Here is a 71865-nt window from a genome sequence, read left to right on the forward strand (position 1 = left end):
CAGGGAAATTCATGGCAAGTGCATGCCACTCTGTAATTATGTGATTCATTTTTAGTTGCTATCATCATCATCATCGTCATTGTTGTTGTTGTTGTTTTGACATTTCTTTATAGCCCTTATTGTTCTCTGATGTTATATATGTTATTTATGGGTTGTCTGTTTATGATCTGTCCCTCCACTAGAAGACAGGACTTCTATCATTCAATGCATTGTTTTCAGTCATTAATCAGTCCTGAAACACAGCAGACATTCCGTAAATATCCATAGAAGGGATGCATCCTGTTATGTTTAATTCCTTTTGAAGAAGGGTGTGTGAGTGAATGCAGTCTTACTCAACGGCTCCAGTGTAAGCTTCCTGAGGTTGGGGTATGTGTCTTATATCTCTCGTTATTGTCCTTGTTGCCTTTTGAAGGTGACCATTCCTTTGGAAGGTGTTCAGGGCTGTTAGCGTCCCACTCACCCCTCCCCAGCTTCGTCTGCTCCCATGCTTTGTGGAGCATGCACTCCCTCCAGTCTCTGTACCCCAAACAGGCCCGGGATGCCCTTCCCGGACTTCCAGGCCGAGCTAATTCCTCCTCGGCCAGCCTCAGCTCCTCCTGGTTCCGTGCACTCTGCCTGGTTCCACACACCCCCTTGGCTTCCCCCCTTAAGTCACCTACATTACTCTTCATTGTAATTGTCTTTATGACCCCAAGATTCCAACTTAGACTGTCTTTTATGTCTGTATTCCTTTACCGCTGGACAGTCTGGAATAATTCATCTTCCTAGAACCACAGAATTGTAAAAACAGCATTATAGAAGGTATTGTTTAAGTGGCTAAGTCATTTTAAGTGGTGTGTGTTGGACAGTACAGCAATAATAACACATGTTTACTTGATAACTTACCCCAACAAGTTCAAAGCACTTTGCATGGACAGTATTGCTCTCTCCTCCACACTTGATGCCATGGGTGCGTCGAGTTGCTTCTTGGTGGGGTACTTTGGGCCTCCCCCCTCACCAGCCTCTGCGTGAATCCCGGGTAGAACCATTTATCATGTGTTGAACAAATGGATGAACAAGTGGTTATGGGCTAACTGGGAAGCCCTACAGTCTGCTCTGCTCTTTTATTTTGCTACTGAAAACAGTGCAGTTGGACATGAACCAGAAGAGACATGAGGACATCAGTCCAGACTGTACAGAATTTTCTTCCAATTAAAATTCACAAACCCTAAAATAATTGACTAAAAATAAATTTTAAAAGATTCCAGCCTGTGGTGACCTCTCCTGCTTTAAAATTCCTTTAGCAGTGATTAGAATTCTTAGCTATTTAATTCACACAGCCTTGGACATCTTTTCTTTTGTTTGACTTGCTCCTTAAAATTGTTCATTGTTATTTAATATTGTCTATTTTTTATAGACTGTTTCCCCATTACGCTGTGTTCTGCTTCACAATGGAAGCCTGTTTATCCCTAGCTGCAGTTCATAAAAAGCCTAGGCTTTCCTTGGGGCATCTACAGGTGCCTCTGTGAAGGCTGAGGAGTGGAGGGAGGGAACAAAGGAAGGAATGGCTGTGACCTTGACCCCCTGACTCCTGACTGCATCCTGGGATCCTATACACATTCTCAGAGCCTCCCCAGAAGAGCAGCACAGTTTTTATTACCTAGTGAGTCTTCATTGTTCAGTTACTCAGTCATATCTGACCCTTTGCGACCCCAGACTTTAGCACGCCAGGCTTCCCTGTCCTTCACTATCTCGCAGAGTTTGTTCAAATTCATGTCCACTGATTTGATGATGCCATCCAGCCATCTCATCCTCCATTGCCTGCTTCTCCAGCATCAGGGTCTTTTCTAATAAGTCACCTCTTCACATCAAGTGGTTGAAGTATTGGAGTTTCAGTTTCAGCATCAGTCCTTCCAATGAATATTCAGGGTCGATTTCCTTTAGAATTGACTGGTTTGATCTCCCTGCAGTTCAAAAGACTCTCAAGATTCTTCTCCAACATTACAATTCGAAAGCATCCGTTCTTCAGTGCTCAGCCTTCTGTATGGTCCAACTTTTACATCCTTATATGACTACTGGAAAAAACATAGCTTTGACTATTTGGACATTTGTCAGCAAAGTGATGTCTCTGAGTTTTAATATATTGTCTAGGTTTGTCATAGCTTTTCTTCCTAGGAGAGCAAGTGTCTGTGTGGATATGTCGACTTTAGAAAAAATGCATAACATGAGAGTTGTGAGTTAAGGTTTATTTGGGGACAAAATGAGGACTGTAGCCCAGGAGATAGCACCTCAGAGAGCTCTGAGAAACTGCTCCAGAGAGGCAGAAGGGAAATGTCAGTATATATATGATTTTGGTGAGGCAGGTATTTTTGCAGAAGGTTACTGCTGGTTACGAGGAGCGGGCACCACCATGAAGGATTTTACTGCTGCTTTAGACATGAGGAGATACAAGAGTTGGACTCATAAAATCTGCTCCTGCAAATGTCTATCTGAAGACCTGTCCTGCCAGTTTCCAGCCCTACCCCTCTCCCCCGCCTGAGTACAGAGTGCCTCACTTCTGCTGTCCACCCTGAACTCCTTTCAGAGGGTGTGGAAGGTCAGCAGCTACAGCAGAACATGATTTAATCCCTGTAGAGGTTGATGGCAAGTGCCCATAGCAAGTACCGATTTGTAGTTGACAGTAACTAAAGATTGGGGCCACAAGCAGAAGGGGTAAAGATTCCTTTGGGGCCAGAATGAAATATGCTATCAACAATGTCAGTTCCCAGCTGTCTGACCCTGAGTGATGCAGAAATGAAGTCACTTCCCCTCTGGTAGACACCTCTTCTGCTAACTCCCTCTGCCAAGCATGTGATGGAGGTCTATCCTGGAGAGTGACATTAGTTATTCGAAGGACACCACCAGAGGTGGGAACACCCTCCATAATGGGGACTTCCCTCTGGGCACAAGGTGACTCTGGGTTAGACAACCCCCTGCGGGTCACTGGATCCTCCAGCCTCATTTTCCTGCATTTCCAAGGCATCCACCTGATGCATGTGATCCTTTGTGGCACAAAGGGATGTTTTGGTCCTGGGAATTTAAAATAAAAGTAGAAAGGAAATGAGGAAGCCCAGCGGAACTCTTTTTCAGAGCTGGTTCCAGGAGCATAGGAGTAGATCAGGCTGTTTAAGAATACCCCATTATGTTTTAGGAGAGGGGTTTGACCTATTATATACCCACGTTTATGTGATACTTTCTATTATAAGTGCATCACACTCTGTTCGTAAAATGACAAGAGTCTCCCAGGAAGAGAGTGAAGCAGCTGGTATCCCGCACTGCCCATGACGTGTTCATTCAGTCCGGGTTGGGGCGTGATTATTATACCCTAATTGGAAAAAAATAAAATAAATTGACATTTTAGACTGGAAATCACATCATTCCTAGGTGGTGTGCACGCTGGCTGTGTGCAGATATTATACGTCCCTGCAGTCATGAAGCAATTTCTGTGCTGGTGTGGGTGTCCCATAGAGCAGCCTGATTGGATGTGAAGGCAGCCCACTGGCCTCCCTGCAACAGGCCCATAGCCTCAGTTATGAGGAAACACAGACGCCCTTCCGCCCCATGGGCCAGGGCTGCCACACCCTGAGAAGCCCTGGGCGCTGGCGCCCTGCTCTCTGAACTCCATCCCCTCACCCCCACTCTGCCCAGAACCCCTCCGAGGGGCGGTCACTGTGAGCAGTCCCGGAAGAGGCAGTGGAGCATCACCCACGTGGAGGGACTGCCTGGCGGGATGATGAGATGCCTGGTGGCTCATGATTGGCTATCAACCCACTGAAGCCTGGCCTCGGGACGATAGCCCCGGCTCACTGCACGCTGGTCCTCAGCCTCCTGAGTCAGATGGTCATGATCAGACTTCTGAGATGCCTTCTCCTGTCGCTGACCTTGCCAAGGACTGTGAGCAAACGCTGAGTTACTTGGACCTTATTCCCCCAAAAGCAGGTCAGGGCCTGGAAGAAGCTGGGTCTGTTAATAAAAACACAGGTGGCAAGTGACTCTGTAGTTACATGGAGTGTAAAACCAGAGACCACACAAATAAGCCCGGGGGGACACAGGGGATGGAGGAAGAGTCAAGCTGACAGGCCCACTGAGTGGTCTCCTGGCCAGCCCAGTGTCTTAGCGTCCCCCCTAAAATGCTGAAAACTACACTTCCATCATGAGCTGTAAACACAGGGAGCGTCTTTTCTTGCTAATGATGTGACCTTGAGAAGTTTGATGAGAAAGCGAAACATGAAAATAGCTGTGGCTCCTGACTTAAGTGAGTAAATTTAAGTGATTTAAGTGAATGATTTAAGTGAGGGGATTTCTCCCCTGGAGCCAGAACTAACTCACCAAGAGACAAACCAGTAATTTTCCTCAGAGAAACTGCGATAAAATAGCTTAAACTTTCCTGGATCCTCCAGTCTCCCCACCCACCATGCTGTTCCAGGTCTGCCTGTTGAAGCGGGGTCATCTGGAGGTCAGCATCCATCACAGCCTGGCCACACCCCAAGGGCATCTCCTGGCCAAACCCCAGGGGCATCTCCTTGCACCACTGCCCCCAGCTAAATTGCATGCAGCCTTTCCATTCCAGCAGATGAGCAGTTTAGATGGCATGCCTGTATCTCTTGAAGGGTTTGTGTTTAGGTGTGAATAAATCAGTGAATAACCAGTCTTATCCCCAGAACTGGAAAGTGAGATGAAAAAGTAGGACTGGGTCTCACTGGTGAATTCCCTTCTTTTACTCGCATGCTTTCCCAGCAGCTCTCTGTGAGCCCACACCACCCGCCAGGACTTGCAGTGGGCAGGGGGATTGCTGTTGGGGACACTGTGGACGGTCTTGGCATTCACTGAGCTTCCTCTGAGTGGACATGCTGGTGACAGAACAGGCGTTTACTTTCTGATGCAGGGTTTTCACATGGACACCTTGACATCCCGGGACACATTTCTTTGTTGTCAGAGACACGTTGTGGGGCCTTTAGACACATCCCTGTACTTTGGTTTCTAGGCGTCAGTAGCACCCCCTTCCTAAGCCCCACTTTTGACAAACAGAAAGTCCTCAGATGTTGCTAAGTGAGCCCTTTGGGGTGAAAATCACCAGTTTGCACTTAAGTGATAAATACAATGATGAAAACAGGTCCTACTGGATCCTAGAGCTGGGGCATCTCAGACTTCAGGATGAAGTAGTCAGGGTCTCGCAGGAAACAGATGGCACCATTGATCTTGAACAATTGTAGGCAGGTTAATAGGGCTTCCCAGGTAGTGTTAGTGATAAAGAACTCCCCTGCCAATGCAGGAGACGTATGAGACCCAGGTTCAATCCATAGGTCGGGAAGATCCCCTGGAGGAGGGCATGGCAACTCACTCTAGTATTCTTGCCTGGAGAATCCCCACGGACAGAGGAGCCTGGTGGGCTACAGACCATAGCATTACAAAGAGTCAGACACAACTGAAGTGACTTATCACACACACATGCACAGGCAGGTTAATAAGAGGATTATTTATGAGGTGTGGAGAGGGTGTGGTGAGCCACACTAGTAGTGATGAACCCAAGGCTGAAACAGCAAGGCTGTTCCCCTGACCCCTTCCATCTCCTAACCCCCAGTCAGCAGGTGAGAAGGGATCTACCTGCTCAGGAGAGATTTATGGGTGAGAACCAGCTTGAGACGAGCTTGTTCTTTACCCAAGTGACCAGCTGGGAGGTGACCTTTTGGGAACACACGTCTGAACTCCTTCGCTTCCCTCTGGCCACCCCAAACAGAGGGCTTCTGTAGCCCATGTGTGCCAGATAGCCCAGGAGAAAGCAGGACAAAGAGGAGGTGCTGTGTCTGGAAGGTTAGGCTTCTCTGAAGTGGAAAAGTTAAACCGAGCCCCAAAGGATACACCAGTTACTTGGGGGAAGGTGGAATAGAGTGTGCAGATAAGCCATGTGATTTCCATTTCACGAAACTCAGTTAGAAGAATCGTTATTGCATTTATAGTTCATCTGTGGAGCCCCTACCAGCCTGGCTAATGAGAAAGTCAATCTGAGTCGTGTTTGGGGAGCTGGTTTTTCTCTCTCGAGGATCCTGAAGCCTTAGAACACGGTCTCTGGGTCTCAGTCCTCAGGGGTGGGAGCAAGGCACCCCTCTGGATGAAGGAGCAAGAGGACCAGTGCATCTCTGCTTCTGGACCCAGCTTCCGTGCCACCTGTCTGCGGCTCTGTCATTTACAGGATCCAGCATGGAAAACACACAGGTGCCCCCACTGGTGGGAGAGGCCTCCATCCACCCCACCCCCAGGTTGGCCTACTTCCCCCTCCGGGAGCTGGGCAGTTTGTTTTCCTGTTTCTTTAAAACAAAAGCCTACACGGTAATCATCTTCTGGGTGCCTAGCAACCAACACCTTTAAACTCCAGGACACAAAAGTCATTAACAGTCCTGAGGTGAGAAGCTCAGACCATGGGACTCGCAGAGCCTGGCTTCCAGGATGGGGGAGAGAAGACCGCCACCCCCACCCCCACCTTGGTCCTTCCAGCTCTCTGCAGTTTCCAGAACAAAGCTTGCCCTGGTTTCTTAGCAGACCTGCCTGTCATGTTACAAAGCAGGGACTGGACCCATGGGGTCCAGTGGGGGGTGGGGGGTGGAGGGGTGGGCGGTGCAGTTGAAGTTTGTTGGGTCTGGCAGAGAAATCCCGTGGGGCTGGAGCTTTAACAAGGAGGTGAGAGAGAAAGATGGAACAGAGCAGAGAAAACCTGCTCAGGTATCAAGCCTGCAGAAGTCTCTACTGAGATCCATGTGGTCACCCCAGCACATCGAAAGAACTAAGAGAGCAGTCCATGCCTTCTCACCGTGCACATGTCCACAAGCAGTTCTGATGAGACAGTCAGCCCTTCTCGCCAAGACTGAAGCCCCCATTCTTACAGGGATGAGGGGAGGGGGGCGCCCAAACAAAGCCAAACGACCGAGGCGCTCCCCAAACACCGGGCACCCTCATCGCTAGCAGACATCAGAGTCCTCCTGCAGCCAGCAAAGGATGCAGTGTTGACTTAGTGTTAGTGTTCACCTGCTGACTCCCTGGAATGAAAACCCCAGAGCCGAGTGCTTTCTTCAGCACGGAAGCAGGGGCAGGAGCTGAACGCAGACTCCTCCTGTCTCAGGAATTAACCTGGCTGCCATCTGCGGGCTCCTGCAGAAGCAGGGGGGCGTCCTGCTTCCCTCCATCTCATCAGTGTCCTTGCCAACGCAACAAAGTTATTACCCGATTAATAGCTCCTCTGATGGAAGAGCTCTGGGATAAGCTGGAGCCCCCAGTTATAATCTGCAGGTGATGGGAAAATTATGTTCAGTTCAGGAATAATTGATGGAAACGGTCTCTCCTCTTCTGCAGCTGATTGGCTTTGTAATTGTGATTTAATAATGTAAATATCACTTGTTTTCTTCTGAAGATGAATTGGCTTCTGATTTGCTAAATTCAAGGCTCTTTGGGCTTGTTTATATCTTTGAGATTTCTCATGAGACTGAAGGTGAGATGTATTTCTTATTTTGTTATATTTTTCTTTGTACATATGCACACACACACACACATGGTTTGAATCCATGGTTGAAAGAAACATTTTTTTCAACCAACTCAGCTACTGATGATAAAATATTAGAGCTAATGCTTTTCAGAAATTATCTAATCTAATCCCTAATTTTCACTGGTGATAAAGCAGGAAGCCCAAGGATGTTTTAAGTCAGTAACTCACTCAGATGTACATGGAGAGTTAGAGATCGCTTGTGGACATGGTGTAATGCTATTTCCTAAGTAATGAGGAAAGTTTGCAAAGAATGGCTGTGACATTATGATTTATGATAAGAAATATCTATTTGGCTTTTGTCCAGTTCCTAGCACAGAGCTCCTCCAGCCCTTGGAATTTCCTGAGAGGACAGGAAAGGTGTCTTTTGCTATGCTGATGAGGTGATTGTTGGATGGCACCTAAGGATGCAGGCTGGTTGCCAGGGAAGCTGGGTCCTGTGATTAGGTGGTTGGAACTTTCAGTTTCTTTCAACCATCATCTCCTGGGAGGGGCGGGGACTGGAGTTTGAGTTCAGTCATCAGTGGCCAAGATTTCAACCATGCGGATGCCATGAAGCCTCCATAAACCCCCTCAAAAAGAGGTTCAGGAGTTTCCAGGTTGTTGAACAAGTGGCAATGATTCAGGGAGGGTGGAAACTCAGAGGACACTAGGCTCTGGCCACTTCCTCTGCACCTTGCTCTCTGTGGGTCCCACCTGGCTGCTTCTGAATTATATCCTTTCATAGTAAACTCCTGATCTAGTGAGTAAAATGCTTCCTTGAGTTCTGTGAGTTGCTCTGCAAATTACTCAAACCCAAGATAGTAAAAGAATCTGGTTGCAATGCAGGAGACCTGGGTCCATTCCCTGGGTCGGGAAGATCCCCTGGAGAAAGCAATGGCAACCCACTCCAGTATTCCTGCCTGGAGAATCCCATGGACAGAGGAGCCTGGTGGGCTACAGTCCATGGGGTCGCAAAGAGTTGGACACAACTGAACGACTGACACACACGTGAGGAGAGGGACGTGGGATGCTCTGATCTGGAGCCAGTGGGTCAGGAGCACAGGTGACAACCTGGACCTGTATTTGGCATCTGAAGCTGGGAAGGGGGAGAAAGGCCTGCAGGAGCTCCAGGTAGAGGGCATCAGAATAAGACTGAACTGTAGGACCTGAGCTGGTATTGCATTGCTCGGTGAAGCAGAAAACCCACACGTGGGAATGGGGGTCAGAATTGTAACAGCACCGAATTTCATTTTCCCTACTGAATGTTTCTCTGCTATTATGGACACACAGCATACATGAATGTGTGTGTTCATGTGTGTATAATACACAGAATCAGGTACATGCCATGCCCTTATTCTTGTGCATGCTCAGTCGTGTCTGACTCTTTAAAATGCTGTGGACTGTACCTCACCAGAATCTTTTGCCCATGGCATTTCCCAGCCAAGAATGCTGGAGTGGGTGGTCATTTCCTCCTCCAGGGGATCTTCCCAACCCAGGGATCGAACACACATCTCCTGTGTCCCCTGCATTGCAGGCAGATTCTTTATCTGCTGAGACATCGGGGAAGCCCATCGCACTCTGTTACTTACTTCACTTCCAGGACTTACCTCGGGGCACAAAATTTGGTAACTGAAAGAGCCTCTAATGCTGCATGTGAGTAAGTCAGGGCCGCACTACGGGGTAACTGACACTGCATCCTGACCGGTTCTTGGAATCGCCCTCTCTGGGTGGTCTTGGAGGGTCCTGGGAAACCACAGGCAGCAACGTAGAGCTACCTGTTCCCCCGAGGCTCCAGGCCCTGTCCCTCAGGGAGGGGCACATGAGGTGCCCTCCCAACCTCTGTCTCTATCCAGCATCCTTTGGTCCAGGCCTGCCCATGGAACCCAGTCACCCTTGTCATCTTCCCTGCCTTTATCTCCCACGTGGCCCTCACAGGTCCTGGCTGTGCAGGCACGGGGCAGGGGTGGGCTGTGGTCCCGAAGAGTATGGGGCCTTCTTGCTGCTGGCCCCTTGTCTGTCATCCGGCATCTGCTGTCTGGTTGGGAAGGATTAGGAGGTGAGCCACGTAGCGAAGGAGGGGTGTTTGCCAGGAAGGTGGGGGGACAGAAAGCAGAGAGCGCTGTGGTCCTGCATTTGAAGTGAACCTCAGAGCCGGGAAAATGGGCCCCGAGTCATCTCAGTGGATGATACCTGTAAGACATTATTCCAATCTGCCCATCGAGGGGAGGGAGAAAAGAACAGCTACTTGTCAAAATCGGCCTGCATGGGAGACTGGGAAGGGAAAAGAAACAATTAATTTCCTCCATTAATACAAGACATTACCCCCGGACACACACAGTCCTTCATAACTGTCAGCTCCTCTCTCCCCCATCGCAGAGCAGCCGCTGCACGGTGACAGATGAGGCCACCTTGAAGTCACAGGGTGTCTCTGTTCTGAGGTCTGCGCCTTCGAGACCTCAGGCCCAGTACTGGCAGCTGGGCCAGTTCCCTAGAGCACAGGCCAGGGTGCAGGGACGTTTCAATGTTTCTCTAGAGGCCGATGGCCCTGTGCTCCTGGGTGGGAGCTCTGCCCACCGACACGTGGTCATCAGTTTCCAGAACTCAAAGAATTATTGAGGGTTTGACTGTATTGCTAAGTTATGAAACTTACAAATGACCTTAGACGTCCTTTGGTGCAATTTTTATTTGATAGGAAAAAAAAAAAAAATCTTAAGACTTGGAATGGTAAAAACACTTAGCCCAAATCATAGCACATTATTGGCGAACCTGATGGTAGACCCAGGCCTTTTGAAGTCCAATTCAGTGGTCTTATATGCTGATTCCTATGATTGGCCCAGAGTCATAGAAGGCCCCGTGGAATGTGCCTTCTACAGTGATGAGGCCAAAAAGGGGGACCAGGGAGACAGAAGCCTTTGATAAGAGATCAGCTTGATCAGCGTCCAGCCTGGATGGCAGGCAGGAGACCCTCTTACCTAGAAATAGCTCCTGGAGTGTGGATACGGAGAGTCCTTGACAAAAAGTTTCCAAGGGCCCCCACCCTGCAGGAAGCGCCCCTGTGCCCTGAGCAGAGGCCTCACCCGCTGAGCACTGGCTCCGCGCCCTCCCCTCTCAGCCCGGTCACAGCTGAGCACCTGAGCCGCACTATCTCCCTGCGATGCTTCAGAGCCGGGTCCGAGCTCCACGAAGCGGCCACCAGCTCCGGCGTGACCTGCCTGCCGAGTGCTGCTCGGCTTCGTGGCTGTTTTGCCTGGGAGCGAATCGAAGTATTTCAGAAATATTAATGAAGGTGATAATTAGCACCACTACCATGCAGCCATGCCCTTGGGAACTACCATGGGAAGAGAGAATAAAGGCGAGAAGGAAAGAGAAGAGAAGAAAGGGAGGACGCGGGAGGAGTCAGGCTGCATCAGAGCTTCATCTGCAGAAACCAGGCTGCGCTCTTCCTCCAGGGAGCTGGGAAAGGGCGGCCACAGCAGTTCCACACCGGAAGGCCCAGGTCTGGCTTCTGACCCTCCAGGACTGCGGGCCCTGAGCCCCAGCTGGGTGTCTCCCTGGAGCAGGCAGGGCTGACCCTCACTCGGCCCCTCACCCTGTTCTCCAGGAGGAGACGGAGCTGGTGTCCCAGGAGCTGCAGGATTGCAGAGTCCGGGGGACTACTCTGCATCCTGGCCCTGCATCTGCACCCCTGCAGGGTCCGACAGCCCAGTCACCACCTCTCGCTGGCTGTGAAGGTGTGTGTGTTAGTGCAGCCCAGAGTCGGGCACGGGCAGCGGCCCTGGTACTGGAACCAGACGCAGGCTGTTCTGTGGGCCAGAAGGCAGGGGCCACAAGGATTATCATCCAGACCAGCGTGGCGTTGAGAGCCGAAACGAGCAGTCAGTAATTACAGTGGATAACAGTGTCAACTGTCCAGGCAAACCTAAGAGTACCTATAAAAATAGGCATATACCCACCTATAAAAATAACAAAGGCCTTGATGGCATTACTATAGATACACATCAGTCCCAGGGAAATGAGCATGGCAGGTGGGGTGGAAGGAAAGTTTTAAGTCCCGCCACAAAGCAAGTGAGAAGTAAAGCATTTGCTATGATGTTGCTCTATTCTCAGAAACAATTTCTGGCTTCCTTGGTGGTCCAGTGGTTAAGAATCCACCTTGCAATGCAGGGGATACCGGTTCGATCCCTGGTCTGGGAAGATCACACATGCCGGGGGGCAGCTAAGAGACTGCGGACCAGCACTGCTGAGCCCATGCACCCTGGAGCCCATGCACCACCACAAGAGAAGCCCCTGTAATGAGAAGCCAGGCATTGCAACGAGAGAGGAGCCCCCACTCACGGCAGCTAGAGAAAGCCCGCGCACAGCAACCAGCACACAGTGCAGCCAAAAAATTTTAAAATAAATTAAAAATTAAAAAAAGAAAGAATTTTCAAGGGGTGGAGAGTAGGGGAGGGACAGAGAGGGAGTTTAGGATCAGCAGATGCAAGCTATTGTATACAGGATGGATAAACAAGGTCTTACAGCACCGGGAGCTACATTCAATATCCTGTCATAAACTGTGATGGAAAAGAAAAAAAGAAATCATTTGAAGATGTTGGATGCTACCTGTCCCCCACAGATTCCTACCCTGGAGCTTTGCTCTGAGCTCAAAACATCAGTTTGTCAAAGTGCCCTCAGGAAACTCACTGGTTGTATTGGCCCAGGGCCTTTCCATTCCTGCAAAATATGGTATTCTTTGAGAAACAGGGTCTGGGTTACCGGAGGTGCCTGCTTAGGTTAATGCAGGCAAGGTCAGGTTCAGCTTTCTGAAAACATATATAAATGAAAGAAGCAATAGGTCATTCAGTGCCTTCATCAGATTTTTTTTTAAGCAGTAGTTTATTTAGATTAAAGCACAGAATTCATTTCACTTGGTAGTTGTTAACACTGAGATAACCCTGTTGGTTCAGAGTGCAAATAATAGTAATACAAGAGGAAAACATGGAATAAATAAAAACTTTCCAAGTGTCCTTAATATTTTATCAGTAATGTAGCTGTTTAAGCTCTGCTTTTGAAAGTGTGATGATTTTTTTTCTTCAACCTCTATGTTTCGGTCTGAACTATTTATGTGTATTTATATTTAGACACTTTTTAGAATATAAATGTTAGCTATGTTTTGAATCCATATCAGGCAACCTGTTCTGGAAACGGATTCAAGCTTCCGTCCTCAGCCATTTGTCTGCCTGTGTGTGAAGTCCCAGCTTCCCGCCTTCTGCATCCCCCTTCTCTGGGTCTCTGTCTGTTTGTCTGTCTGTCTTCTCTCCCTGGCCCACAATCCAAACTCTCCTTTAAGGGGACTGGGTCACATCCTCACAGGTAGCCTGGCTGTTTATGCATCACTCTTTGTGGCCCCTTCCCTCTGGGTCAACAGTGTCATCTAGTTTCCAAAACTCTCTGATGATCCCTGATTCTTCCTACAGCTAGTGAACGCATCTCAGCAAGAGAGCGTCCGTAAAACCAAGCCAAGCACACATCTTGGGCTGTGAGTTCGTCACACTTTTGTTTAAGTCCAGTGTGGGGAAGGGATGAAGCTGACAGTTGGGAGTCAAGGCTGGCTGGGCCCTCCATCCATCCACACTTCCTGGTTGGAAGACAGAGGGGAGCTGGGTGCCTGCAGGGTCGTAGGGAGAGATCGGGGGTGGGGAAGGCTGGAAGTGTGCAGAGGAGATGAGCAGAGAGAGCAGATCTAGTGAAGACAGAGTCAGTGGGGGGCAAATTCAGGGGTTCAAACCCCCAGCCATCATGTGCAGAGTGATCAGAATTCAGCCTGACCAGTCTCACAAGGAGGTCACACAAGTCAGGGTGTTGTTCCCTCTCTGTGTGTCTGCAACTGAGAGCGGATGAGGTGGGGAGTGAGTGCTGAGGTTCTCAACTGCTGACCTTACCCTGGTTCCCAACTCAAGCACGTTCTAAGGTTTCTATCCTTCAAAAGAAGGAGGCTGTTGTGTCAGGAGGTGTGTGATGGAGAAGGACGCCAGGAGATCCCTAGGAAGGAGGAAGAGACCCTCTTCCCAATCTGTGGATTTCTAGAAGGCGGCTCCTCCGTCCCCTCTCCCACGGAATCACTCTTACTCCCCCCATGGAAGATGGGGGACTGGGGCAACTGTGAGGTTATTTGCTCCAACAGCTAGACAGGGACAAGACCGTCACCTCCCAGTGAGGGCTGATTTCCATCACCTGATCTACTCTGCTTGGGTCTAAGGAGTCCTCCTAACCCAGACTCTTTATTTCAAGGCAGCCCTTCTCTCAGGTCCAGTCTGGGGCCTGCAGTCAGCCCTTACTCAACTTGAGTTCTTGCATTGTACAAGTCCAGTTGTCTTGAGTTCGCAGGGAGAAAGGCAAGACCCATGTCAGCCTTGCATGCCGAGCCCAGACTATAGACCAGCTTGACAGCCACCAAGTTGGTGTTTTCACCTGCTCAGGGCTCATCTTCTGTGATTCTGTTCTTTGGACCAGAATCCTGGAGAGAGAAGGCCGAGTGACATGATTTGGGCACACATCCCCTCGTGCACCCCTGACAGTGTCTGCCTTGTCCGGAGCACTCCCAGGGACTGAAGCAGCGGCAGGGGCTTCAGACACAGCGCCCCCTCTGCCCCTCCCGCTGAGGTGACCTGGTTCCAGACCCCGAGGGCAGGGTTTCCAGCAAACACACAACCTGCCCGTCAACCCACACTTTTTCCTAAGCGTGCAGCACTCCTCACAGGAGTAGGATCAGCTCTTTGATCACTTGCATGGCTACCCAGCCTTGGTGAGTGGGCAAGGGACTGTTCATTCTCCGGGGTCAATCAGAAAGCCTGGTGGGAGCCTAGCTGATCAGCAGCAGGCATGGGGTCATCGGGGCATTTGACTCCACGTTTCCAAGGTCGGTGACCTTAGGAATCGTCCATAATAGCCCCTCTTGCTGGGGAGCCAGGAGACTAACTACTGGCTTCTCCGGAAGCCCTGCCACATGAGTCCAGTGCCCTCAGGGTGACCCCCTCCCACCATCTTTCCTCCGGGCATGGCTCCCCGCCCCTCGCTTTCTTGCCCATCTGCATTCTCCTTTCTTGGCGGTTCTTTCCCCAAGCCCACGCCTCCCTGGGCCAGTGCCTCCTAACCTCCATCATCACCCCTCCTGCTCTCTTCCTCCAGGGCATCCTCCCCCCCACCACCCCCGCGGCGTGTACCACACGAGTCACCTCCTGACAGGTCTCCTGGCCAGAGCTGTGACAGGTGCTGGCGTTTGCTTCACAAAACATCTTCCCCAGATAGAACAGCAGCTTCCTGTGGCCGAGGAGGGGGCAAGGAGGGGCTGGGGGCCCCTTGAGGGTGGCTTTTCATCATTTCAAAGGGAGAAGCCAGGCAGCATTTTGCCTCCCAATGAGGACAATTTCTTGAATGATGTGAATAGTCTGGCAAAGGAATAGGCCGCCCCCTGGAATCATCCTTGGGGACATTCGCGTGGAGGGAAAGATATTCTGTCAGGGACCATCATCAAAAAAAGTGGAAGGCTGAAATCTCTGACCCCTGCTGGTACTTCCAACTCTATAATTCTAAGGACTTGGCTGTGGAAGAAGAAGGGGAAATTGGGCCAAGAGTGACGGCTGCAAACCAGCAGGCTTGGAAGGACGGGATGTGGAGGGAGAAAGAAAGAGGAGTGGGTCAGGAAGCTCCTAGATTTTACCCTGAATTTTCTCTTTGAGCCTTTCATTCCTGAACACCCAGGTTTCTTCTTCCATCTCTAATAAGTCTTCCTGACCCACCATCCCTGACTTGAGAGTCCAAAACAATTAAGAATGGAAAAATTGAAACTGAAAAGAAAACGTTTAAAGTATTCCAGTTCTCGGCTCATCAGCGGTGGACTCCCCAAGGTCAAGGACCTTGCCTTCAATATCCTCTCCACCTCTTGGCTTCTTATCCATCACCTCGCTCATCATAAGGATGAGTAAAATAGCTGCAGGTGACATTAGGGACAGAAGGCCGGACCAGGGACCTTTCTTCCTGGGGTGTGTCTGCTCCGCCTCCCTCTGTTTCTGAGATGGTGCCGGCCCTGCTGCTGGGGGTTACACGTTCCTTGTTCTCTGTGCCTGTTATGTCAGAATGTATATTCCTGCACAAGAGGCTGCCTTGTGCCCATGGAACCGTGGGGCCAACTCAGCCCCTCCCCAGGCACGTAACTTGCGTCTGCAGGGTCCGGGTCCAGGGACCCCCTCCATCCCCTGATAAATGGTCCCATTTGTATCCCTGCAGATCTTAATCTTCCTAATACAGTGAGCTGGACTTTTCTGCTTCGAAGTGTTCCTCTGTGGAAAGAAATAACCCGCATTTTTAATATATTTCTGCCAGTGATGCGAAGCCCACTTCCTTTGACTTCCAATCATGTTATATTTGGCTGTCCCAATGCATAGGGCAGGATGAGATGCCTCTGGGTTACTGGCTCATTTCAGGACCTCTTATCAGAAAGCAAAACGGTGGGGCTGATGTGAAACTCCTATTTTCATATCGTCAGAAAAAAATGCTGTAGTCTTGTAGCCTATCTATTCATTTAAATCTCTCTGACTGTGTCTTTACACCCTTTCCCATGGTACCCAGAGCATCCTGCCTGCAGCCTGGGCATCTCGCCTGCACCCCATCTACCTTTATTCCCTTCCTTACATCGGTGACTCCTTCCTCTTCCTCCTCTCTCTTTTCCTGTCCCCACTCATGTATTTCTCCCTCCCTGTCTCCCTCCCTCTGTCCCCCAGTCAGCAATCTGCCTTACTGGCAGCTAGCAAAGGGAATTCAAGCATTTGTAGCCTCCTGCCCTTTTCTCTGCAGTGTGGAATCAGGATTTTATGTCACAACCAGAATTGCAGAGGGCAGGGAAAGCATTCCACACCGCAGTTTGCCAGGTCTCCAGGCATTTAGCAACCTAGATTTGTTCTGCTTTGCAAATCTCACCCAGTATCCAAAGCAGTTAAGGAAACAGCATCTCCACCCCCTTCTTTGGGCTTGAGGTGGGGACGAATGTCAACATTTTCTTCCTTTTCTTAGCAAAAGTGGTGTTCAAGGTTGCAGGTATTTTGCAGTAAGATCACAAGGACCCAGGGGGAAAGAGAGTTTCAAGGGTCCAGATCCTTAGTGATGACCTGCCAGCAAAGCTCGCAGCTCCAGAGAAAGGGTGCCTTTTGAGATGCAAGCTCCACAAGGATCTCAACTCAAGGGGCAGGCAGTAAATGTCACTGACCAGCCAACCCCTTCACAGACCTAGGTGCACGAGAGAGTCAGAATGGGCTGAGAACAGCACATGGAGGAGAGTGTGGACAAGGGCCAATAGCACGGAAATCCTGAGACACTTAGAAACGGGGGCAGATGGGGTGCAGGCAGAATGCTTTGGGTACCATGGGAGAAATTCTGAACACACATTCAAAAGGGACTTTAAAGAGAAGATAGGCTACAAGACTAGACTGTGTTTTCTGGGAAAACATATGAAAAAGAGAGTTTCACATCTCCCCCACAGGTTTGCTTGAAGACAGAAATGCAGAATCCAAGCCCCACCCTGCACCTACTACATAAGAACCTATATGTAATACATAAAATCTCGGAGGAATTTATGTACCAATTAAAACCCAAGAACCACTTACTTTACAGAACAAACTTGACGAAATTCATTTTCTCACTTAATGAGGCAGTATTATCGTAACGACCCTCATTTTGTGCAAAACACTCTTACTTCCTCCCTTATTTGCTGTCACAGAACAGTCCATGAAAACAGAATAGAGAGTGGAGATAAATTCCCGCGTTCCAGAGGGTGGCCTTGTTGTCCAGCAGCTTCCCCCGTGGAGGACCCGGGTCTCTCCCCTCACTCTGGTAGAAGACACTCACTCGGGGTCCTGTGCAAAGACCCCTATTATCCCCGAAGGTCTCCCTCCCCTCTGTGCTGAATAGCATCACAGATTTTCCTCATCAGGGGCTTTAAGCCATCTGTCTGGTATAAACTGGGCAGCCTGCTGTGGGTCTAACTCATTCTCTCCAAGAAAGGTGGGTCAGTGACCCTGCCAGAGGTTCCTGCCAGGCCCACTGCAGGTAGCTCATCTCCTTGGTTAAGTACAGAGGGGTTAATTACTCTTGGCAAATACACTGCAGTACAATTTGAAAGAATGATGGAGTCTTTATAGGAGAAAGCCATCCTCTCCATCCTGCTATATTTATTCACTGCAAAAATGGCACAGTGAATCTGGAAAGTCATTATGTCTGTATGATTTCACTGTGTGTTTTTTTTTTTTTTTTCCTTAAAGACACTTAGGTTGGTCAATCAGCATCATTTTAATGAATGAGGCAATTTTTATCTTTGTTGTTGTTTAGTCACGACCAGCTCTTTGAGACCCCATGGACTGTAGCCTGTCAGGCTCCTCTGTCCATGGGATTTCCAGGCAAGAGTACTGGAGTGGGTTGCCATTTCCTTCTCCAGGGGATCTTCTCGACCCCAGGGATGGCAAACACGGGTCTCCTGCGTGGGCAGGTGGGTTCTTCACCACTGCACCACCTGGGAAGTATCTTTATTACACATCCTGAAATAAGTGGTTTCAGAGTCCCCTTTGACACTGAGACACTGTTAAGTCTAAGAGAAACAAGGAGACGAGGGTGAGAGAATGTTGACATCCCTCTAATGACCCTGAGGAGTTAGATAGGAGCCAGCCTGGATGATTAAATGTCTGTGGGGTAGAGGGCAGTGACCAGCACCGCCACCCTGGGGTCCCAGCAAACAAGACCCCACCCCGGGACCCAGGAGGCAACTGCCCTGGAGCATCTCCCTCACAATTTTCAAAGTTCTTGTCCAGTGCCTGCGACCAGACTTGCCCGGTAATACCATTCAGAACTGACACCCAGGTCTCAGGCTGGGAAGTGTGGGCTTGCCCCGAACCCCACTTTCCCCTTCACCTCTGTGTCCAGCCACTCCTCATGTGGGTTTGACCAGATTCCCCAAGATCCTGAAACTCTCCCTGTGGGCTTGTCCTGGGGTCGTGTCCACAGGCCCAAGTCCCAGGAGGCTGCCCCGTCCAGTAATTGCTCCTGCTGGCCAGTGATGCAGGATTTCCTTCACAAAATGGCATGAGACTTGGGCTCCCAGGGCGGTGCTCACTTGGAGAGACTCAGTTTGTTTACATGTTGGCCTGAAGCCCCTCACTTTCTGCTGTTGGTCTTGGCAACCATTATCCAGATACTAAAGGCAGAGCCTGGATGGGCGTGCTGAAGTAAGGAGGGTATGGTGGCAAGAAAAGCCAGAAGAGCTGAAAAAAATCAGTGTCCTGGGAAAGGGGTAGGTGGTGGGAATGTCCCAAGACTTCTATGTCAGCAGAATCAGGATGCCAAAGCACCTGCCTGGTGTCTGCCCATCAACTCCCTCAGCCCCGACATCCTCTTCCTGCCCCAAACCCATTGTGGACCCAGACTTGGCTGATTGAGCGACCATTGGATTAGACATGCTTCTATGGGTTTAGAGAAAATTTACAACACATTTTTATCGTCCTGAAAACTAATTCTGCTCTCCTGCCCGGAGCACAAGAAGGAATCAAGTATCAGGCTTATAGGAAATGCAAATGGATGTACTTTCTCCTTGGCCCTTGGGTGGGCTGGGTTTTTAAAGGAGCCTGATGCTTTGGTAGATGCAGGACAACAGAGGGTCTGTCCTCTTTGCACTGAGCCACGAGAAGTGGAATGAGGAATGAGGCAGAGGCAGATCGTTGCAAGAGTGTGTCATGGTGGCTGCAAGCAATGTCAGTTTCTCAGCCCCAGAATATTTGGGGTCATGAATTGCAAGTTTCACAAATGCCTGGAAATAAGAGGTGCAGGTTCATTCCCTGGGTTAGGAAGAACCTCTGGAGGAGGGCATGGCAACCCACTCCAGTATTCTTGCCTGAAGAACCCCATGGACAGAGGAGCCCGGTGGGCTACAGTCCATGGGGTTGCACAGCGCTGGACACGACTGAAGCCACTTAGCACGCACACAAGCAAAGCCTCCAGAATGCCCCACAAAGCTGGGTATTAAAATTATTAAGTACCCTCACCCTAGGTTCGAGTAACCAGAGCTCTATCCTTTGGGGCTTTCAGAGTTATTTTATGTTGGCAAATGTTTATTGAGCACCTACTACGTAGCAGTCAAGAAGCGTTTCCTCATTCGTTCATTCTCCGTTTTGTCTTCCCCAGGACGTTTGAAACCAACCAACTCTTTTGTGTCTGTTTCTACCAAAATGTTAATCATTCTACAAGTCTTGGTAGTTTGTATTCTGTGTATAAAGGCATGTAGTACACGGTGAAAATGTAGTGAAAACTGAAGATGTCCATATTCACATACCCTAAACTTATTCCCACATTTAAAAATTATGTTGCTGACCATGACAATTCTCTTTCAAAATAGCAAAGCTTATTAAAGTGCTACAGCATTTCACATGTACTCTCTTAGTTAATCCTCATAATAATCATATTTAAAAAATGAATGATATGCCCTTCTTTAACAAATGATCTGAAAAGTTAAAGTGACTTGGACCCGAATGTATTGACCCAAGATTTAATCAGAGAATTTCTTCAAATACTTTGGGGCCAACAGATGTCTAGAATCCTTGAGTTGAGGTTCAAACCCTATTTTCTGGATTTTCGCATTCCTTCTCCTCTAAATTCTAGATGGAAATACAGTTATGTTGCCAGTCTCACAGTTTCTTGATTGTCTGTGTCTGTTTCTTGCCTCCCAGAAGGCCAGGGCTTTGTGAGTGAGGATGAATACCTGGAAATCTCTGACATCAAATGTGACCAGTCTGGGGAGTATGAGTGCAGTGCCTTGGATGACGTCGCTGCCCCTGACGTGCGGAAAGTAAAGATCACTGTCAACTGTGAGTGGACCCACTATCGGGGAGTCCCAGGGAGCAGAAGGGCATGGGGACGGGCAAGTAATGGCAAGGCCATTTTCTTAGTAGATTCAAGCTGTTTCCAGCAGGAAAACACTGTATCAGATCACTGTGCTCATCACCAGCTCCAGGGCCATGCGGCCTTCCTGTGACTGTCAAAGCTTTTAGCTAATGGGGAGAATTGTTAACTCTGGGTTCATTTGAAGGCTTGAAGACGATGCAGGGGTAAATGCAGTATCTTCAAGCAAGAAGCCCTTTTCCTAAGATAGATGGTTGTTTAGCTGGAGGAGGGGGTGTATACAGCAGGTGACTGTCAACTGTCCTGCCTCTCATCTGTCTTATGGCCTTGCTCCGCATCCCCCCACAGACCCCCCCTATATCTCCAAAGCCAAGAACACAGGGGTCTCCGTTGGCCAGAAGGGCATCTTGAGCTGTGAAGCCTCGGCAGTGCCCATGGCTGAGTTCCAGTGGTTCAAGGAAGATACTAGGTACCTTGAAAGCAGAAATGGGGCGTGTCTGAAGCAGAGCTGATGGGTGATGCCCCATGCAGAAGGAGGGTGATGGAGTCCAGGGGGGAGATATGGCAAAACCAAACTGATGACAGCCTCCGTTATAACAGAGCCTCCTTTTAGAACCAACAACAAACAGCAGAGGAAGTTGGGAAGTGGGAAATGTGGATCGACTTTGTTCCAGAATCTGAGATTGGCTGTAGACGGGGTCATCTTGAAGGACTAGGAGCCCGGGAATGCAGCCTGGGAGTGTGGGCACCTTCCCTTCCCACACCTGATGGAGACTATGATGCTTACGGCTGGAGGGAGAGGGACTGGGTTAGTTGGAGGGAAGGGCTTCATGTGGAGGAGAGTTGTGTGTGAATCCCCAGCCCCATCTTGCCTGCCCCTTCACTCCATGAGTGGAACCAGACCCCCAGTACCTCCTCTTCTTTTGCAGGCTGGCCACCGGCCTGGATGGCATGAGGATCGAGAACAAAGGCCACATATCCACGCTGACTTTCTTCAACGTCTCAGAGAAGGATTATGGGAACTATACTCCTGTGGCCACGAACAAGCTTGGGATAACCAACGCCAGCATCACACTGTATGGTGAGTGCAGGAGGCCTGGACACGGGGCTTGGATGGGCGGGGGAGGAAGGCGAGATCTGCTGGCCTGTGTCCACCCATACTGCTCCCCACGCCACCTTAGATGCGAACACAACCCCACCACCCAACCTGGTCATTCTCAACCTGTGATACTGTGGCGTTTACAAGGCAACCGATAGCACCTGGTCTATCATGAGGCGAGCTTTGCGCCTTACAAAAGGAGTGAACCGAATTCTGAACCAAGTTGGACAGTGGTTGCCTTAATCAAGATGGAACCATGGAAGAGTTCAATTTGTAGTACTGTCTATTGGTCTGAGGAGTTAATCAGATTTAATGCTAAGATGCCTTACAGGAAGAGTGTATGATTCTAAAGGTTCTAGTCGCACTTGTAAACCAGGTCAACTCTGCCATCCTGACCCTCATGTTGACTGCATGTCATGTTCTCATTCATCGGAATGAACGGAGAAAGAGGCTGGTCCTCATCGGGACGTCAGCTGGGACATCCATCCCTTCTCTGAGGGTCGCCCCCTCCCATATGGGGTGAGGGGGCCCCAGAGCCCCGACTGGCCCGCTGGGAGCCCTCATCCCGCCTTCCCTCCATTCTCACACTGCTGTGTCCATCTCCTCGTGTGACATTTCACCCCACCGGCCAGGCCCAGCTTGTTGTGATGGTCCGTGTGTTTATGTGCGTGTGTATTTGCTGAGATTTGGCGAGAGGGAGCTATCTGGTAAATAGGAAGGAAAGGTGTTCCTTGTTCATATGGACCTCAGCCCCCGAACAGCTTTCAGCATTGACGTGAAGGGAACTTTGTCCACCAACCATCTGAAATGTGTGATCTGTGTCTCTTGTTTTCTCTCTGCATTGTGTGTACATTGTGCTGTGTGTGTCTTAGAAATAAGCCCCTCATCAGCAGTGGCAGGTGGGTACCGCATGTTCCTTCACTCCTCTGCCTGCCTGAATGCCTATGCTTTTGACCTTAAGCCTCCTTCCAAGATAGGCTTGCCTGCTCCTTCCCCTGACTTGTTCTCCTTACTGGATAGACTTCGGGGGGCTGGTCTGCACACTTTAGGTAACAAACATGTGGAATATGATGGCTTTTGTTGTTGTGGTTGAGTCACTAAGTTGTGTCCGACTCTTTGTGACCCCATGGACTGTAGCCCCCCAGGTTCCTCTGTTCATGGGATTTTCCAGGCAAGAGTACTGGAGTGAGTTGCCATTTCCTTCTCCAGGGCATCTTCCCAACCCAGGGATTGGATCTGCATCTCCTGGGTTGCGGGTGGATTCTTTACCAGGGAAGCCCATGATGGCTTTTACACACATACATGTGAAACATCGTTATCCGTTTCTGGAGAAGGACTCTCCAAAATGATAAACTTCCACTTGGTGGCTTTTAACAGGGATGTGTATTCTATTTGTATGTGGCACTAGCAGAACCCAGCCCAGACACGAAATGGCTTATTAGATGATTGTCTTCCTAGGGAAGTCACCCTACTGTTGCTTAGTCACTAAGTCGTGTCTGACTCCCTGTGACCCCATGGGCTAAAGCAGGCCAGGCCTCCTTGTCCCTCGTGATAATTTCTTCAGCCCAAAGCAAAAAGGGCTAATGACTTAATTCTGAAAACTTCATTTTAAGATATGAGTTCTTGGGTCATGTTCATAATGATCATCATAATATCTACCATTTACCAAATATTAACTGGTTTCCATGCATCATGCTAGTTTTGTGCAAGACAGGTTATTAGTCCATTTTAAAGACAGGTAAGAGGAGGACCCCAGAGGCTAAGTGACACTGAAGTATATGTAGCTAGTGAAGGGGTGTTGATGAGACCCAGACCAGACCCCTCCTCAGTGCTGGAAGGTTTACCAGAGGACATGACACAAGGGCACATAGACACAGACACACACACACACACTCTCACACTCCCAGGCTGAGCAGAAGCCCCCACACAGCCCTCCGTATTGAGGACCAGTCTCAGCCACTGAGGACATGGTGACTTGAATTGTCCAGACAGGAATCAGCCCTGACCTGCTCCTCTCCCAGCTCTGTGTCTGCCGCTTTCACAGCCCATGGCTCTGCCCACACCGTGGTGTCTGCGAATGTCCATGCCTTGGTGTTGATAAAACTGAGGGCAAAGAGCGAGGTTGGGGTGCTGCCCTGCACTGACTCTGCCATGTCCCTGTGAGCTGGTGGGGCTGCCCGTGGGGGTGTGGCCGGCAGGAGGACCCCAGGACTGACCACTAGAGGTCTGGGTGCTTGTACCCCTGTGCTGTGAACTCGGGAGAGAGGTATGTCTCAGCCGAGGACAGCAGCTCGTGGAGATGAAGGATATATTCACCTGCCAGTGCTGCTATAATGAAAGAGTGTAGGCTGGGACAGCAGAAATGGATTTTCTCACAGTTCTGGAGGCCAGAAGGCCAAGGTCAGCCAGGAAGAGCTGTTGGCTATACTGGATGGGGGTGCTCTTCCTGGCTTGTAGATGCCAGCTTTGTTCTCATATGTCTTTTCCTCTGAGAATGCTGGGGACGGGGGCATGGAGATGGCCAGAGATGGGGAGGGAGGGCTCCCTGGGGTGTCTTCTTATCATTCAAACACTAATCCTATCGATTGGGGCCCTACCATTATAACCTCATGCTAAGTCACTTCAGCCCTGTCTGACTCTTCGTGACCCTGTGAACTGCAGCCTGCCAGACTCCTCTGTCTTTGGGATTTTCCGAGAACTGGGTTGCCATGCCCTCCTCCAGGGGATCTTCCCAACCCAGGGATCGAACTCACATTTCTTACATATCCTCCATTGGCAGACAGATTCCTTACCACTAGCACCCCCTGGGAAGCCCATTATAACCTCACTTGACCTTAAACACTTCCTTAAAGGTTCTGTCTCCAAATATACATCAGGAATTAGGGCTCCAACATGTGAGCTTGGGGACACAGTTCAGCTCATGGGAAAGACATAGCTTCATACCCCAGGGCATCCAGCCACATGAAGCCCAGGTCAGCAGTTAGCCTGTTTGAACATTTTCCATTTCCATCTCCCATCTTCTATGTAATCTGAACACATTCTTTTAGAGGACCATTTGAGCATTTACACACCATCTGCTCACACACCCCCAAACCAACACACAGACATGCCACATCCCCAGGCGTGCATTGGTGTCTGCCCTCAAGGACTGTGAGCTGGGTTTGTGGGGACTCTGGGCCCTGAAGTGATGTGTGAATCCATCACAACACACACTCATAACAGACCTCTCACACAAACATCTTTCATATAGTTTCTGCCTACACCTACAGAATACAGGAAAGTGAGATGAAAGCAATCTCAAACGAAGGCAGAAGACACAGGCTATGGAGGCAGTGGGCTGAGACAGGAAGTGCTTAGAAAAAAGGAGAGACAACCCAGGTCGGCGGGTGATGCTCAGAGGTGAATCAGTGGCCGGTGTTGATGTGGGGTGTTTCCCTCAGTCATCACCAGTTGCTGCTCCTCCAGAGGCCACACAGACGGGACAGGTGACCAGCAGCATGCCAGCTCAAAGCAGCATTTCAGATTGTCCACTTTGCTCAGCCCCAGGGCCACTGTCAGGACTAGAGGGACAGCAGAAGGTAAAGAACAGATCAACACGGAGATGGAAGGGGAAACTGGGTACCAGGTCTGACTCTGGCACACACCATGATGCCCTCTGCTCCATGGTTGCCTGTAAAATGTAAGAACAGGAAAACACACACACACACACACACACACACACACACACACACACACACACACACACACCAGGCTTCCTTCTTGCTTTCTAAGTCCCTATTCTGAAAAAAAAAATCAAAAGGAAACTAGGGTCAGAAGCAGATCTCCAAAGCCTGACGTCCATAACCTTGGGGATGGTAGCAGCTGTTCTGATTATTGAAAGCAACTTGCTGGAAGTATCTGTAAGCTTCTTGGAGTAGATGAGGCCTGCAAAGGCCACTCGGCCCTGACATCCTAGAGCCTTGCCAGGACCGCATGCAGCCGGGGTGGCTGAGCTTGGTGTGCTGGGCACACCTCTGCCCCTCGAGGAAGTCACTCACTTTCTCTGCACTTGCCAGCCCATTCTTCCTCTGCTGGGTCTTGGGCAAGAACCACCCCCCTCCCTGTCCTTAGGGTGCAAGGAGGGAAGATCTGAACTTGATTACATCCGGCACTGCAGAGACTGTGAGGCATGCAATGAGCCGTGTGAATGTCTGGATTGGAACTGGCGGGGGAGAGGGACAGGGAAGCAAACAAAGCCGGGAAGGAGGGGACGGTGCAGAGAGGAGAGCAGATTCATCTGTGAAATTGCAGCAACACCAACGAGGGGCTCTGAGTTAAGTACCAGGACTAGGGACCACTCCTCAGAATCTTGTCCTTGCATAGGAGAATGGCAAAGTATTCCAGTGAAGGCAGCATCTGGGCTCAGGAGTTTTTTCCCTCAGGCAAAGTCTCAGTCCCTCGGAGCAGCCTGGAAGACAGTCTACCTCCCCTGCCCCCGGAAGCCATGAGGACAGAATCTCTGTTTTCTTTTGCTAATGGCATTCCTCCAGAATAAACATACATGTCAGGCTGGCTCTTCAGACTGGATTTTCTTCAACTAGAGGCAGCCAGACAGCTCTTCTGTGCTCTGGCCGGCCTCACCTAGGGCAGCCTCCGGAAAGCTGGCCACAGCCTGCCCCCCACCCCCTCCTCCATAAAGGCCCCCAACATCCTCACCTTCCCCAGGTGGCTCCAGGTGCAACCTGAGGGCTGGGCAGAGGGGTCGAGGATCCGGCATCTCCTCTCCCTTCGCCTCCAGTCCGGACAGTCAGCCCTCAGCCTCACAGCCCGTTCCCCCCAAACACCCAGACTCCCCTTGGCCCCAGACGTCCTGGCCCCAGCCCCCCGCTTCCATCTTCTATGATGCACGCACGTGGCTCTCTTCCTCCCTCTCCATCTCAGCCTGCATCTAGCCCCTCCACCGTCTGCCCAGGGGTGTCATCACAGCAAGAGGGGTAGGGTATTCTGTGTCCTCGGGCGTCTTTGAAGGGAACCCTATCTTAGCCCTCAGACCTCGCTTCGGGTGCTTCAGAAATGCTGTTCCGTGGGCCTGGTCCCAGAGTCATTGAATGAAAGTCTCCAAGGAGCCCTGAGGATGTGCTCCGTGGGCAGGTCTACCTGGGAGCCCAGGGCCCCCGGGAGCCGGCTGGTCTCTGGGCAGCTGTCTGGGAGCTTCCCGTCTGTGTCCCTAACTCTCTCCTCAGTTCTGAGTCAGAGGCCGCTCTGCCGCCTGAAAGTTCCATCAGGGCAAGCTCCATCTTTCTCTCTCTGGCACCTCCTCCTCTGCCCTGCAAATGTACACCTTATCTTCACACCCAGCCCTCACTCCAATCTCTGAGGTCATCCTGACTTTTCCCTCCCACCACCGCTCACGCCTGTCAGCTCACAGGTCTGAGAAAGCAGGCCCCAGCCACACCCCTCCCACTGCCTCTGCCCGCCCCCTTCACTCACCCCAGAGCAGGTGCCATGTCTAGTCGTGAGCTTCTCTTACGGTGTGTGGGTCCCTTTGTCCTTGGTAATCTCTGCAATCTGCCACTTCGGGACCCCAGTGACCCTTCCCAAACTCAGAGTCAACCTGCTCACCCCCTGCTGAAACCTGCCTCCCAGAAAAGCCTGAGATCAACCTCCATCGTGTCCCCACGTTCCCCGTGGCCTTCTCTGCACCCACCACGCTAGACAACCCCCTCCGTTGCCTGGGACCCTGGATCCCACTGCACATTCCAGCTTCTGTCCATCAGCAAATGCTTGCTTAGAGCCTAGTATGCGCCAGGAATTAGATTCAGATTGAGGCATGGAGGGGAACACACTTCTCAACCTTGTACAAGCAAGTAACCAGGCGTTTACAATAGAATATAGAACACAAGTGCTACCTCAGCAGAATAAAGAAGCTACTGGCTAGTAGGTGTTGGCCAGACGTGGCTTTAGACAGCTCAGAACCCTCTGAGGAAGCTATGTCTGGAGCTCAGAGGATCTGAGCCATGTGACTGAATTCCTTCCTGCCTCAGATAGAAAGTGGAAGGATGCCCTAACATTAGGTTCTGTACCCAAGTGTGTCTGGCCTTAATCCTGTGCTTGTTTCTAACCCATAGTACCCAGTCTCTTCCAGTGTGTTGTAGGGTCACAGAAGGAAGCATTTGACTCTTCTATGCCTAAGTTACACTTACCTTTGAAGTGTCTCCTTAATGGTACCCCATCTACCAAGCATTTCTGAGTCCCACTTAAGAATCATTCACCCATCGTTTAGATTTTCCTGATAGTTTACCTTTAGGCTTGTATTTGTTGCTACACTGAAGGATATAGCCCTGAACCTTGTAATAGTTATTGTCCAGTAATTTATTAATCCTGAGTGGATTAATAAATATATCTTCCAGTCAACAGTGAGTCCATAACAGCCTCCATAAAGGGTGAAAATCTTCACTATCCAAAGGGAGGACAAATACTTTAATGGTCTTGTAGTTTCCCCCCACCACCCACCAAAGAAGCCAAATCGACATATTGTTCTCACACTACCCCTTGCATTCCAGCCCCCCCCCCCAATATGTCCCAGTTCTAATTTGAAAATAAGGGTCCCCTCCAACCGGGTCTTCCTTGTAAGGGAGACAATGTAAGGGAATGTAAGGCAATGTAAGGAAGACATCCTGACCAACTGTTGAAGAAGGTGCTCATCAAGTGGTTTCTTCTTGCAGAGACATCCGAAGCTGCACATGCTTGCCCATTTCCTGCTGATAACATGTATGATTTTTATTTTCCAAATCCACTATTTAAATCCAGGTGGGAGGGAATGGGTCAGAGAGAAATGTTAATGCTTCTGGCTGGTGGCAGCAGCAGCAGCATTTGTATTTTCCCCAACCTGCAAAATGTCAACATATTAGGGGAAAAATATGCAGACATTTCACATTTCATTCCTGATGAGGCTCCTTGTCACTCCCTCTCACCCTGCTCCCCTCTGAATCACTGACATCTGGCCGTTAGCCCGAGCATTTAGGCTTTAACACAGAGTGCCTGGCTATGCTGATGTCAGCATACGCTGGAGCTTCTGGTTCGGCATAGACCAGAGCCTCGCCTCTTTCAGGGCTGTGATGAGCTGATGGGTCTGAATTAACTTCTGCTATGAACTTCCTAGGCCGTGGGCTTTGTGGGAGCGGCTGCTGTCTTGGCCTCTTTATCCCCATGCCTTCCCAGAGCCGTGAAGCCTGGTTCATCTTCCCTGCAGAACAACACCAGGCCCTGTTTCTGCTGTAATTACAGACAATGGAGGAACAGCATCCTTTGATAGCAAGTTATGCGCCTTCATCAGCCAGCCCTTCTGAAAAGAGGTTTACGTTTCCCCAACAAGAGTAACACACTCATTGTCTAATTAGATTTCCTTGCTCCTCTTTTAATCACCAAGAACATCATTATCTTTTTGGTTCCTCATTAGGAAGGTCACATAGTTCACACTCATAAAACTCATCTAAATTTCAGAACAAAAGTGTATCTTCTTAGATTTCAGATGCTTCCTTGATCTCACTGTGCTATTACCAAGTTTAACTTGCCCGTGTTTTTTTTTTTTTTTTCTTCTTTTTTTCCCCTTAATGTGATGACCATACTACCACCTGCTATTTTAACAGTATTACAGCTGCAGCTTGCTATCGAATTTCCTGCTGAAGAACTTCTCCCGGTTTCCATTGCAATCACAGGAAGAAAAAGGGGGTCGTTTCAATACCTTTCTCGCTTGTAATGGACCCTCCAGTTTTTCTTTTTATTTTTAAATTATGAAAGTGTGATAACACATTTACAGGAGACCTGGAGAATACAGAACAAAGTATACATAGTTCCACTATATACTACAGTTTTAAGTAAATAAGGTTTTTAGTTGGAGTTTCAATATCAAACTCTTGAGAATTCATTAATGAATACACAGGGAATTAGAAGGATATAGTAGACCTGAAAAGCACTGTGAAACACTTCAACATAATTAAGATTTATATAATTTTCACATAACAGTAGGATATAAATTCTATTCAAGTTCCCATAGACTATAAACTAGGAGACACTGGAACATATCCAGGGACATAAAACAAGGGGCAAAAATTTCATGGTCTAAAGGTATTGAAATCATACAGAGTCTGTTCTCTTATCGCTGTGCAATTATGCTAGAAATCAATATCAAAAGACATTTTAAAATAACCCACGTATTTTCAAGAGAAATGTGGCGTTTACCAAGAGAGATCTTTGACTTAGCCATTGAAAGCCTCAATAAAGTTAGAAGGCTGAAAAAACAAAGAGGATGATTGCAGAGAAGAAAGCATCTAAATGAAAAATTAATATCAAAATGAGAAATTAATGTCAAAGATACTTAAAAAAAAACATGTATCTGGACCCTTCCATTTTTAAGCTTCAAAATCTTTTGCAGGGCAGGATCTCATCCATAAGCTTATGTAGTTTGCTGGGAGCTTTGTGCTGAGTTTGGGTGCTTTGATTTCTAACCCCTGTTTCTCCAGAGTGTGATCAGCCTGCCCTTGAAGTCAGCCACTCTTGTTTTCCAGCAAACTGGGTTTGCAGGTTAATTCTATGCTAAGTCCTCGACCAAATTTGCTTTTTAAAAATCTATACGGTATAGTATATTTAATTCAACAAAGTAGGTAGCCTCTCCAAGTGGACTTAATTTTATTCATCTGTTTGTTTGTTGCTTTCTTTATTTACTCGTCTTACCACTTCTGGGCCTCACACATGGCCATAAAAACCTTACCTCCAATGCTGACAACACAGACAGAATGATTGACCTTTCTGATGTTTATCATTTCTGGAATTTATCTCTTGATCATTTCTGTCTCTTTCTCTCTTCTGTATGCCCAGGATTAGCTCATTTTGGTCTGCATATGTCCCCAAGGTATTTAGTTGTCATGTATGTCATTCATGGTTGATTTTGTGGCTTTGTGTCTTTGTCTGGGCTTTTATTTTCAAAGGTACTCAACAACAGGAATGAAGGAAGCAATACATTTTTAGCGATAAGGAGGGTGAAATGAGGGGAAAGGGCATAGTAACATGTTCTCACTTTTAGTTTATCCCTGAAAAAAATATGTAATGAAGTCTGATGTTTATAAGAGTCATTCTGTTGGACCGAGTCATTATTAAGGGTAAACTAAGAGTTCTCGAATGTGGGGATTTCCCAGATAAAGAGATGGGCTTCTAATTATACCTCCTGAGGGTAACTGGCCTTCCCCGAGAAGCCTTAACCTGTGGTTGAAGCCACCTTTGGTCTTGTGAGGAGAGACCAGTCACTTGCTTGCTAAGCCAGAGTCACGTTTGCTTGGCAACTATCTTTGAGAATCCAGTGTACACAGAGTGTCTTTATTTAAAACATGAGCCCCACCAAAGATGCTCCTAGTTCTTTAATCCAGTAGTTATTCATCCTTTACTTAGTCTCAGTGATTTTATATGCCATCTGAACTCATCCTCAGAGCATCCTTGCACAGACAAAAGCACCTCCCCACAGAGTTCATACATGAAAATCACTGCTTCAGAGATGCTAACCATCTCGTCCAAGTCATCATGCTACTTCCTGCTAGAGAACTTGCACGTGGGAGCTCAGCGTGGTGCCCTGTGGTGACCTAAAGTGGGGGAAGGGGGTGTGGGTGGAAGGTCCAGGAGGGAGGGGATGTACGTTTACTTATAGCTGATTTGTTTCATTGTACAGCAGAAATTAACACAGCATTGCAAAGTCATTACATTCCAAAAATTTTTTTTTAATTAAAAAACAAAACTTATCCTGCTAGTAAATAGCAGAGCAAGAATTCAATTTCAGTTCTCCCTGACTCCTAAATTTAGTCCTCTTAGACTTTCCAAAAGGCAAGGCGTTCCTGAGATGAAAGGGAGGTTGGGCTGTTTTGTCTCAAAGGGCGTTCTTCTCAGATTCTGTGAAGGATTAAAACATGTTTGTGTTTGTTTATTGGTTTAGGTGAAGACAGAGGACTTCTAGATCCGAATGGAGAATAGGGAGTCTTCCCTGGCAGTTCCACTGCAGGGGGCACGAGTTCAATCTCTGGTCAGGGAACTGAGATCCCACATCACACACACACACACACACACACACACACACAAACCACACATCAGCAACAGCCAAAAACTAGAGGGGGCTCGCTGTGTGCAGGCAGAGGCTTTGCCTCTCCTTCTCTTTGGGATGGTAGCTGGTGCATGACAGGAACAGCACACGGTTCTTGGGCGGACGGCATGGCTGCTGAGGCCAGCGTGGGGTCTGCTTCTCCTCGGACTTGCCGCAGAACTTGTCTTCGGCCCTCTCTCATCGCCCTGCTCAGCACCCCACACCTCCTAGGTCCTCCCAGCCAGTGACCTCTGTCACCCATCTCGCCACTTCACTCTCACCTCCCAAAACCCAGCTCAGCATCAATGTACTTGGAAAAGATCTACCAAATAAGCTAACATTAGCCTCAACTAAGGGCTTCCCCGGTGCTAAGTGATAAAGAACTGGCCTGCGATGCAGGAGCTTCAGGAGACACAGGTTCAATGCCTGGGTTGGGAAGATCCCCTGGAGGAGGAAATGGCAACCCACTCCAGTATTCATGCCTGGAGTGTAACCCTGGTGGGCTACAGTTCATGGGGTCACAGAGTCAGACACGATTAAAACAACTTAGCATGCACAGCCACAGCTAGGCAATGGAAGGTAGGGGGTGTGGACCCATGAGAGCAGTCCTTCCCATGATCTCGTGTCTACTTTCTACCAGATGCCACCCTGACCCCTCCATTTCTTTATCTGAAAACTGCGTTATGAGCCCTGTTTTCAAGGAGAAACTGAAAGTATTTTGAGATCACAGAGCTGGCAAGCCACAGAGTCAGGATTTAAACTCAAGTCGGTCCGAAGCCAAGTCCCAACCATTAGTTGCACTTTTCTAGGGACCAGTGACTTTGACCCCAAAAGGTTTAGGGCTGCGGGGACAAAGCAGTGAGGCCAAGGTGGGGCAGAGGCGTAGAAGTAATCAAGGCAGACAACGCCAATTTGCTGAACAGCACCCATCCACCACTGCTTCTGTATTAAAGCACAGAGAAGCGTTTACCATCAGGTCAGTGACCTTCAGATACAGAAAACCTGCAGGAGAAAGAGAGGGTGGGCCAAATGGAGGGTAGCTATGTAAAATAGATAGCTAATGGGAAGTTGCTGAAGAGCAGAGGGAGCCCCGCCCAGTACTCTGTGATGACCTAAACGCGTGGGACAGTGGGTAAACGGAGGCTCCGGAGGTAGGGGATAGATGCTTACTCATGTCTCATTCACGTTTTTGTACAGCAGAAACCAACACCGTATGATAAAGTAATTATCCTCCAATTTTGAAAGAGAAAACCTATGGGAGATACCCAGCCCAAATTCTCCCCACCGCCTCATTTCCAATAGAATCAGGGTTACTGTGAAGCTGCACTAATGAATCCATTCGCTGCTAAAGGCCTCCGTCTTACATTCCGCCAGCCTGCAATGTGGTGCACACACATGAGCTCTTCTCTGCTTTGAACAAAGCCCAGGAGGTTTTCCTGTGGCCCCTCACTGCACTGGCATTTGTTCCAACTGCCAGATCTCAAATGTGTCCAGGATCCATAGCAAGAAAGCAAGGCTAGTTTAATCTCTGTCCTAGCGGGTTTGGTGAACTCCCTGGCCAGAGCAGCTTGGCCCTTTCTCATACACTGATGGGCCGTAGACACTTCAACAGGAAATTGCCATGTTGTCTGATGCTTAGAGCAGGGCTTATCACACCCACTAAAGAATAAAACTTCCTGCAGCAGCATAGAGAATGAGGCCAAAATAGGGAACGTTAGAGTCTAGGAGTATTTGATGCCCTCTTACTCTCTCAGGAGATGGCATGCTGGCATGCAGAAAGCTGCATGGTGCTGGTCTCGTACCTACTGGAGAAGACCTTCTGGCTGTCCGCCCCCCCACCACAGCCGTCCCTTCTAGAACCAGATACAGAGTGTCTAGCCATTCTGTAACTCCAGACGCTAAGGGAGAAGAGCTCAGAGGTCACCCATCCCAGTCTCCTTTCACTCTGCTGATGGAAGGACCATGGACACAGAGGGGCTGTCCCTCAGCGAGGAATCTCTCTCATAGGCTTTCTATATGCTAAAACCACTCACCTGGTTATGCAAATATTTCTCTGTGCTTTAATACAGAAGTGGTGGGTTGCAGTTATTTAGTGAATTGGTGTGGTCCCATGGTTACTTCTGGAGGAAGGCATGGCAACCCACCCCAGTATTCTTGCCTGGAGAATCCCATGGACAGGCAGAGCCTGGCAGTCTACAGCTCATAGAGTTTCAAAGAGTGGGACACAGCTGAAGTGACTTAGCACACACGCACGCATCCCAGTTTCTGGAGAAACTGAGTCGATTCAGAGGCCATTGTGGCGTGATGCCGCAGTCTCTGAAAAACATGCACAAAAGACCATTTTCCACAGAGAAGAGGTGGAGTTGTGGTCATCAAGGGCACCAGCCTTGTAGACAGAGTGGCTCAGTTCTAGTCCAGCTCTGGGTGTATTATCTTGTGTGGCCATAGGCAGGGCGCTTAACTACGCAGCTCATCAGTTCCCCATCCATAACGTGGGCATACCATAGGGTTTCCTGAAGATAAAACGGGTTAATAGAGGTTCTGCATTTAGAGTCACAACTTGGCACACAGAGAGCACCATATATTATTAATATGCCTTATGGCCATACCCCCAAGCGGGCTGAGCAGGCGTGGTGCCTGCTGGGGTCCTGCTCCTTGGAGAACTCAGCTGGCGTGAACAGTGGCTGCAACCTGCCTGCCTGATCAGCATGAACACCTTACTGCCATTGCCACCTGCTATCGTGATGACTCCTTCTCATTTACCTACAGTTTAATGCACTGGCTTCATTAATACATCTCCTCTCCTGTTTATTTTATCTACATCCAACCTTACGCTGGTAATGTGACATTCCCCCAAAATGCTAAGCCCGCTGGTGGAACTTGGAATAAAGTGATTCCTATAGTAAAGACCCCTGTCTATCTAGCATGGAGCCCACTCAGCAGTTTCTTAAGTTGACATCAGTGTGTAATAAATTAGCAAAACACACGCACACACATATATATATATAAAACTAGTTAATACACATCATATATAGACTTTATATTTTAAATATTCTTTAAAGAATCATACGGTTCTGCATCATCCATTTCCTTTTAAACTCTCTTGAAAATCTCAATCGCTCATCTTTTGCAGAAGACAATATAGAGAATTACCTTGGGCTTCAAACTGGGCCTTTTCCAACTTAGTACATTCTCTAGGCTGGTACGATTCCTTAGGATATATGCCTTGGCTAATGGGGACCCCAGAGTCAGGCCACTTTCTATAAATGTTCATGAAGCCGTTATGGGGACCACAGCAATGGGCTAAGGCCTGGACTCTGCCCTTTTCTGTGAATACTCTATAACCAAAGTACAGAACACTATGAGCAGGACTCTCAAGCTCTCAAGTAAATATGAATTCTTAGTAGATAAGAGAATCGTGTTATGCACTGGAGAAATAGAAGGCATCCTGCTGAGAACCCTGGGGTGGGAACAAATGGAAGCTGGTTGCTGAAGCGAGAGACCCATATGTCCCCTGGCTAAAGGTCAGCATCAACGAGGCCTGGATCCAAGCCATGATACCGACCAGGAAGCTGCGGGGCCTGGGTGCTGTCAGAGGAAACCCGGCTCCACCGGCCCTTTCGTCGGGAGTGCCATTCTTTGCCAAGGAGCCACGTTACCACTAAAGGTGGCCGTGATGCTCTGCCTGTCTTCCCTGCTCCTGCCCTTTGTCGCTGGCCCTACAGGGTTGCCTTTTGAGGACTTTTACTCCTTTGACTAAGACGTAGCTTTGCTTACCCTGGAATCCTCTCTGTTCGCTGGTCACGGCTCTTGCTGATGACCCTAGATTCTTATGCTGCCCAGCAAAGGTGATGGACAGGTGTGGGGGCAGGGCTGGACACTTATCCTTCCGCCCTGGGTCCTCAGGACAGGCGAGGACAACCCCCATGCACACAGTCTGTCTTCTGGAGGAGGATGTAGATAATCGTGCTCTCATCTCGTGTGGAATGTGAGGGATTCAGGAGGGCTATGTCAAAGTGCCAGAGAGAGAGGGAAGAGGAAAGAAGGATGCTCGAGGGAAAGCCCGCCAGGCAGAGGACAGTGGCCGCTAGGTCTGAGTAGGCGGGGTCCTCTCGGTCCCCTCTGGTCATGCGGGCTCGACTGCTGGCTTAAACCCCACCATAGTGTCTAAAATGATGCAGTTAGACAGTAGTTATTCATCTTCCCCAGTGCTCCACAACATCCCAGTCACGCCAAACGAAGAGTCGGCCACGGCAACACCCAGACTCCTGGGTCTCATGAAAGCCTCCCTCCCCCTCCCGCCTCCTCCCGCCTCTCCCCTCCATCCTGACTCTCCTCTCCCCATTCCTCGGCTTCCCCTCCCACCCCTGTCTGTCCTGCACACCACCTCCAAGGTCCTGCTCTGTCCTGTCAGCCCGCAAGTCTACCCCTGCTTTCCCTCTGCCTCTGTGGGTGTTTTAACCCCGGTCTCTGAGAGCAGGCTGCAGGGTCCAGGTGTCCCAGTGAGGAGCCCCTTTGAGTCTCTCCATTTATGGGGACGTGGAAGGGTCAGGGGTCAGGTGGAGGCTGTTCAGAGAGAAGCATGTCTGTGCAGTGCTTGGAGGGGCTGAGGAAGCTGCCCTCTGGGTGTGTGCTAACGCTAACGAGCCTGTCTCTCTTTCCCCTACACAGGGTCTGGAGCCGTCATTGATGGTGTAAACTCGGCCTCTAGAGTGCTCGCTTGCCTCTGGCTATCAGGGACCCTCTTTGCCCACTTCTTCATCAAGTTTTGATAAGAAAGCATAGGTCTTCTGAGCAACGCCTGCTTCTCCATATCACAGACTTCACCTGCACTGCGGAGGGCCAAACAGTTTGGGCTTCTTTTTGTTTCTGTTCCTTTTCTCAGTTTTTGGGTTTTTTTTTTTTTTTTTTTTTGGATTCTTTTCTTTGTTGATTTGATTTTTCTTTCTAGTTTGAACGAGTGGGGTTTGGGGGAGGGGTGGGCAGGGTTCTACCACATGTAGGATAATCACTCATAGGTGGTGTGTCCAAAAATGGAACCCGTTCTCCACCCTTCCCCTCCCCTCCCTCTGCTCCCTCTGGCATCATCACCACCAACCAACCACCCTCCACACCAAACCATAAGTTCCATTTGGGCAAAGAAACGTGCCTCGTGATAAGCACCCTGAAGACACAACTTGACTTATAATGTAGTGCGCAGCAAGAATTATACCCAAGTGTCCTATTACTTGTGTCTTTAACGCTGTGGACCATTTTCCTGACTATGATGTACAGATCCCTCTCTCCATGTTTATTATGATCTAATTACATGAGGGTTCACATCCTTTCTTTCTGGGAAGTTCTCTTTCTCTTCCTCTCTCTCTCTGTCTCTCTGTCTCTGTCTCTGTCTCTGTCTGTCTCTCTCTATATATATGAAACATTGCCATCTTTTCTAGCCATTCTGCCCTATTTGCTTTCTCTACCAGCTATAAGGATTCAAAGTTTGGGGGTAGGCATACAACCCAAACCTGAACATTGAGAAGTCATGTAACCGAAAATGGGGGGAAGAATCTTGAGGAGAGTATTTCTCTCTGAAAAATACTATCCAGTTCTTAAAAAGTGATCCAGAGGTGGCTGATTATTTAGGTTTTATCAAGCTCACTATCAAAGTAATACACCATTTCCCATCTACTCAACCATCTGATTGATCACTCCATCCAATTATCTCCCCACCCATTTTCCTCTCTGGCAATCCACTTCCTTTATATATCAATCTATCAGTGTAATTATCCAACACATCTTTCTATTTCATTCCCCACTACTCACTATCAATCCATCACTGTATTCATCTCTAGTCATAGTGTGTCTGTTCCACTGGATTCATGTCTCCTCTACCTTCTGCAGACATTGGCATCTTCAGAATTAACCATCAGCTTCTAACATGAAAGCCAATGATCTCATGGGCTGACAACATAGAAAAGCAGTATGTCACGGGCTATCTGGAATGTGCCCGTCCATCTACCCCAAGTAGGTGCTGGTAACAGATGGACCGAAGTAGCGAGTGAAAGATCAGTCAGTCACTCTTCCCAGAAGAGATCGTGTTTCCAGAAACAGCTTCTTGGGAAGCAGATCGGCCTTGGCAAAACCTTGATGAGCATTGTGTTTTATCTTTCTCACTTGAAGGACCAAGGTGCCAATCTTCATGCTTCTCTCAGCCTTTCAAGAAAGTGCATGTCAGGAATCTATGAGACTGTCCTTAGCAGAGAGAGAGAAAAACACACTTCTGTCTCTTCAACATGAAGACAGCCGTCCATCTGAGTGGGGTGACTTCTGCTGTCATCCCCTTTCTGCTCCAGTTTTGGTTTCATGTGTTTGAAAACTATCCAGTTAAGAGCCGATGGAAGCCAATTACACGGCGGGTGTGTTGACAACTCTGGTATTTGTTTCTGGAAGCTCTTCTGAGCTGAGGGCACTTGAGCAAACTGACTTAATTTCCAAGCTCTTGATTAACACAACACTGCAAACAGACGGGGAGAGTAACATGCATCTTCCTTGGATACAGGCTGCTTCTCCAGGAACTTTGGGGTATAATGCCCTCAGCTCTCCATGTTCAGATCTTTCCAGAACACAAAGAAGAGCTGACCCTATCCTTCTGCTTTATCTCCCGGGACAAGAAGGACTCAGCCAGCGAGAGTGACTGGGATGCAGAAGAATGGCATCAGAAGCCTGCAGGGCTGTGCCCTTGACCTGCGCTGCAGGGGGTGACCTGCTGAGAAAGAGGAGAGCCAGCAATGACTAGATCAAAGACCCGGGCCCAACGGAATACTCTTTAGCACCACGATCTAAAGCATGAGAAATATTAGCTCCAGAGTTCCCTTTCCGCCATGCTTCATTGTTCTTCTTCCTCTGAAATGTGGCCTCTTTGTTTCTCTCTGTTATGACACATGAACGTGATGTACGGTGGAGAAACACACTCACGTGTGCACGTGCGTACGTGGGTTGACTTGGAATATGAAAAGCTCGGCACTTCCATAGAGTTAGAGCTGGTGTGAGTGAAATTAATATTATACTTGCCAGCTGTAAACAGACATCTGCATTTCCCAGGGAGCTGCCAGGAGCCAGATTTGCAGAACATGAATGATGTGCCAAAAGCAGTGTGTGGATTCCAAGTTCCAGGGACGATCATGAGCAGGCATGGAGTCAGAATTAAAGGTCGGACATCAGTGTTTCAGACCTGTCATCGCAGCCAGGGTGGTGTCAGACACTGAATGAGCGTGTAACGTGTCACATCCAGTGTTCTGCTGATAACACGCTTGCTCCTTAGGAGGAGAAGTTTGGACGCTGTGGGGACCAGACGGTCTTGGAGAACAGGGTGCTTGAAATGGACGAGCTGGGCATGTTCTTTCCTCTGAGACTTGATCAAAAGGAAGGCATCCATCCTTCTTCAGCCAGGAGAATCCCTGAACCTTCCAGACACAAAGAGCCTGGGTTCAGATCCACTAGAGAACTCTGTGCTGCCTCTTACAGCAGATATCAGGAAGCATGTCTGGGAGTTACAGACTCCAGCCCTGTTTCAGAGGGAAAGGGTCCTAGCGTCACTCCTCACCTGTCTGGGATAAAGACAATGAAATAAGCAAGACCCAAGGAGACGGGGCAGTGGAACAGAAAACCCTTCTGCCCAGCAGACACAGTCCAGATTCTGTGTTGTCTGGGTTCCTTTGGTGGGGATGGCTCCACAGGATGGGAGCTGTTACCCAACACCTTGGAGCATATGGAGTAGCAAATGCCTAAAGACAACGTCCAAGTCTCTTTACATATGGAGGGCAGATGGATCAGGCCTGCTGGAGAGAGATTTTTTTTCAAGGTGCCAATGGTGGGGTGGGGCTTGGGGTAGAGGAGGAAAAAATTAACTCTTGAGTCTCTGAGAACCTGCAGCTTTTCACGGGTTCTGCACGTGAGATGGAAACCCAGTAAGGCTTATCAAGAAATCAGGTGAGAGGAACTCGGCAATGTATAATAGGTACTCTGAAACCCTGCCTCTCCCCAAAATATGTATTTCCACCAAAGTGAAGCCAGTGCAAGTGCTAGTGTTGAGGTCCTGGCCAAGCTGTTTTTTCAGTAGTTTCATGTCAAGTGCCTGGTACAGTCTTCTGCAAGTTGAAGCAAATGCGTTTAGTTTTCTTTGTTTGTTTGTTTTATCTGCGGGAAAGAGGCCATCCAGGCAAGTGGTGGTTGAAACATGCTTCTGTTTTATGCAGAGAAATTATGCTTAGTTGTGTTCAACTGAACAGAAGGAAAGGTGAGGTTTTGTATCAGAAAGAGGACCGGAGCTCTTTCCTCTGAAACCCATGCCTCAAGGTAGACAATGCATTTCATAGGTTGGACTGTTCGTTCTCAAAACCTGGGTGGGAGGTATACTGTGGGACTTGGGGAAAGTTCAGAGCAAGTTTGAGTTCAAGGATCTGTTCCTGAACTAATCCAGCAACTTGCTCTCCACGTGGAGGGGTCATCGAGCTCCAATTCTCCTGGGAAAATGCTCATGAAAAGAGTAGAGAACCTTGAGGTGGGCAGTCCATCTCCAGGCAAGCTCATCAACTGCATAGCCTCAGGAGTGGCTGGAGATTGCTGTTTACCTCCAGTTCCAAGGGAGGGTTTCTCCTCCCTGGTTGAGTATGGATGTCATCATTAGGACGGAGGAGTGGGGTGAGGGATGGGGCCATGTCACCTTTCCCAATTTGACCCTGAGTCCTCACCAGAGAAAATCTGGCTTTGCGATACCTGGAACCAGCCCTCCTTCCCCCCACCAAAAAACCCCAAACAATTTAAAAAAATGTTATAATCTCTTTGGAATTAGAGGAAGTAGGGGAAGTGGTGTAGAATGTTTCCCATTGGCAATATTCTTTTTTTGTTTGTTTGTTTTTCTCCAAAAATGAGGATCATTCACATTCATTTTGTATGAGCCCTATTCCTAGAAACTTACACCCAATTGCCTCACCTCCTACTTGCCCAAGCTTCTCTTTCTTTTTATTTTAAGACGAGTAAGTTGGAGCAATTTCAGGAAAACTTCACAGGTGTGTAGCTAGGAAGGCAATGTTCTCAGAAAGATACCATGCGATGAGAACTCCTAATGATCACTAACAGCCAACAAATAAAAATGCTGGTCTCATTTCCCTCATTTCTTGAGAGAAGAGAAGTAAATGAAAGAAGGAAGAGATAGATATGCAATTAAAAGATGTGGCGAGAAGATAGAGCTGAACCAAGCAATTTAGCCTTCAGGTGCAGAACACCGGCGGTCCACAGGGCTGTGGAGTGGACTCAATTAGACACAATTGTCTTCAGCCTGCAAGTAGCCAGTGAAACCTAATTTCCCGTGTTTTAAAAGACATTCCATTTTGTTTCTTTCCATGGTGTCCTTTTAAAGCACAGGATTGTTTTTGTTGTTCCATGATGCTGAGTGCGGAAAGAAAGATGATGAACCCTCTGCTCTTTTTTGGGGGGGGCCACATTCTACGCTATTGGCCAATTTAAAATGATATCAATCATAGCAATGATAAGTAATCCTAGCTGCCTTTGTGTTAGTTAAAGGGAGCATTTTTAATCATTCAGAACCTTTTGTGACATGTAAAGTGCAATTGTGAGGAACGTGTGGGTGTATGAAAATGTATCTGTCAAGTTCAGAGTCCTCTAGATTAAAAAAAACTTATGACTTATCAATGGTGCCGTCCTAGCTGTGTCAGACGATGGGTGTGCCCGTTCTCACAATTATCCTGAAAACAGATCTGTGTTCAAATGCTTTAAAATTTTATCACATGATACACGAGTATAACTTTGTCAACCTTCTAGAGGTTTTTTTTCCTCCCCTTCTATTTTCTTTCTTAATTTTTTCCTTCAAAAATCAATGAAGACTTGATTTCTGTCAATAATTGTATTAAGGGTGAAAATACTACGTGAATTTTGTGCATGTTACATTGTAGTTGTAACCTTTTCTAATTCAGGATGAACACTGAGATGGTTGTGATTGTGCAGTGTATCAATAAAGTTCAAAGTAATTTGTAATTTTTGGGGGGCTGTTTATTAGGACACCACATTGAGTATCCAGGAATGGGGAAAGCTAAGCAGGGTATGCTTCTCCTGTGTGTGTGTGTGTGTGTGTGTGTGTGTGTGTGTGTGTGTGTGTGAGGCTTTGGGAAGGAGATGCGATCAGAAAACTGGGTACCATCTCTCTCTCTCTCTCTGTCCCTCTCTTTCATGCATGTATACACCCACATGCACACAGAATACTATAATAAGCAATTTCATGTTACAATTGCATATCTTATATCTATGCCATTTACAAATCATACAAAATGCAAATAATGTAAAATGCAGATGCAGCCTCAAAGTCTAATTTATTGGCTTAGGCTACAATGAAATCAGAAGAGAGGTTTCAGAAAATGAATGACCAGATATCACTCAGTTTGAGCACTCCGTAACAGTTCCTGCAGCTTGAGCTCATTGGACCAAGCACCACTTTGACAAGAGTAAGTATGAGGAAATACGGTGACTGTGATATGCACTTACTCTTTTTTTTAAATTAATTTTTATTGGAGTATAGTTGCTTTACAGTGTTGTATTAGCTTCTTTGTACAGCAAAGAGAATCAGCTATACATATACATATATATGTACTCTGTTTTGGATTTCCTTCAAAACACAGTTATTCTTAAAAGTACGTTGGAGGTACTGTTGGTTTACTGTAGCATCCACAGGGTAACAGATGAGGAAGAGACCTGGAGAGCAAGTTCATTCTTCCAACTGTCTTTCCTAAAACATCTTTCTCTTTCAGTAAATCTCCCACCATCTTCTCACATATCCATCTGCTCTTCCAAAGGAATGGATATTAACCTCTTTCTTGCAACTTAGCTTCCCACCTGCCATTTCTGTATCAACGAACCCTTCCAAGCTCTGCTGTTGACCAAACGTGTGATCTTGGACTTGATGTTTTGCCTTACACATCTTTATTTCCCAGCTGCACCATCAGTAAATTTACCCGTCCCCCGCCCCTCGCCACAGTGTGTTCTATCAAAGTTGCCTGCAAAATTTTGTGTGTCTCTTTCAACCATTGGATTCCTCAAGACGACCCCCACTAAAGCTCAGGCCAGTGGCCGATAAGGATGTGGTCATGCCACGGGAAGTGGTGGAAGATACTTCTTTTGATTTTATAGACTCTCTGTCAAGCCTGGTCAAGTCTGGATGCTGGAATGATGGGGCTTCTTTCTCATGGCTTTCTGGACAGACAAGGGCTAATCCCTGGCTTTCAAGACTCTGTTCCCCACAGGGGATGGGACACAGATAACTTGATGGACTAGATCATGTTCTTTGTAAATTAAACCACCAAGGACTTGGTGGGCACCAAGTGATGGAGAGTTTCCAATTTTCTCAGACTCATTGTAAAATCCTGACTTGTCGAGGAAACAGATTTCCAGTTCTGACGTCTTAATGCCTTGAGTGCACCCACTCACCCTCTCCTTTTACTTCTTCCTTTTAATCACCCTCTTTCCACCCATACCTGACCCCCTCCTGCTGCTGCTCATCCCACAACATTTACCCATCCATCTGCTCGCCTGCTGGCACAGACATTTATCGGTCTTTCACATCATCCGGCCACTCAGTGCCATCAATCGTTGACGTACCAGTTTATTTCTCCATCAGCTAACCACTCACCTATTCATTCACACATTACTTCTCCATTTATCTAACCCTTATTCCCTCTATTCAGTCATGCACCTCCCTAATATGACTGTCCCCCATCTATTTATTTAAACCCTCCAGCCATTCTTCACCTGTCAATCTGGCCAGTAAGCATCCTCCAACTAGCCTTTGGCAGATATACCTATTTACCAACCCACTTCCAGGTAACGGCAATCTTTTCTGTTATCTTTCCTTCTGAGCAGGATGCTTTATCTGCTTCTTAAACATAGCAGCTAAACAATAGGATGCATTGTTATTATCTTCTCCCACAATGCACCCTATTAAAAGCATAAACAAATAAAGAAAGGCTTTAGGACAGCAGGCTCCAAACTTTTTGGCACCAGGGGCCCATTTCATAGAAGAAAATTTTTCCATGGGTCAGGGTTTGGTTGAGGGGCAGTTGGCGATGGTTTTGGTATGATTCAATTGTATTAGATTTATTGTGCACTTTATTTCTTGAATTATCACATCAGCTCCACCTCAGAGCATCAGACATTAGACCCCAGAGGGCAAGGACCCTTGCTTTAGGATATTTATTAAGGGCACCATATTTCCTTCCATCTGGATGTATGACAGTCAACAGAGGGTGGAGAACCAGGGCTTCAATGGAAACACCCAGAGGAACAGAAGTCTATATTAAACTTTCTGACACTATGAAGGCAATCAAGCCATGAAGATAAGAAATGACAAAGGAAATAGGAGAGACCTCAACCAAGAACTGTTCTTCTCTTTGGTTTGCTTTTCTGTTGAATGAGTCACCTACTTTGGTGAAGACCAGGGTGTAGGACTGATTGGCATCAAATTCTATCATCAGTTTTGAAAGCCAGCACCCTCAGGCTACAAATGATGCTCCCTTCCTTTAACATGTTCCCCTGTCCATTAGGAAACCTTTTTTTTTTTTCCCCCTTAAGTGATTTTTTTTCCCCCATGTATTCATTTATTCATTCATGCACTCAATTTGGAGATGAACTCCCTTAAGGAGCTCACATCTAAGATGTGAAAATGGCTGCATACAGAGAAGAAATACGTGGTCAAATTACAACACTTAGGTTGGAGCTATGAGAAGGTGGCCGCAGATGGAGTGAATATCGGGAGATAGTTAGGAGGCTTCTTCCCCTGCCCCCACCCCAGGGATGCATACAGCAGATTGAGGCAGAGGATGTGAACAGATATATCATGACACAAATGGGCCACCAGGACCATGGCATAGTCAGTGTTCAAGTATTGACTGGCAGAATGAATAAATACTAACCAACAAATGAGACCATGAAAGACAGTAAAACTGTCAATGTCCAAAGAACGACAGTAGGTACTTTGGGATGAAGCTGACTCAGATCTCCTGGAGAAGGACACATACCATCTCAGTTCAGTTTATTTCGGTTCAGTCTCTGAGTCATGTCCGACTCTTTGCGACCCCATGGACTGCAGCACACCAGGCTTCGCCATGCATCACCAACTCCTGGAGTTTACTCAACTCATGTTCATTGAGTTGGTAATACCATCCAACTATCTCATCCTCTGCTGTCCCTTTCTCCTCCTTCCTTCAAGCTTTCCCAGCATCAGGGTCTTTTCAAATGAGTCAGTTCTTCGCATCAGGTAGTCAAAGTATTGGAGCATCAATCCTTCAGCATCAGTCCTTCCAGTGAATACTCAGGACTGATTTCCTTTAGGATGGACTGGTTGGATCTCCTTGCAGTCTAAGGAACTCTCAAGAATCTTATCCAACACCACAGCTCAAAACCATCAGTTCTTCAGCACTCGGCTTTCTTTATAGTCCATCTCTCACATCCATACATGACCACTGGAAAAATCATAGGTTTGACTAAATGAATCTTTGTTGGCAAACTAATGTCTCTGCTTTTTAATATGCTGTCTAGGTTGGTCATAGATTTTCTTCCAAGGAGCAAGTGTCTTTTGATTTCATGGCTGCAGTCACCATCTGCAGTGATTTTGGAGCCCCCAAAAATAAAGTCTGTCACTCTTTTCAGTGTTTCCCTATCTATTTGCCATGAAGTGATGGGGCCTGACGCCATGATCTTAGTTTTCTGAATGTTGAGTTTTAAGCCAGTTTTTTTACTCTCCTCTTTCACTTTCATCAAGAGGCTCTTTAGTTCTTCTTTGCTTTCTGCCATAAGTGTGGAGTCATCTGCATATCTGAGGTTATTGATATTTCTCCTGGAAATCTTGATTCCAGCTTGTGCTTCATCCAGCCCAGCATTTCTCATGGTGTACTCTGCATATACGTTAAATAAGCAGAGTAACAATATACAGCCTTGACATACACCTTTCCCAATTTGGAACCAATCTCTTGTGCCATGTCCAGTTCTAACTGTTGCTTCTTGACCTGCATACAGATTTCTCAGGAGGAAGGTCAGGTGGTCTGATATTCCCATCTCTTTAAGAATTTTCCACAGTTTGTTGTGATCCACACAGTCAAAGGCTTTGGCATAGTCAATAAAGCAGAAGTAGATGTTTTTCTGGAATTCTCTTGCTTTTTCAATGATCTAACAGATGTTGGCAATTTGATCTCTGGTTCCTCTGCCTTTTCTAAATACAGCTTGAACATCTGGAAGTTCACAGTTCACGTCCTGTTGAAGCCTGGCTTGGAGAATTTTGAGCATTACTTTGCTAGCATAGTGAGATGAGTGCAATTGTGCAGTAGTTTGAGCATTCTTTGGCATTGCCTTTTTTGGGGATTGGAATGAAACTAACCTTTTCCAGTCCTGTGGCCACTGCTTAGTTTTCCAAATTTGCTGGCATATTGAGTGCAGCACTTTCACAGCATCATCTTTTAGGACTTGAAATAGCTCAACTGGTATTCCATCACTATCTTTGTTCATACTGATGCTTCCTAAAGCCCTCTTGATTTCACATTCTAGGATGTCTGACTCTAGGTGAGTGATCACACAATCGTGATTATCTGGGTAGTGAAGATCTCTTTTGTACAGTTCTTCTGTGTATTCTTGCCCCCTCTTTTCAACATCTTCTGCTTCTGTTAGGTCCTTACCATTTCTGTCCTTTATTGAACCCATCTTTGCATGAAATGTTCCCTTGGTATCTCTCATTTTCTTGACGAGATCTTGTCTTTCTCATTCTATTATTTTCCTCTATTTCTTTGCATTGATCACTGAGGAAGGCCTTCTTATCTCTCCTTGCTATGCTTTGGAACTCTGCATTCAAATGGATATATCTTTCCTTTTCTCCTTGGCCTTTTGCTTCTCTTCTTTTTTTTTTTTTTTGCTTCTCTTCTTTTCTCAGCTCTTTGTAAGGCCTCCTCAGACAACCATTTTGCCTCTTTGCATTACTTTTTCTTGGGGATGGTCTTGATCATTGCCTCCTGTACAATGCCATGAACCTCCGTCCATAGTTTTTCAGGCACTCTGTCTATCAGATCGAATCCCTTGAATCTATGTCACTTCCATTGTATGATCATAAGGGATTTGATTTAGGTCATACCTGAATGTTCTAGTGGTTTTCCCTACTTTCTTCAATTTAAGTCTGAATTTGGCAATAAGAAGTTCATGATCTGAGCCACAGTCAGCTCCTGGTCTTGTTTTTGCTGGCTGTATAGAGCTTTTCCATCTTTGGCTGCAAAGAACATATCAATCTGATTTTGGTATTGACAATCTGGTGATGTCCATGGGTAGAGTCTCCTCTTGTGTTATTGGAAGAGGGTGTTTGCTATGACCAGTGTGTTCTCTTGGCAAAACTCTTTTAGCCTTTGCTCTGCTTCATTCTTTACTCCAAGTCCAAATTTGCCTATTACTCCAGGTATTTCTTGACTTCCTACTTTTGCATTCCAGTCCCCTATAATGAAAAGGACATCTTTTTTGGCTGTTAGTTCTAGAAGGTCTTGTAGGTCTTCAGAGAACCATTCAACTTCAGCTTCTTCAGCATTACTGGTCGGGGCATAGACTTGGATTACTGTGATATTGAATGATTTGTCTTGGAAACGAACAGAAATCATTCTGTCATTTTTGAGATTGCATCCAAGTACTGCATTTCAGACTCTTTTGTTGACTATGGTGGCTACTCCGTTTCTTCTAAGTGATTCTTGCCCACAGTAGTAGATATAATGGTCATCTGAGTTAAATTCACCCATTACAGTCCATTTTAGTTCTCTGATTCCTAAAATGTCAATGCTCACACTTGTCATCTCCTGTTTGACCACTTCCAATTTGCCTTGATTCATGGACCTAACATTCCAGGTTCCTATGCAATATTGCTCTTTGCAGCATCAGACTTTACTTCCATCACCAGTCACAACCACAACTGGGTGTCGTTTTTGCTTTGGCTCCATCTCTTCATCCTTTCTGGAGTTATTTCTCCATTGATCTCCAGTGGCATATTGGGCACCTACCGACCTGGGGAGCTCAACTTTCAGTGTCCTATCTTTTTGCCTTTTCATACCATTCATGGGGTTCTCAAGGCAAGAATACTGAAGTGGTTTGCCATTCCCTTCTTCAGTCACATACCATGTAGAGAACATCAAATCTGGTTGGAATATAACAATTTAGGGGAGAGAGGAGTTATGGAGCATCTTTCATTGGATGTCAAATCTCCATAAACCTTTCTGATTAGGGAAAAGGAAGCAGAGACTGAGGAGCAAGGCAATACTAAGAGGCGAAGGGTGAGCTGCAGAAAGGCTACTATTTCTGGGTGGTTTCCTCTAAAAACTGAGTTTCTCCAGATAAGATCTTCCTAAAACTATGGGATTTAGGATGAAGACATGGCTCACTTGCATTTACATGTTTAACTGCATTTCTTATTTCCAAATAACAATATTTACAGTTTTTACCTGTCTGCTATTTGCTGTAGGCTATAAGTGGCTTCCCTGGTGGCTCAGTCAGTAAAGACTCTGTCTGCAATGCAGGAGACCCAGGTTCAATTGCTGGGTCGGGAAGATCCCCTGGAGAAGGAAATGGCAACCCACTCCAGTATTATTGCCTGGACAATCCCATGGACAGAGGAGCCTGGTGGGCTACAGTCCATGGGGTCATAAAGAGTCATACACGACTGAGTGACTCATTTCTACCAGGTTTCTTTCACTTATCATGTCCTATGAGACGTATTTCCTTCTGTTTAAGTTCTCCAAGTCCTTTATCTTCAGAGACATCAAGTGATACCCATTCAATCTCATCTTCATTAATACAGTGGTAATAATTCCTGCCTCAGAAGACAGACTGTGAGAATTATTAGGTGTGAATGAGAAAGGATATGTAACATGGTACCTGTTATTTATTAGTTGCAAAATAAACATGAGTTGTTTTTTTTTTGTTTTTGTTTTTTCTATCCTTCCCTCAGCTTTCCCTCACTGTCCTCGTGTACCTGATCCTCTATTTAGGGGACTCCCACCTCTGGGATCTAATGCCTGATGGTCTGAGGTGGTGCTGATATGATAATAATAGAGATAATAAGCACAATAAATGTACTGTGCTTGAATCATTCTGAAACAATCCCCCACCCTGCACTGCCTGTGGGAAAAAATCTTCCACAAAACTGGTCCCTGGTGTCAAAAAAGTTGAGGGACCACTGCATAAGACAGAATCTCAACTCTGTTTTTTTCTTTCAAAAAACTGGAAAAAATATTTTATGAATTATTTATTTATTGAAGCTTAAAAGGAAGGAAGGCATCTCTGAGTATTGGATAATTCAAGGACAGAAGCTTGGAAAGTGGGACGAATTTTTGTAGAACCTCCAGGAAAGTTGAAAAAGTAGAGAGGGTAGAAGTTCATTTCAGTCTAATAAGCTTGTATCAACAGCTAATATGTGACAAGTACTGAGGACACACGTGTGAGGGACGGAGTGACTGTCCAGGAAACCCTGGTCCAGAGGAGGATCTAGAACTACATCGGGACACGGTAGGTAGTGTCAAGGCTACAGGAGCCCAGGGCAAGGGCAGGTAGCCAGATCACAGGGCTCAGGGCTCATTTACAGCAGAGGAGAGGCCTGAGCTGGGTCTTACAGAGGCAAGAGGGCTTAGCTGGGGGAAGGGAGGCAAACAGCTAAGTAATGGGAGATTTTCATCTTTGAGGAGCCTATACAGATGTGAGAAGCATAGCACAGTCAGGAACTTGGAAGTGCAGATTATCCCGAGAGGGGTGAGGGCAGGGGAGGCATGGCAGGAGATGGGGTGGAAGGGGCAAGCAGGGACAAGGTCCTTAAATCTCCAGAAATGTTGAGATGCTTGAACTTGTCCTAAAAGAGGGGACGTGTAGAAGAATTTAATCAGTAGGGTGACTAAACCATGTTTGCAATTTAGGAAGATCACCATGGCAGGAAAGCAGATTAATGGGCAAAAAAGCAACATGTTAGGGTTAAAATCATTCAGGTAAGGAATGATAAGGAGCAATAAGCAAGTTGGGGGTGAGTTTTAGAAGAGAAATCAAAGAAGAAGGACTAGATGCCTGGGGTGATGGAGAATATGAAATACGAGGAATATTCCCGGTCTCTAAGTCAGCCAACTGGGTAGGAGATGGTACAATTCTAAGATCCTCAAAACAGGAGGGTGATGAGGTCTCATGCAATTTTTGATGTATTCATTTTCAAACATCCTTAGAACTTCCAGGTGGAGAGGTTTAAGCACCATCAGCATCTTCCTGAGTCATCTAATTATATCATCATCATCTACAAGGGACCCTGATTTCCTTCTCTCCTTCCCACTTTCATTCCATAGGAACTCTAGCTCCTTGGATCATCTGCGATTCATTCAGCATCCTCCACTTGCTCTGCATCTTGATTTTGTTAGACAAAGGTGTTGCCTTCATCACTTGCTGTGATGGAAGAGTCAGGAAGTACCAGATGAGTTAAGCAGGAAGAAGGCAAACCGGCACAGCTACCCCCCACCTAGATAGGATCTGGCACTTTTCATGTCTAGTGCAAGGAGACCAACCTCAGTTCAGTGGGTGATGGGGTGGGAGGGATGACCAAGCATCGAGATTCATCCGTTATCTGTGTCAGAGTCAGGCAAGTCCTGTCTATTTCCCACAATGTTCGATGTTAGAGTCAGGCGAGTCCTCTCTGTCTGTTTACCACACTGATGCTCATTTGCTTGTGAGCAAATTTCAGAAAGGTTTGGAAGCTTCCAGACCTCATCAGAGAGCAACTTTCAGAGGCGTACATTACACTTGAATGACTCTTCTCACTCTGCTCATTTCCCCCCTGCCCCCCACCCCGATGATCCCAGAGACACCCACCGGGAAGGTGGCATCCCAGCAGGAGGCATTGTGTCCACTGCATCTCCGCACCATGAGTTGTCTAGGGGGCCCTATAGGTGCGTATAAGAACGCAGTGACGTGAGCCTGGGCCCACCTGTGTGTGCTGCTCAGAGGTGAGGGGGTGGAGGCTGCACGCCAGGAAAAACTGAGCTGAAGTCCAGATTCTGCCATAGATGAGTTGTGTGCCTGACAGCAACACCTCTTACAGCCTCAGTTTCCTTGTCTGCAAAGTTGTGTCTGTAATTGTCATGGCACTACTGTGAGATGGACGAGGGCAGACGCCATGGGAGGAATGGGCAAGCTACCAGCTTGGATGCTCTGAGCAGGAAGGTGGCCATGCAGTGAGTCTCTTTCCTTCACCCTCAGCTCTGTCTTGTCCCTTCTCCAACCACCAACCCCGACCACCCCACATGATGGTCTACAAGTCATCGCAGGAAGAATGGCTCTGCTTAGATATCATATTCTCAGAGCTGTCCTGAGACAGGTCTGAGAAATAGGGTCATGGGAAGTAAAATATGTAGAGCTCCAAGCAAAGCATCCAGCCCCTGAGTGTTAAATGATGCCACTGCCTCCTCCCCTTTCTCCTCTGCTTCCATGCGGTCCTGGGTGGATAAGCAAACCGACTTCAAAAGCACAGAGGAGGTCCCTGGCTCCCCTGGTGCTTGGACCCCACAGGGTGGGAGATGCTTTCTGGGTTGGCTGAGGAGGAAGTCAAGCTGGGTGCTACCCATGGAGCCTGCTTCCTTTTTCACTCTTGGCCTCATTCCCTGCAAGGCGAGCTTGCAAGGACGGTTGCTCTGGTTACAAGACCAAATCACTGCCGTTTCTGTCTCTTCCTCGGTGAAGGTCTCAGGGGAATCAGCTTATTAGAGAAGCAGTGGCTGCGTGATGGAGTCAGCTAGGACAGTAAAGGGACTCCTTGGAGGTCCTCAGATACAAAGGCCCCGGTTCTACTCTTGATGAAGCCAGAGCCTCCCTCTCAGGGCTGCCTGGACAACCCTGTCTGTGGCTGCTCCCGTCTCCCATCTTCCACTTCATGAGGCAGTGCTCCGGTATCAGAGTCAGTCTGCTTGTTTGAACGTGCCCACTTTGATGTCAACCCTTACTGAGTTACAGAGACAGAAGCCCCATTGTCCCTGCCCGACTCTTCTCTGCACTATCTCTGGTCATGGGCAGTCTCATCACTCATCAACCTGCCCCTCTCCTTCTCAAAGTTCTTACCTTAAGAAGCTGGAAATTGCTGAGGAATAGGGTCTGATGTGACGGGGCTGTGCCCGGGGCGAAGAATTCTGTCTTGAGACTATGATACACAGTCTTGGTGACGTGCCGGGAGAAAGAGACACTGTGGCCGGCCCAGTGTGCCTTGCACAACTGTGTTATGACAACTGCAATGTGTGTGCAGGGAGGAGTCAGGCAGGATGGAGGGAGATGAGCAAGGGCCCTGGGGAGATAACACTTAACGTTTATTGAACTCACGTGTGGAGCTAGCAGAGCTAGGAGCTCTCCCACACCTAATTCATATAGTGTTCAAACCACCTCAAGCACGAGGCGCTATCACCCTGGAGACCAGACATCAGTGTTAGAGATCTCCACGGGGCTAAAAGTCGGCAGGGTTGGAACCTCTTCCACCCTGGGTCCCTCTGGCTCCACACCCCATGCTCTTCCTGGTTCAGGGTCCACGGTCCCCTGTTCTCAGGGCTCTGTTGACCGAACCAAGATCAATCACTTATGTCTGTGGACATCCACTTTCTCTGTGAGCTTCTAGAAGGGAAGGTGGGGTGACGCATGTTGAGAGAAAATGGAACCAAGTCCCGGGATGCTCTCTTGGCTCCAGGGGTCAGGTCTAGAAGATGCCTGTGCTCCGCGGGTTGCCCCTTTCCATTTTGTCATCAGGGAGCAAGCCCTGCCGAGAGGTGGCTCATGAGTGCCTGACCCTAAACCAGGCACAAGTCTGAGAGCCTCTGAGAAGCAATATACAGGGGGAATTATTGATCCTGCAAAGAAATGAAAGGAGGAAAGCATTTAATTCCAGGCTCCCAGAACACAGTAGAGGATGATGCAATAGGAGGGAAAGGCTTGTTTTCTAGTTTGAATGAAAAAGAGAGAGATCACCAAGAATCACTGCCTAGAACAACAGATTATGGACGATGGAAATACAGACACTATTCAGCCAAATGTGACTCCATTCAGGCGATTAGGAACCACTGACTTGACATAAATATAAGTGTCTATGTCTCTGTGAGAATTTCTCTCTTCCCCCTTTGACTCCTCTGTCTGTCACAGAGCTTCTGTTTCCCCAACACCTACCACAGTGCCTGGTGCATTGAAAACCTCAGTAACTGGTGCATAAGTGATTCCTTGGCTTTTGACTTGAGGAACCCGATCTAAACAGCCCTTGAGCAGAGGCTGTGTAGAGATGCACTGGAGAGTGGAAGGAGGCAGTCAACACCAGTAGGGTGAAACAGGTGTGAGGTCCACGTTTTAGTCCCCAGTGTTGATGCGGGAGGTTAGAAAGAATCACCCAGAAGCAAAAGATGTTGAGACACGAGATTTGTCATAGGACCTGCCTACTCACTTCGTTGTCTAAAAGAAAACAGGTCTGAACAGAACAAGTTGTCTCTTTGCACCTTTCTTCTTTTTGCCTGTTTTGTTTTGTTTGCTTGTCTGTCTGTTTCCCTTTGGCAGGAATACTAATCTTGCATTTTTACAAGTGTTTATGTTTTAAGCCTGGATCTCACTGTTCACATTTTTCAGACAAAGCCCCTACTACCCAGAGCCTGTGGTAAGCCCCAGTTCTCCCAGCTGGTAGCACCCAGATGAGATGAAAACGGAGCCCAGGCTCCTGGCCTCTGGTCCCTCACTGGCCCTCTTCCTGTCCTGATCAGCTCTGTTCTCATTCTAGAACCAGGGTATCTTCTTCCCCTACCCGCTTCCCAGTGGAGGCCAAACTTCCTCACTGTACATTCCTTTTACTCATAGGCAAGCCCTGCGACCCCCAAAGGGGGACCTGTGCCCCACCCTTGTGTCTACCAGCTTACCCGGCAGCCTCCTGTCCTAGTTCACGGGGAAAAGGCAAGAGAAGTGAAAAGGTAACCAACCTCCATGCCCATGAGTGACCGTGACGAGGGCTGAGAAGGGTAATATGATGGGGAGTGGATTAGATCCAGGTCTTTGCACCTGTGGGCTCCCCACAGCCATTGTCCCCTTTATATTTACATATGATGTGCCAGAAACACACCAAGTCCAATAAAGGATCTAGTGACATTAAATGTGGTCCCTATCCTCCAGGGAGTAGATAGAATTAACATGACCACAAACATACACACACACACACACACACACACACACACACACATTCACATGATTAACATGTTAATGGTGGGACTCAGAGGCCATATCCCTCCGGGGGAATCTTTGCAGGTCACCCAACCCCAGGGGTTACTTTAGATCAAAAGATGCCTCGGTTTCCTGCACAGGCTGGGACCAGCCCCCCTAACTCCTGACCCAGTCCCCCCAGCAGCCCCCAGGGCTCCATCATCCTGGCCTCCCAACAACAAGAGGCTCACCACAAGGAGAGAGAGGTCCTCGTGGGGGATGGGAACACGCAGCTGCCACCGCCCCCACCCCGACCGCCGCATCAGTAAACAGCACCACCGCAATCAATTTGGCTTTTTTGATGAAGACAAAACCATAGAGGAAAACCATTAGAAGAAGTAATAAAGGCCCTTCTTGTACAGTTAATAGAGAGCCTCCTGGATGGAACAAGCCCAGCTGTTGCTGCTGAAAATTTACTTCTGTTTTCAAGTTCAAATAGAGACTAAAACATTATCTTCATGGGAATTGATTTTACGTCTCCCAAACACATATGCCACCTTAATTGTGATTTGTGTGATAGTTCAGCTGCTGAAAGCTTTCATTTATCTCTACCTGGTTAAACAACTTTAAATAATAACAAGTCAATATATCTGTCTGTTGACCAGGGCTCTTCTCACATCTTCAGAGCTCCGCACAAGAAGAAAAAAGCGGTAACCCTTTGCAGCCCCAGACTAGGACTTAGATCTGTTCCCCTGGACTCGATTTTCATGGGCAGATAAGTTGTTCAAAAAATGAAACGGGAGGTTCAAGATGGAGGGGACATGTGTATACCTATGGCTGATTCATGTTGATGTATGGCAGAAACAATATTGTAAAGGAATTAGCCTCCAGTTTAAAATAAAGAAATTTTTAAAAATGAAATGTATAGAAACAAGCAAGGGCTTCTCTGATGTACTTTCTCTTGCAGAGGCTGTTGTGTTGTTTGTTGTATTTTAGCTTCAGTACCTTCTTGAAAGGGAGAAAAGTCTGATCCCTGTGAAATTCTGTACTAAATTTCCTCATGGGCTTTGGTTACAGGAATTTTGCTTTTGGATGGCGCTTGGGATAAGAATATTAAAGATGACAGCTTGATTTGAAAGGTCCGCATAAACAAAAATCCACAGGCTTTCCGTAATGTTTCTTAGACAACATCCTTTTTTCTTGGAGACCTGATATTATATGAAGTGTGGGGGTTGGGAGGAGAGGAGAGGGCAGAAGGGGTTATTTTATTCATATGCACATAAGCCTACAGTGCTTTGGAGGGGAAACATTTTGGTGGTAATGATGGTCATGGAGTAAAGTTTGAGGTTGTGTCTTTTTTTTTTTTTTTTTTTTCTTTTTGGATAATCTGTGTCATTCATCAGCCAGTAGGAAGGCAAGCATGGAGCAAACCAGGAATTCAAGAGCTCAGCGAAGCTCTGCCCAGTCCTGGAAGATCCGCCCTGCCCATAAAGCAGAGGATGCTGGCTAGCAAGGGTCAGCAGACCGTCCTCTGTCCAGTGGGGTCCACTCCTCCCGTGAACTTCCCTGCAATGTCAGGGGTCAGTAATGTGCAGAAGGGTTGGGGTCTGCCTCCTCCCAGGCTGCCCACTGGGTTAACCAGAGGTAGAGGGGGGCACTGCCCACCCTGCTGTGATCCCCAACCACACCTCTGTGTGACTGGTCACTGCACTCCAGGGTACAGAGGGGACCAGCATGCAGTCCCTGCAGTCCCTGGAGAAAGAGGTCAGTCAAAGAGCACTCTCCACCCTTATTTAGGTGCTCTGGGGGTGGGAGGGCCTGGGGGCAGCTGTAGATGTCCTGGGTGAGCTCAGGGTTAATTGGCATGTTAAAGGTCCTTTTCAAGTTTTCACAAACTTCTTTAAGAGCTTTGCTTTCCAACTGATAGACTCTCCTGGTCCATTTAAAGTATACTCCTCCTGCCTCACTTTCTTTCCTCCCTGCCGTTTCTCCTGGAAAGCTCCGTAAATAATAATGTCAAGGTAAATAATAATGTCAATAATAACAATACTAGTACTCATAACTGACAGATTGCTTATAAACAGTGAGCTGTGAAGATGGGAATGTATCATTAATTGCTAATTAAGAAAACACTTCTCTCGGGCTTGTGTTCACCAGATAAAGAACATTTCTTGACTCTTTCCCGTTTGTTCTCCTTGTGTTTTCCTGCAGGGCGTGAAGTGTGTATTAATTATCTGACTGACTGACGGAATGAATGAATCTATTATTATTTTTTTTTTTTTTAATTCTGTAGCTGCTTCACTGGGTGTGTGAACGTCCTGTTTTCATGCTGATGTTGACATGACATCTGTCCCAGGACTTTCTAGCTGCTGTCGCCAGAGGGCCTCTGGGGCCCCAGGGTGGAGGCTCCCTGCCTCTGTGTCCACACACCCTTGGGATGCTCTGCGTGTGTGTTTCATGGGCAACATTGTAACAGCAAAAGCTGCCCATTCCCACCTTCTGACACACCATCAAACCAACTCTTGTTTTATACTTTAAATTTCAATGTGTGTGTGTGCTCAGTCGTGTCTGACTCTGCGACCCTATGGACTGTAGCCCGCCAGGCTCCTCTGTCTATGGGAGTCTCCAGGCAAGAATACTGCAGTGAGTTGCCATTTCCTTCTCCAGGGGATCTTCCTGACCCAGGGATGGACCCCACATCTCCTGCACTGGCAGTTGGATTCTTTACCACTGAGACACCTTAAGTTTCTATTTCTCTCCAGTTCTTATCCTCATACAAAGGCAATTAAATTATTTTTATTGGACTATAATTGCTTCGCAATGTTGTGCTCGTTTCTGCTGTAGGAAGAAGTGGATCAGCTGCATGTGTACACATAACCCTCCCAGCCCTCCCCCAATCCCACCCCTCGAGATCACCAAGGAGCCCTGAGTTGAGCGCCCTGCGCTACACAGCAGCTTCCTGCTAGTTACCAATGGTGCACATGGCGGTGCATACATGTCAATCCCAATCTCCCACTTCATCCCACTCTCCCCTTCCCTCCCCGCTGCGTCCACATGTCTGTTCTCTGTGTCTCTATGCCTGCCCTGCACATAGGCTCATCTGTACCATTTTTCTAGATTTCATGCAAAGGCACATTTACAGAGATGTAAGCAGAGCAAAGATACAATTCGGTGTTACAGCCGCTAGGATACAACTCTGTCTTCTCCAGATTGTTACTTAGGCTGCAGGGAGGGAGAGGGGGAATAGGCTTGGCACATAATAGTTGCTAAATAAATACGCGACCATTAAATTAAAGGAACAGCACCTCTCGCCTCTGGAGTTGATTTTCTCCCGTGGAATCTGAGCCTGCAGCCAGAGGAACCTCAGTCATCCCGTCCTTTGATTTCTGATGTAAATAAACTCTCTACTCCTGTTTTTGTTTTTTTTTATTTTTACTTGTTTTTAAAACCCTCCACATGCCTTATGACTGGTTCCAAGGGAAGAGATGGAATGAGGGGCCATGGGGAAGGGCCAGAAAGGACCCAGGAAGAGGCAAACAACACCTGACCCTAAGTCAGCCCCAATATAATCCAGTGCCCGCTTTGCAGGTGGAGAAACTGAAATCCAGAGAAAAAACTGCCCAAAGAAAGGAGAAGGCAACCTGGCAGACAGCCCAGAGCACACTCTCCAGTCCCAGCCTGGACCCCTCCCCCCCTGACCTGACCCCTTGCAGAGAGCTGGGCGGTACAACTCTCTGTAAAGCCCTGTTCTCCTCCGGAGGATGCCCCAGCTCATCCCTGCCCTACACACAAGGGAGACCTGAGATCAGGCCTGGGGCCAGAGGCTCCGCTGCGACAGGACAGGCAGAAGGGCTGGCCTGGCTCCCGCTGGGCCTGGAGACCTGCTTAGTCATTTGTTCCTGGGACTGAAGGAGCATTTGCCAATTGTTGGTCTGGAAGCCAGGCGTGCTCCACGCTCAGGGTTCAGCGGCTGCAGGGTCACCCCCGAAGCGGGTCCAGTTCTCCCCGTGAGCACAGGGGGGCGCTGGCGACACGTCTGCTCCGCAGCTGCTGGGCAGATGATTCACCCACTTCGCAGGGAACAGGGACTGCATTGCAGGCTGCAAGTCTGCTGCTCCCAGACCCCTCCTCCTTCAGGATCCCTGCTCCTCTGATCACTCCCAGCCCCCTCCCCCAGCATGTTGCTCAGCCAGCCCTGTACCTGCTCATGGAATAGGCTGCTTTCTGCAGAACCCCCAGGTCTTTCTCTACCATCTTTTCCCTTGAGCGCCTCCATACAAAAGGTGCTGTTGGTGCTGCCGGACCCCTGTGGTCACCCCCGGGCCTGCAGCCTGGGGTGAGGGGGGCACCACAGCAGGGCTCTGACCCTAACGCCCTCCGTGGCTGGGTCACCTCGGGCAAGCCGGTTTACCTCTCTGAGCCTCGGTTTCCTTCTCTGTGGAATCGAGTCACAGTCTTGGCACAGGGCGGTGCTGAGGATTAACAAACGCAGATTTCGTGTAAGCGCCTGGCACAGTGCCAGAACCCAGGGGACACTGCTGAGTGTTCCCAGGCCCACGGCCTGTCAGGACTGTGCCCTCACTGGGCACCGGATTCTGGGCCATTTTTTGTGTAGCGAGCCTGGTGCTGGGCGCTTGGCAGGCCACCTAAAGAAGACCCAGTTCCTACTCTCAGGATGCCCGGGGGCTGGGGAACGCGGGGCATTGGTGCCGGGGCAGCTAGGGAGGGACCCAGCCCGCCAGAAGCAGCAGGAGGGGCGTGTGAGGACCCCTCCCCTGGGCCTGAGGCAGCCCAGATGCAGGGAAGGAACACGTGGCCACATCCCAACCCCCAGAACCAGAAAGCTCCTGACTTGCAAGTAAGACAAAGAAGCCGGGGCTGGACTTCCTGCCCCTCTGGCTCCAATCCCCTTCACCCTGATGGTGTCCCTTACATCTGTGAGGTGAGGCAGCCCCACCACCCACGGGGGCAGGGTGGAAACGTAAACGAGAGGATGAATGGCAATATTCTCCACCCAGGAGTGAAAACAAATGTCTGGGAGCTTCCCTCCCTTGCCTCAGGCTGACCACAGCTCATGGCCCAGATGTCTCCTTGGGGTCCCCCTTTAGAAGGTGCCCCAAGTTTCCTCTGCATTCACTTTTCTTCTCAATTCCTCAAAATTCAAATAAAATAAAATAAAATAGGGCTTCCCTGGTGGCTGGGTGAGAAGAATCCACCTGCCAACACAGGAGACACGGGTTTGATCCCTGGTCGGTGGAAGATCCCACATGTCACCAAGCAACCAAGCCCATGAGCCACAACTACTGAGCCTGAGCTCTAGAGCCTGGGAACCACAACCACTGAAGCCCTCAAGCTCTAGGGACCCTGCTCTGCAACAGCAGAAACCACTGCAGTGAGAAGCCTGCTTGCCACAGCTAAAGGGAAGTCTGAGCAACAATGAAGAATAATCAAAATTGAAATAATTACACACACACACATATATAAATTTAACGTCTTTCCTGAGACTGAAGCACAGAAAAGGCAAGGGGTTCATTCACAGAAGATATTCACACCGAGGTCTATAATGATCTCCGTGTTTTTTGTTTCTGGGTTTTTTTGTGTTTTAGAAAGAGAAGCTCTACTAGACTTGTGAACCTGTAAGAGGTAGAATGCACTTCCAGATCAGGTTGCATTGGGAGTGTGGTGTTTTCTATCACCCCTTCCATCATTGGAAGAAAGCTGATCAAATACTTGGATCTTCAAGTCTGAGAAGAAACTTAACGAGTTTTTCTGTTGAATCTCAAGAATCCTTGATGCACATGTGGAAAAATTTCTGTCTTCTCTCTGAACTTTGCCTTCAAGGGACACTCCTGTTCTGCTTAATTTTGAAGAGAAACAGCATTCATTCTCTAACTTGGCATGTGTGACTTCTAATATTTTCTTTTTTTCTGACCCAGATGAGCTTCTTAGTTTATTGAACTTTGTGCAACCCCACCCCTCTTTTGACATGACCCCTGTACGCCTGGGTCTTCCCCTCTTCCCCTCCCCAAATTTTGAAAATATACTTTTGCCGTGGAACATGCTTTAATTTACTTTGAGGGATTTTCACTGCCCTTCGGTCGACCCTGCTGAACTTGAAATGAGTGTATTGATCTCTGTCTGACCCCATCCTTCATGATCTTCATGCTATGTTATTGGAATTTGATGAAGGAGAGTATGACATAGTGCATTTATGGTTTTATTCCATCATCCATTCTTCCCTGGTGGCTCAGACTGTAAAGAATCTGCCTGCAAAGCAGGAGACCTGGGTTTGATCCCTGGGTTGGGAAAATCCCCTGGAAAAAGGCATGGCAATCCACTCCAGTATTCTTGCCTGGAGAATCCCATGGACAGAAGAGCCTGTCAGGCTGCAGTCCATGGGGTTGCAAAGAGTCAGACACAACTGAGAGACTAAGTACATGCACATTCATAAACAAGTACACCGTTAGAATAATGTAGTAACTCCTATGGCCTCAAAATCGCTGAGCCATGGAGGACCATGGGATATCTGTGGCAACTCCACCATCTACCTTGTCCTCAAGCATCTCCCTAGGGTTCCCAGAAGAACAGAATCAGCTCAAAACTATCTCCTCTCTGATGCATTTTCCTAGCTGTGACTAGGTTCATCTCATTTCCCACTTCCTCTCTGCAAATCAGTTCCCCTGGTCTTAGCTAACATGCTGTCTATCATTTCTGCTTCTCTCTCTGAAATGTGTCCTTTAGTATGCTGGGAGTAAAGAGACAATTTTCTTGTTCATAGCTATCATCACCACCTGTAGTAGATGGAAAAGTGGTCCCCTAAACCAAACACATAATTGTTGCTGTTGTTCAGTCATGAACCCACCCTCCAATTCATGCAATCCATTTGTTGTTGCTCTGTCGCTAAGTCATGTCCAACTCTTTGCAACCCCATAGACTGCAGCTTGCCAGGCTTCTGTGTCCTTCACTATCTCCCCGAGTTTGCTCAAACTCATGTGCATTGAGTTGGTGATGCCATCCAACCATCCCATCTTCTGTCACCCCCTTCTCCTCCTGCCTTCAATCTTTCCCAGCATCAGGGCCTTTTCTAATGAGTCAGCTCTTCACACCAGCTGGCCAAAGTATTGGAGTTTCAGTTTCCGCATCAGTCCTTCCAATAAATATTCGGGGTTGATTTTCTTTGCTGCCCAAGGGACTCTCAAGAGTCTTCTCCAGCACCATAAGTTGAAAGCCTCAATTCTTTGGCTCTCAGCCTTCTTTATGGTCCAAATCTCACATCCGTACATGACTACTGGAAAAACCATAACTTTGACTATCCAGACCTTTGTCTTGAAATCCACAAATCTATCCTCATATAGAAACAGAAAACAAAAAACAGGGTGAGTCTTTCCAGTTGAAAATCTCTAGATGGGAGGATTATCCTGGATTATCCAGTGGACACTAAATGCCATGACATGGATCCTTACCAGAAAGAGGTAGAAGAATATTTGATATATGGAGGGAAGGTCATGTGAAGACAGAGCAGAGAGAGATTCAAAGATTTCAGCTTCAAAAATTGACATGATGCAGCTACAAGCCAAGGAACACTGACCCCCACCAGAGGCTGGAAGGAGCCAGGAATGCATCTTCCCTTACAGATTTGGAAGGGAGCATGGTCATGCCAACACCTTGATTTCACCCTGGGATAGTGATGCCTGACTTCTGGCCTCTTTAATTGTAAGAGAGCAGCTATGTGTTTCTTTAAATGGTCAGTTGTGTGATAATTTATTCTAGCAAACACAGGAAATCAAACCAGCATCTATGACCTCTTTTCAGACACTTGGAAGTGCTTCCAGATACTAATTGCTTTTTAATTCATTTATTTATTTATTGTCTATGTTAGTTTATGACAGGATATTGAATTGAGACTGCCTCTTTAGAGGCTCATTGCAACCCCATGTGATACGTCACAGGGACAATCACCACCACTACCAACTCTGTGAACTTCTGAGCACGTGATGTCTTCCCAGTTGTGTGTAGACAACCTTAGATATTTCTAGTCTAGCGCTGAACTATGATGGGAAGTCACCTTCTGCCTCAAACACATAAAACGTTACATAAAATATGTATCTTATTTATCTATTTTTAGCAAATGGAATCATACCCCACCATATCTATAGCCCGCTTTCCTCTTGTTTCCATTTTACATTAGACCATGGACATCAGTACCTGTAGATCTTACTCATCCTTTCATTTTTTTTTCAATTTAAATTTTTTTATTTTTTAAATTTGTTTTTAATTGAGGGATAATTGCTTTATAATGTTGTGTTAGTTCCCGCTGTACAAAAATATGAATCAGCTGTAAGTATGCATACATCCCCTCCCTCCGGAGCCTCCCTCCCTCCCACTCCCACACACCGTCTCAGCCCTCTAGGTCATTACAGAGCACCGAGCCAAGCTCCCAGGGCTATATAGCAGATTTGCACGCCATCTTATTATTTTATTTTATTTTGGCCACGCTGTGTTGCATACAGGATCTTAGTTCCCCAACCAGGGATGAAGCAAGCGCTCCCTACAGTGGAAGCACAGGGTCTTAACTTTGGGCCACCAGGGGCATCCAAAAATATGTGTTTTTTAAGAAATCAAATATGTAGCCAAGCTTGGAATTCAAAAAGGGACTAACTCCAGTTTCCAGAGGAAAGATGTAACACGTGAAAGAGAGCAGGCTGTGAGACCACAGGACACTTGAAGGAAAATGGGCAGGATGGACACCAGAGGGGCCTCAGACCTCTCTGGGGTGAATGAGGGCTGCCAGTCTTGGGCGGGGGAGGAGAGCAGTTGAAAAAGCCAGGAGCCTGGGAAACATTAGACATGCTTAGAAAAATCTTCACTTTCTGGCCTGAAGGAAGCCAGGAAGTAATAACTCTAGCTGGACCCCTGGGGCAAAAAGGATTCAACCACAGAACCCAGAGATGCTATTCTGCCCTGCAGATGGATGTAGACCCCAATTTTTGTATTGAATAAAACTGGTTAGGAACCTGTAAAATCAGTAACAATTTAACAGAGGCAACTAGGAGACCAAGCTTTCTGGATGCTTCTGTGGTCCCCAGAACACATGAACACTCTCAGAAGACATGTCTGGGAAACACAGTTCATGATCCAAGGTGCTAAAATATGTACAGAAATCCAATATCACAGTATTTAAAGTAAAAATTACAACTGTGAGAAAAGTGAAATCCCTAAAGTAGGAACACATAATGTGAATGCGTGCAGCTAAAAACACACTCAAAAAAGAATAAGTGGCTTAAGTAAATAAATAAAGATGAACCTATATATACTATGGTTTGAGTGTGTGCTCAGGCCTTCAGTCATGTTGCAGTGAAAAGGTAAACAGAAGAATGAGTTTTTCTCTTTCCCTTTCCTGAGAACAAAGAAGATAAAGAGAACAGGAAGCAGGTCTGATTATTCCTAGTTTTGTTTTTTGTTGGTTTTTTTTTTTTTTTTTTTGCCCTTGGTATTTTTTTTTCCATTTATTTTTATTAGTTGGAGGCTAATTACTTTACAATATAGTAGTGGTTTTTGCCATACATTGACATGAATCAGCCATGGATTTACATAATAGCCAGGACATGGAAGCAACCTAGATGTCCATCAGCAGACGAATGGATAAGGAAGCTGTGGTATATATACACCATGGAATATTACTCAGCCATTAAAAAGAATTAATTTGAATCAGTTCTAATGAGATGGATGAAACTGGAGCCCACTATACAGAGTGAAGTAAGCCAGAAAGATAAAGACCAATACAGTATACTAATGCATATATATGGAATTTAGAAGGATGGTAATGATAACCCTATATGCAAAACAGAAAAAGAGACACAGATGTACAGAACAGACTTTTGGACTCTGTGGGAGAAGGTGAGGGTGGGATGTTTAGAGAGAACAGCATCGAAACATGTATATTATCAAGGGTGAAACAGATCACCAGCCCAGGTTGGATGCATGAGACAAGTGCTCAGGGCTGGTGCACTGGGGATGGGGAATACATGTATTCCTAGTTTTTTTACTTTAACTGCTCCTAACTCTGAATGTCTTTAACCTAAGTTTGCTTCTCTGCCCTCTAACTGCAGGAGCTACACTTCACACCTATTTCCCTTTGATTCTATGCTAAATGCATCCCCCAGCTAGCGTTTGGGGGTTCCGAGGGCTTCTCTCATAGCTCAGTTGGTATAGAATCTGCCTGCAATGCAGGAGACCTGGGTTTGCTTCCTGGGTTGGGAAGATCTCCTGGAGAAGGAAATAGCAACCCACTCCACTACTCTTGCCTGGAGAATCCCACGGACAGAGGAGGCTGGCATCCTACTGTCCATGGGGTCGCAAGAGTCGGACACGACTTTAGTGACTAAACCACCACCACTATCTAGCGTTTACCCTTGAAACCCCCTCCCCCTTGTTGTTACATATCAGAAAGAAGGCTACAGAGCCACAGAACTGCCAGACTCAATTACTGGATTACAGATGCCAGTTTATGACTGTCTTTGAAACAATGAAAGAGGAAGAAATCCAGGTCTTATCACCTTTTGTTCCTCATCACTGACTCCAGACTGTGAGCCCTTGCCGATATAAGCCCCTAGACTCTTCATGGAACGGGAGCATAGTTCTTGAGGCATGAGCCTACTGTATTCCCCTCTTCGCCAGCTGAGAAAAAAAGCCACCTTTCTATTTCCTCCAATCTCTGTCTCCGTATTTTTCATGTGGTGGGTGGAGAAGGCCAAGATTTTGGCTGGCAACAGTGTCCAACTCTCTGCGACCCCATGGACTGTAGCCCACAAGACTCCTCTGTCCATGGGATTTTCCAGGCAAGAATAGTGGAGTGGGTTGCCATTTCCTACTCCAGAAGATCTTCTCAACCCAGGAATCTAACCCACTGCATTGGCAGGTGGATTTTTTTTTTTTTTTTTTTTTTTACCACTGTGCCACCTAAGAAGCATATATGTTATGGTAAAATGCACTTAAGTAATTTCATTGGCTCATCTATTCCTTCAACAAATGTTCATTAAATACCAATGACAAGCTGTGATGCAAAGATGAGTAACATTGTTTTAGCCTTTGTGGACCACGTTTTCTCATGGGAAAGGCAGAAAATAGTAAAGTAAACATGGAATAAGTTGCCAGTCGGTGTAAGTATGAAAAAATGAAAAAATATGAAAAAATATAAAATAGCCTAATGGAGACAGACCTTTAGATATCAGCAGAGATTTGAATGCTGTGAAGGAACAAGCTATAAAAGTCTAGAGAAGAGCATTCCAACAGCTGAAGAAGCAGATGTAAAGGTCCGGGAGTCAGCTTGTGGTTGGATGTTGAAGACGTTGAGAGACATCAGGCTTGATCTGAATAAGGATGAAGGGGACTTGGCAGATGAAATCAGAGAGGCACCCAGAAGCCTGGTCATGCAGGACCTTGTGAGTTTGATTAAATAAATAAATAAATAAATAAATAAATAAATAAATAAATAAATAAATAAATAAATAAATAAATAATCTTTTTCCCCTAAATGAGTTGGGGAAATCACTGGAGGTTTGTGAAGTAAGAATAACAGGATCTGACTTGTGTATTTTTAAAGTAATATTCCTGGTTGCTGTGTGCAGAGTAAATTAGAAGAAGCAGCAGGGAGGCTGTGGGAAGACTTTTGCCATTATCCTGGCTGATCATTCAGGTGGCTTCTCTCAGGTGCTATCTGTGGAGGGCACGAGAAATGTTTGGGTGTAGGATTTGTTTTTAAGTGACTGCTAATGGAATTTGTGTTGATAGGAGAGTATGACAGATAAAGAGCCAGCACGGGATCCAGAATGCCTCCTGTTTTCATCTGAACACCGGAACAACCTTTTACTTCTTCCATCATGCCTTCCAGACAATGAGGCAATGCTTCATTTCCTGCTAGCGCTAATATTTTGTACTGATACATCTAGGAATCTGGTCGAGTTCCTTTCCTCTGGGGACAGATGGTCATAGGAAACTTCTCAGGTGACAATGAAGTGGTAAGGACAGGTTGAGGGAACAGAGACAGGATATCAAATGCAGCTGACACCTGTGCATATAACCAATCTGGGCTTCTTGGGTCTGTTTGAGCCTGGTCTCAAAGGTACCACTTCTGTTACCTGATGGACTTCTTTTTTTTTTTTTTTCCTGATGGACTTCTGATCAGCCTGCCCAACTTTATAATTTGGTAGGTACAGTAGATTATGTTATTGTTCAAACATATTCACTCCCCTCCCTCCCTCCAGAGGAAGTGTTTATGTCTCACTTGTATTGATTTTTTTAAAGTATTTATTTATTTGGTTGTGCTGGGTCTTAGTTGCGGCATGTGGGCTCTAAATCCCTGACTGGGCATTGAACCCAGGCCCCCTGCATTGGGAGCATGCAGTCTTAGCCACTGGACCACCAGGGAAGTCCCACCATTGATGTTTGACTTGGTCACAGAACTTTTTTGACCTCAGAGTGTGCAGAATGCACCTTCCTGCCCCTTGACGTTAGATTACATTTGTGGAATTTTAGAAGGTGCTTGTAACTCAGAGCTTCCGATGTCCTTCTGTGTTTAGGCTCTGCCCTTTTGCTCCTTGGCCGTTTTGCAGGTTACAATTCTTTGGTTTTCTGTGGTCAGGAGCTCAGTCTCTACTACACCCCAGTCTCTCACTAGAAGCTATTTTTCAAGTGGAAAGTGGTTCCCTGATAGGTAAATCATAGACATCTTCTCTGTGACTTCTATTAGAGTTCCACAAAAGTGTCACCTGTATCCTCACCCACCCAGGTGCTTCTGTTTCCTGAATTATATGGCCCAGGAGGCTGAGCAGCATGGAGGACAGTCTGAACCTACAGAAAACCCTTGTATGGAAGTCTCTGGATGGCAATAATCCCAAATGATGCATATTTTACCTCAGAAATCCTAAGCAGACAACCAAGGGCTATGCCTCTAGCTTACCTGAAGGAGGTACAGAGTGTGGCCAGTTGTACTTTGCAATGGTACAGTGTATCTTAGACTGCAGCATAAATGTGCCATGCTTTTGAATTTCTATAATTTTACAAAACATTTCTCATTCTGCAATTGGTATGTGTGCTTGTGTATGTATATACATAGACACACATATAGATGTAAATAAATAAAACACACATATATATTTTATACATATACACATGTAGGTATATATGTCTTGAAGTGTGTTTGGGAAAGTCGCTCAGTCATGTCCGACCCCATGGACTGTCCATGGAATTCTCCAGGCCAGAATACTGGAGTGGGTAGCTTTTCCCTTCTCCAGGGGAATCTTCCCAACCCAGGAATCGAACCCAGATCTCCTGTATTGCAGGCGGATTCTTTACCAGCTGAGCTATCAGGGAAGCCCATGCTACTCGAAATTTGATACTCCAAGTGCTGTTGATCCGTGATAAATAAATAATCTTTTTCCCCTAAATGAGTTGGAGAAATCACTGGAGGTTTGTGAACTAAGACTAACAGGATCTGATTTGTGTATTTTAAAAGTAATATTCCTGGTTGTTGTGTGCAGAGTAGATTAGATCCCCTGGAGAAGGAGATGGCAACCCATTCCATTATCCTTCCCTGGGAAACCCCATGGACAGAGAAGCCTGGAGGACTACAGTCCTTGGGGTTGCAAAGAGTCAGACATGACTATGTGACTGAGCATCAGCAACAACAAGGGATAACTTAATAAGTATAGAAAGCAGGAGCAACTGAACACTTTCATATATCATTTTGATACTTCCACTATAGCTAAGCTTTTGGCTCTGTAGTTTATAAAACTATTAGTTTGTGGATGTTTGGAAATTAAAATAAAACAAAACAAGAGTACAACAAAAACTATCTAAACTGACTTTAGCCACAGACAATATGTGAAGACTTTCTCTGGAGTTCTACTTTCCCAGCTCCACACCTCAAAGATAAGACAGTTGCAAGAAAACATCTAGGTTGAAGCCAGGGGCAACAACTACATTTTTAGAGCTAAAATGATGTTACAGCAGGCTCCCATTGTCATGAAGCTTTATATCTATGTTTGCACACTTATCACAAATTCAGAAGAAAACATTCAAACTGAGCTCCTTGACCTCAGTGCAACATTAGCAACGAAAACACAATCTCAGTGACCTCTGCCTATGTTCGTAGCAACTTAAAAACATACTGCTAAGTAACTCACGAAGTAAAAAAAAATCTCAGTAGGCTTCTAAAATATCTAGAGAGGAACGACAAAGAAATTTCTATACATCCAGATTGCAGGTTGCGTCTAAAGTAATAATTGGGGGAAATTTTATAGCATTAAATGCACAAAGTGAAAAAGAAGAAAATCTGAAACTTGAGTTATTCATTAATGAATTATGCATTCAATCACAAATCTAGACCTTGAAAAATAAACTATGTAATGAATGAAGGAAATAATAAAAATAAAAGTAAAGATGATTGACACAGAAATAAACTAAATGGGTCTTTAGGAATTTTTAACAAAGCCAAAAGCTAATTCTATAAATTAAAATAACACAATAGAAAATGTATGGCAAAACTTCAAGAAAGAGAGAAGTGGGAATAGAAAATTATAAGTCCCTAATACATTTATTCAGTCTTGGTTAAAATTAGAATAAATCTTAGGCTACTCATTTAATTCTAAATAATGAGAAATTTTAAGTAGAGTGTTTGTAGATATAAGTGCTTTTTAGCCAGATGGCAAAAAGTTTTTTTTTTAAAGATTATATCTATTTTTCACCTGTACTTTTGAAATAATATTGCTTTCTTAGCTAGTTTATGTGCAAGAAATTCTCCTAAGAGGTTCTAACTGAAATGGTTTATATGTGTCTTATAAAATATAACTCTAAGGTCCAAGGTTATGATTGGTGCAATGTATGATTGGTGCAATATTGTTGTGGGAAATTGTGTTTATTCATTTAGTATTTGTTTTAGGAAGTAAAATTTACTTATAAATCTTGCCATGTATGCCCACTCAGTAAGCCTTCAAAGATATCTTTAGAATTAAACTCAAGTGCATAGGTTATCTTAGAATTTAAAAAGTGAGTTATTTTTCTACTGCATATATCTCTGTAACTAAAAATAAATGATCATGATAAAATTAATTTTTAAAGCATTCTATGCAATGAAGATAGGAAATGAACATAATTACAGGTAGATTTAAGACAATATTATGAATAATTTGTTCCTACAATTTAAAATATACATGTGTATATATATATATATATATATATATATATATATATATATATGTCACAAAACTGACTCTAGAAGAAGTAGAAAAATCTGAATATTCTAATAATTATGAAGGAATTAAATCATTAGGCTAAATCTTCTCCCTAGAAAAGTATCAGTTCCAGATAGTTTTATAGATTTCACCAAATTTTCAGGAAAGAGAAAGAGATAATTCCTGACTTACAAAACTGTTTTAAAAAGGAAAAACTACTCAATTCATTTCAAGCATTAGTATAAAACTGACCCAAACTGAACAATGATGATACAAAAAAATCATAATCTGTGTGACTTACAAACACAGAAACAATATTCATAAAATAGTGAGGATCATATTGCATAAAAATACATCATCACTAAGTAGTATTTATCCCATGTATACAAAGATGTTCAACATGAGATACGCTTCTAACATACCAGTTTAATAAAAGAGGGAACGTGCTATGATCATTGAAATAGGTCCCAGAGAATAATACGATGCAACTTAATGTTCTGTTATGATTCACACGAGCTCTGAGCAGAGAGGAATGAAGGGCATGTCCATGACTTGCTTAGAAATGCCTTATTGGCTTGATCTGAATCCATCTCTCCTGCTCTATACTCAAGCTCATGTTCACTTTTCCTCACTCAAGGACGGCACTTCTAAAACCTCCGACTGCGTCTTCTACGTCTGTTCCCTTGCTGCTGGATACTTCTCATCAGCGCGGTAAACACGCCCTGTGCTCTGCGGCCGTTGTTTCTCTTGCAGCCTCAGTTTTCTGCTCTTTTCCAGTAAAACTCCGAAGAGTGAGCTCCTTTCCCTGAGTCAGAGGACCCTCTCCATCCTGTCTTCAAATCCCCCAGTGAGGGTTTTGTCCGCATGCTCTATGGCATAGAAACTCATCTAGGTCTATGTTCAGTAGTCACTTCTGACCTCCATCTCTGCTGACCCTTCCACTGCTTTTGACACCCGTCATCACTCTCCTCCGGTTCCACAACCTGCATTTACTTCCTAGGATGTCAGAATCCTGGTTTTCCTCCTGACTGGCAGGCCTTTCTCCTTCACCTTTCCTGGTTCCTCATCACTGCGGTCTCTTATTTTTAGAGTGGCCCCAGGCTTAGTTCTCAGTCTAAATGTTTTCATCTAATCTCATGACTTTAATTGCTGTTCACTAAGTCATGTCCTGCTCTCTGAGACCCCGTGGGCTGCAGTATGCCAGGCTTCCCTGTCCTTCACTGTCTCCCAAAGTTTGCTCAAACTCATGTCCACTGAGTCAATGACACCATCCAACCATCTCGTGGCTTTACTTAATATCCTGACTTTAAATGCTTTCTATTTGCCAGTGTCTCAACTTTTTAATCTCCAGCCAGACCTCTCTTACCAACTTTGAATGTCAGTTTGCGATTTCGCGTCTCTTCTTGGATTTCTCATCCACATCTCAAGCTTTCCAGGTTTGTAGTCAGGCCCTGTCAGGGGGCTGCTCTCTTGCTGTCTGTACACCTATGCCTGCTTCACCTCCACCCAGTTCTCTGACTTACCTTCCTATCGCCCCAGCCCCAGCTGATGGATTGTTCTTACCAAAGGGGCTCTGCGGGGCGTGCCCCTCTGCCGCTTCCCCTGGTAACTAATGAGCCCCACCTGATGTCAGTTCCCCTCTAACTGATAAACTCCCCCACCACCCCCCAGGGAGGACTGCTGGCCTGCCTCCCACTGCACTGGGTGGGGTGTTACTCCAAGACCTTGTTTGTGATCTGTAAGCCCCCCCATCCATTAAACCACCCATGTCTCTGTTGCTGACACTGGGCTGTTTCTTCTGTCTTGAATCTGAGCTGCCTGTGGGGTGCAGCCCAGCACCAAGTCTGGATTTAGATGCTTCATCTTCTCCCCCTTTATCTGTTTAACCCTGGTCTTTCCCTTTTCCATTGAGAGAACATGCCTTTTTCTGATTGCTTAGGCCACAAACATAGGAATCTTTGGTAAGGGCTTCCTTTCTTTCACGCATCACGTCCAGTTCACAGAACACTCGGGAGTTGGTCACTTCTCATTTCTCCCCTTCTCCACTGCCTTGAACCTTGTCTGAGGATTTCTCTCTTCTGGAGGGTTCATTCTCCAGTGTTGGTGTTCCCCAACGTTTGGCTGCTCCCCACAGCCCTGCAAGCCCTATACTTAGCCACACCTTAGACAGAAGATACAGCCAGGGGTCGATGACAGCAATGGTTTAATAAATAGGTAGACAATCTTACATGTCTGGAACAAAAGGGTTCTGGAGTGACACCTACTATGGATGGTGGGCAGAACAGGACAGCAGCCATCTTTGCTCCCAGGAAAATGGTAGGGGCAAGGGGTCAAGTACCAGTTATAGGAGGAATTGACATCATTATATCCTGCAACTCTGCTGGGCTTCCCAGGTGGTAATAGTGGTAAAGAACCCACCTGCCAATGCAGGAAACAAAAGAGATACGGGTTCAATCCTTGGATCAGGAAGATCTCCTGGAGGAGGAAGTGGCAACCCACTGCAGTATTCTTGCCTGGAGAATCTCATGGACAGAGTAGCCTGGAGGGCTACAGTCCATGGGGTCGCAAAGGGTCAAACACAACTGAAGTGACTTAGCATTGGTTAACAGGGAAACCAGTAGAAGAGCCTGACCCTCCTAGCCCCTTGGGCTAAGAAGAGGAGGTGCTTGTTAAGCTGTCTAAGGAGAGTCATCCTGATCTAGAGATTGTAACAATCACCAGCTGGGGCTGGAGGAGGGGATGTAGGTAT

The 71865-nt window shown here is 46.9% G+C and overlaps 1 protein-coding gene across 1 annotated transcript; it reads left to right on the top strand.

Annotated features, from left to right (window-relative positions):
- The first annotated feature begins 10846 nt into the window (after window positions 1-10846).
- On the top strand, window positions 10847-36419 carry LOC122710059 (protein CEPU-1-like). The gene is made up of 7 exons (XM_043927502.1): window positions 10847-11074; window positions 11133-11406; window positions 20275-20412; window positions 20795-20915; window positions 21376-21527; window positions 22418-22444; window positions 36319-36419. Exons 1-7 carry the CDS (start codon window positions 10847-10849, stop codon window positions 36417-36419), a joined length of 1041 nt encoding a protein of 346 aa, XP_043783437.1.
- The last annotated feature ends 35446 nt before the right edge of the window (window positions 36420-71865 follow it).

Source organism: Cervus elaphus, chromosome 16 (genome assembly GCF_910594005.1).
Source record: "Cervus elaphus chromosome 16, mCerEla1.1, whole genome shotgun sequence".
NCBI lineage: Eukaryota > Metazoa > Chordata > Mammalia > Artiodactyla > Cervidae > Cervus > Cervus elaphus.

What these genes read in the sequence shown, in the direction of transcription:
- LOC122710059 (XM_043927502.1), top strand. Translation starts at nt 10,847, where the DNA reads ATGCCCTTGGGAACTACCATGGGAAGAGAGAATAAAGGCGAGAAGGAA. An exon ending in GGGCCCTGAGCCCCAGCTGG is followed by an intron (nt 11,075 to 11,132) that starts GTGTCTCCCTGG and finishes CCTGTTCTCCAG; the next exon opens with GAGGAGACGGAGCTGGTGTC. An exon ending in TGGTTCAAGGAAGATACTAG is followed by an intron (nt 20,916 to 21,375) that starts GTACCTTGAAAG and finishes CTTCTTTTGCAG; the next exon opens with GCTGGCCACCGGCCTGGATG.